Below are 72,089 nucleotides of genomic sequence, written 5' to 3' on the forward strand. Positions count from 1 at the left end.
TATGTGCACCCGTAACGAGTTTTCATTGTCCGTATCAACTTATTCGTTCATAGTCATAAAAATATAAATGGTATATACAACAAAAAAGTTGGTACCACTACAGAAAAAAAAGTTGTAACCAATAACAAAAAAGAGTGTAATTATGGTGAAGTAGATGTACTATATATATTTACACCCTTTTTATTAATTTATTTAAAAAAATAAATATCCACCGACCATTTAATATTTTGTATTTTATAAAAAATACACCAAAACTTTTTCCTTTTGCAGATTTTCACCTGAAATTTATAAAGTATATCACTTTCTTACTTTTCCATTAACACCGTTAGAGGATAATGGAATATCGAAAAAGAACTATTTTTTCCTTGAATACAAAAATACTATTTATTAATTGTTATTTTGGATTGATGGGAATAAACTGCAAAATTAAGTTCCCCATCATTGATTTTATATTATTATTTTGGGTCTGCTTGTGTCGGAACTGCTTCACGGTGGAGCACTAATGATGACTATATGATCACAAAGATAAATATTAAATATGTACTTACTGTTATAATTTCATGGTTATCATCAATATTCTATGATGGAGCAGCTCCACCACAACCACTGCCTATTATATTTTATTAATAGGAACACACTATAATGATCAAGGTTTTCCATAACTAATTTTATAGTTATTACGAATGTATTTAGGATAATTATGATTGTTTCTTTTAGTGATTTATTGTTGTTGAAGATTTGTTTCTGTTAATAATGATAAGTTATTCAGGATAGATTATATGAGCAGAGATTTTTTATTTTTGTTGTAACTGAAATACAAATTAGTCAGGGTACTCATTTTAGTGATTTTATATCTTTAAATTAGCATGTTAGATGAGTTTATATAGTTATTTTTGTAGCCATTATTAGTCCCGACCAAAATGAAATTTATTTTTTTTCATTTAACTATAATTTAATAATCCTTTTATGTTTAGGAATAAAATAGTCATTTTCTTGAAATTCTATTAAATCCTCTAAAGTTGTTATTAAAAATTTACCCCAGTAAAAATTAAAATTTTCCCAAGTAAAACCGTCCGAATTTCATCTGAGCAAGTAAAAAATTAACCAGAATGGCAATGGTACCTGGACAAAAGCACGCCATTTTGTTAATATTTAGAAGTTTGAAAACATTTTAGTTTTATAAGCTTAGCTCTACTTGTCAATAACCTAGTTTACACAAGTGGCCTTAAGCAAACCGACCTAATAAGCTAAATTAGAAGGAGATGAAGATTCTTTCAGTTTGAGTGGAACCCAGGACTCCCATTTGTTCTTTTAAGTCATCAGCTTAGCAATCACTGCTGTACATGCTTACACTTACCCACCAAGCTACTTTTATTCAGATACGCAACATTGGCTCAACAACAACACATCACAAGTAATGAATCAAGATGGTGAGTTTGGTCAATCTGACGCAGCTAAAATGTTAACCTCTAGAAGCCCACTAACATGAGTCTGGTCAAACTGGTTGGTGCTGCAATAAAACTTGCAGCAGAATTTGTCAATCATTCCCAGAAAAATTTTGAGACTTTTTTTTTTTTTTTGGGTTTTGCATAAATGTAACAGGTGGTATGGTGGTGGTTGAACAAAATGAAATTTGGTTCTGGTTTCAATGTGAAGCAAAGTTGGCTGCATTCTTTAGCTAACCAAGAGCAGCAACAAAACACAATTAGATTATTGAAAAAAGGAAAAAAAAAAAAAAGGGTCCATGATGTTGATCTGCAACATTAAGAATTTTGGTTAAAATTTCAATTTAGTAAACCTAATGTTAGTTGTAAATTAGAATAGTAGTGGGTTAAGTCAAAATGATCGTGTCATCATTTAATTAATGTCAGTAAGATGTACGACTGCATATGTGAAGTTAGCTTGCTCGTGTTCCTGCTTCTTGGATAAATTAATTGGAAGCTAACCAGTCATTATCGTATATAATTTCTTTTCATACGTATTTTCCATTCTTTTAGAACAAGTTTTCAAGATTGAATTTGATTATTGAATAGTAAACCACAAGAACGGATTATGATTATTTGACTATTAAAGTCATAACATCCAAAATATGGCTCCCCCTTTGCTCATGCTCCAACATTATTCTTGGACATGAAGAAATTTGACAAAAGAGCAATAATTAATTTACAAAAAACTAAAAATGATTGGCAAAAGGATGACATAAACTTAGGACCGAAACTGATGTAATTTGAATTAAATTATTTTACCATGTGATGTGTCGCCTAAATTTATTATGAGTTTTAGCTCTGATTCATTGAACTAAGCTTTAAAAATTATGCATTACTTAATTTATTTCTTATAATATGTGTTTTCTCTTATGAGTTATTTATTTATTTTGACATTACTATATTATGATTAGAATCTCCTGGAACTTTCGGGAAACCTTCAAAACTTGGACATATATATCCAAGCTCAGAACGAGCTGAATCTATTTTCGCAAGTAAGGATTTAAACCATCAACTTCGAATGCGAAAACGATGAGATATCCACCATTCACACTAAGAAAAAAAAATATATAATTTTTTTTATCTTGGATAGACTTGTGAAAAATGATACTTAAAAGAAAGAATACATTGAACTTGAAAGTATTGTACGCTACATCTACATATAGTGCAAACCTTACGAGAATGGTAAATGAGTAATGGTGATTACAAGAATGTTTAGATATTGCTTGAGGGAAACATCAAGGTAACATCAAGGTATCCTTGTCAATCACAAGCATGAGACGATGAATGATGATGATGATGATCATAATTCATTGATCAAATTCCACGTAAAATTGAACCAAAGTGGGCCCGGTGTAGTAGTAGGATATGGATAGAGAACCAATCAAATGATTCAATTTCAATCAACACAAAAACCTAAGATTATAACACCAACGTGGCACGTTCATCTCTAATAAATCTGTTATCCGCCGTTGCCTTAATTACCTTATCATCGAATCATAATTATTATCCAAAAGCCAAGGGATTGGGCTGGCCCGACTCAAAACCAGAAGATAGTAGGACCCTCACAAACCTTTACCACTTGTTTCTTCTGCTGTGCACGTAAATATTCAATTAAGAGATCCTTTTCAAATTGGACTCATTGAATTCTTTACGTCTCATTGGTGGTGGACTTGTTAACAAGTTTCTTTCACCAACAATTTTTAACAACTGTACAAATTTTTGAAGAGAAATAATAAGCTTACTTTTGCGGATTTAATTTGAATTATCCAAAGTATGCAAGTAAATAATATAAATGAATAAAAGCTAAAGTAAATAATTTTTGCCCTCATGCTTCAATTCTTATTGTCTTAATTAATTTCTTCTTGCTTCAATCCCTTTTGTCTCAATCAATTTTTCAATATATATTATTATAAATGGTGATGGCTATTTGGCTATTTATAATCAATGATGAAGCATATCAATTGAGACATTATTTAGCAACATGCTCATTGAATCTTAAGGTGTTGTGTATATAACATCCTACAAATTAATTAATGGAGTACACAACTCATTATACATTTTAAAAGGTATAATCCACACATCACAACCATGTAGTTGTTTTTGTAATTCACTTTATAATTCATTAGGATGAAACAAATATAACATTTATCAAGTGATAGATAGACATATCTCATAACATCTATAGATTTAGATTATAAAATTCGTATCAAGTGATGTCATAGATGACATGGCGTTATGAGTTTATCACTTCTCATTTAAACATTTATTTTATATTAGTGCCATATTAGTTTGTAATACAACTTTAAAATTGTATCACTAATCAATTTTTTATGTATGCTTTTAAACTTTTAATTCTAAAATTGTTCATTGAGAGTTTAAATCTGTATAACAATGTTATGGTTTGGAGGTCTATTAAACATGATTCTCAATCCGCACTAATTAAAATGGATGAGAATCATCTCGTATTATGATCTTTTATATGAGTAGATATAATGACGTGACTAGTAGTTAATAGCTAAAAATATAATAAATAAGTAAATCCTAACAAATAAAATTACATATAGTATGTTAGAAAATGATTTGAAAGCTCGTGTATGCTCAGATCAACAGGATACAATACTCAGCAACTATGTATCTTGGATAAATATTGTTACAATTCTCTAATCTTAATTTCGCCTGAAAAAAAAGTCAAAAGAATAAATACAAATAGGATAAAGTCGGTTTCTATAATACTAAGGCAAAAGATATTAGTACAATTGTCTCTTTTTAGTAAGCAGCCGAATCACTTTCTTCAACTAAGCAAAGTATTTATGCTTAGAAGCACTTTCTCTACAATCTCCACAACCAAAGTAGAGTTGTATTCCAACTTCTGGATTTGGATGACTTTGAAGCGTCAACGATCTTATAATTTTATGAGTATACTTCCCCTCGAAGCATCATGTGGGTAGATACATAATTTGTCGATATTATGATGATTTATTTTTTAAAAAATTATTATATTAATTACAATTTATAATATATTGATATTATAATCAATATATATTGGAAGTCTAAATTCATATAAAAAAAAAACCTAATTCAGGATTTAAAAGGTCTATTGAAATACTCAACATAACTCAAAATTTTGTTGTGACGATAATTCAGTTGTATGCCACAGTGTCTTGTTTGTAACTTATGTCATAACCTAAGCATCATTCGATAATAAAAATTTATTGATTTTTATTGATTTCTTGACAATCTGACAGTGGCTCAGCTATAGAGCATGATATCCTTATAATATCCTAGGTGAGCTTTATTGGATAAAAGAATTCAGTCACGTTAAAAGACCTTATATTTCATTTGTTGTTTTAATATTCAGTAAAAAAAAATTTGCAATATTGATTCATGTAAAGGTTGACTAACAGTTCCTCTGCTATTTTAATGGAAAATTAATAAAGAAAGCAAAGGAATCAAACAGGAGAATTTTCAGTATTATTTAATTAATGATTTTGCAGCCACAATTTTCAATGGCTTTGGGAGTCGTTGAAAGGCCGGTGCTTCGGCTTTGAATCATACGCAATTTTGATGTGGACTCAATTATGTTACTTACTTATTTATGCAATTTCATTTAATATTAAGAAAATAATTATGATTATAATTTTAGCTCTTTAAAATTAATTTATAACACTCGAATAAAAATTTTAAAAGGGTGGGTGTTTGGTCTAATGCTTGTTAATATTGTTGGGGAAATCCAACAAACATTTTTTTGGGTGTGAATTCGTTACAAATAACAATTATTATAATGAAAATGTGACTTGTTTTTCAAGATATGTTATATCACAACAGCTGTTTGTTTAATTAGTTCGGGCTTAGAAGAAGCAAAATATTGCATTATTATGCTTCAAAAACAATTATTGCACATTATTTCTTCTCGATCTGGTCCTGGTTCCATTTTTTGCGATTTTTCAAAATTTCTTTATAAGTTAACATAATATTTAGTCTTTTTATAGGTAAAAAATCTTTAAACTATTTAAATCCTAGGAGTATAATATTGCCAAAGTCCCACAATTATAGCCAAAAAAAATTAATGGCCTTGTCGGAGACTTGCTACTAATCTGGATTTAGTTAATGCGTAACAATCACAAATTATTATATGACATATTTTTAATTAATATCATAGAAAGAAAATTTGGAGATTTTTTTTAAAAATCTTCCTCTCTTTTTAAAACATTTTTTATAGTTAAATCTTCTAATGGTACGTTTCTTGCATATCTAATACGATTATCTAGCTTTTAGTTATAGAATTTTTTTTGTTATTAGTAAAAGAGAATTGTTACAAATTTAACATATTTATTGAGAAAAATTAATTTTAATTTCAATCATAAACTTTCTTTATTATTAGGGCAACTTTTGAATTACCCCCATCGTGAATTGACAAAAGATAAGAGGAAAATAGGGTGAATTGATATTTTTTTTAATTGTATTTTCTTAACAAAAATAGGAAGTAAATTGAAGTTTTTAAAAGTAAGAGAGTAATTTGAAGATAGTCAATTTATGAGGGGATAATTTAAAATTAACTCTTATTATTATCGTATAATTTTACAAATAGTTGCATAAGAAAATATAGTTAATTAAATTTTAGGTAAAATATGATTAATTATATTTAAAAATAAGGGCATCATATTATGTTTTGGTAAAGATTTACAGTCATAATTTATAGTCGTGGTTGGTGCTAGAATATTTATTCCATATTATAGTCCAGATTTGTCGACTTCTAGACAATTGCGCTGCGGCAGCATAATTGTGACAAACGGATTAATATTTGTTCTATATTATAGCATATCTCATCGATTTACTTTTAAATAAGTCTTGTTTAGATCAATTAAAGATTCCATCCAAATTTTAGACTATCAAACTAATTTGTACTTTTATTTTTGGGGTTTTTAAATTCATTTGAATAGAATAAATATTTATATAAATTTTTTTCGATATTTTTATTATGGAAAAGTTGGTTTACCTGAAATTAGTTCCCAATTAAATATCCGAGCAAGAAAAATCAAAACGACGTATTTCGTATGCTTTTACGCGATGTTGGTGGGGCCCGGGGGGTTAGAGGCAAGTAATGAGTGGGTTAGGGGAAAGCACTTTGGTTTGGAGACGTGGCATTATATGGTTGGTTATCCGGGGAAGGATTCAGGCAAAACGCTTGCAGTCAAAGTAAGTGCGTCACACAACGTACACGCTACACGAGACTGCCAAATAGCCCACGTATTTTATCTTTTTAACTAATTATTTTCTTCTTCTATTTATTGATTAATTAATTAATTAATATCATTATATACGCTCTGCTGTCTGCATGCAACATGCGAGATTGCCGATTAGTCCACTTATTAATCTTAATTAAATTTTTCTTCTTTAACAGAAAGCGAATAAAATAAACGTTTGTTATAACGTTTATATTTTTTAACTAATAATCAAAATTGCCGCCTAAAAATCATAAATAAGAAAATACGATAATATCATTAGAGAAAAATTTACTCAAAAATCAATCCGTTTCTTTCAACGGTAATTCTAAGTTTTTTTTTAAAAATATCAAATAAGTTTATTTATGAAAATCAAAATCAATTGAGTAAATATCAAATATTGCGTATTGATTACTGAAGCTGTATTTTTTTGGCTCTTATATTGAAATGAAAACTATTTTGTAAAATCAAAATGCCTTTTTTTTTTTTTCCCTGACAACAATAAACAAACCGAAAGCAAAAGCTTGAAAGATTTTTGTTAATGGGAGTAGAAGTATTAATAAGTTCCGTGTGAGAAACATAAAGAGATGTTGAAAGTTGGGTCCCACTTTCACTCTTTAAAAGCAGTTGCAGAGTTGCAGCTTCTTCCCAATCCATTAGACCAAGAAACCATAACACTCTCTTGCCAGCAACACCGCTTTTCATCTCATTCTCAAAAGAATAAAAAAAACACATTTTATAAAATAAAAATAAAGAATCTGTTTTGTTTTTGTGTTTTTTTTTTTTTTTTGTCTCTTATTAGTTCTTTCTGTCTGTCTTTAAAAATATCGACCCTCTACCGTTCTTTCAAGAACTGGCCTGGCCGGTTTCTGTTCAAATAAATAAATGGGGGAAAAACAAGTATTAGTAAAGTGGAAAATGTTGGGAGCCAATGCGAAAGTGTTGATGTTAGTGCTACTGTCGTTTTGCTCCTGGGAAATTTCTTTTGTTAAAGCCTCTGTTTCTTATGACCATAAAGCTGTTATTATTAATGGCCAGAAAAGGATTCTCATTTCTGGCTCCATTCATTATCCCAGAAGCACTCCCGAGGTATTATTATTATTTCCTGCCAATGTGGCTCGTGATTGTTGATTTTTATTGACTTTTTGTCAAATGGGTAGTTTTTATTTTTCATTTTTCTTCGTTTGGTTGCAGATGTGGCCTGACCTTATACAAAAGGCCAAAGATGGAGGTTTGGATGTTATTCAAACTTATGTCTTTTGGAATGGACACGAGCCTACTCAAGGAAATGTAATGATAATATATTATATATATGCATTTTCACTTTCATTTTTCAGTGCTTTTTTTTTGTGAAAAAATTTTCTGGGTTCAAAGACTTATTGGCGTTTATTTAATCTTTAAATTTTTGTGTTTCAGTATTATTTTCAGGACAGGTATGATCTTGTTCGATTCATCAAGCTGGTGCAGCAAGCAGGGCTTTATGTTCATCTCCGGATTGGCCCTTATGTTTGTGCTGAATGGAATTATGGGTAATAATTATAGTACATGAATCCTGATCATTTATTTCAAATATGCTTGCATTACAATGTTTGGGTTGTGTTTCTGCTTCAGGGGATTCCCGGTTTGGCTCAAATATGTTCCTGGTATCGAATTTAGAACTGATAATGGACCTTTCAAGGTTGAATACTTGGTCTTCATCTTTGTAGCCATTAATCCCTTAATTTAATTTCTTTTACTTGACTAATTCTCTTAATTAAATTTTACTAATCTGACTTCCAATTGACTGGCAATGAAGGCGGCTATGCACAAATTCACGGAGAAAATAGTCAGCATGATGAAGGCAGAAAAGTTATTTCAAACTCAGGGCGGCCCAATAATTCTGTCACAGGTTAGTAAAAGTTTTTCACCTTAATTATTATTCTTTAATCCTTATTTTCTTCATTCTTGGCCCATAATGAAAGAAAAGTAGCTTAGTTCAACTTTTTCTTTTTGTTTAATTCCATAATTGCAGATAGAGAATGAATTTGGACCTGTTGAATGGGACATTGGCGCTCCCGGTAAAGCTTATGCCAAATGGGCAGCTCAAATGGCTGTCGGTCTCAATACCGGTGTCCCATGGGTTATGTGCAAACAAGACGACGCTCCTGATCCAGTTGTAAGCAATTCTTTGCCATTTTTTTTTTCCTCTTTCGCTTTCCATTGTAATTTCTCAATAGCATTTTGGTATGACTTTCTTCATTGTGACCTGCCTTTCCTGGTGAGGTTTTTACTTTTTAATAGTAAGTTGTCTATCTAGTTTGCATATCTTTATCTTATATTCTTTTTGGGTGTGCTTGCTTTTTTTTTCAGTTCAATTTCATAGGGGTCCTATCACTTTCATATATTTTGTCTTTTCTTTGCTTCTCTCTGGGTTTTCAGCACGTAATAATGAAAAAATCATGAGCTTGTCTTCTTGTCATCTGATTATCATCCCTGTTACTAGAAACTTAATTCAAGAATTCAGTTGAAAATACTAACCAGATTCTTTGTGGTGATAAATAGATTCAAGGGATCTATTTAGCGGTTAATTTTGTGGGTAATTGATTGTACTGTAAATAATGCTATAGATAATTTTACATAGATTTCTTACATCTCTTTCTCTGATTAATCTTTCACCTGACAGATTAACACCTGCAATGGTTTCTACTGTGAGAAATTTGTTCCAAACCAGAATTACAAACCGAAAATGTGGACGGAAGCTTGGACTGGTTGGTAAGTCCCATAAAATTGCCTGTATACCTCAATTCTTTCTCACTTTCTTGCATATTCCATTCAAGCTTCTGTGAAGTCTACTTCCAGAATCCAGAGAGTAATTTCCTTTCTGCCCTTTGATTGTTTAACTTCCAGGTTCACCGAGTTTGGAAGTGCTGTTCCTACTAGACCGGCAGAGGACTTGGTTTTTTCAGTTGCAAGATTCATTCAGAGTGGTGGTTCATTCATCAATTATTATATGGTAAATTAATCTGCTTTCTCTTTGATAGTAAATTTGTTCAATTGATTTGTGATGAGAAATGAGTTCTATTTCATCTTTATCACCTTTCCTGATTTTCATTTTCTTTTCTGATCCAGTACCATGGTGGAACTAATTTTGGCCGGACATCTGGTGGTTTTGTTGCTACTAGCTATGACTATGATGCTCCTATAGATGAATATGGTAGGTATGCATGATTAGCATCCAGAGTTGGCTGTTCTGAAGTTGTTTACCTTTATGGCTGAATTGGGATCTTGAGTTTTAACATCTGAGTTTTTCCTCTCACACCAGGACTACTAAATGAACCAAAATGGGGACATTTAAGAGATTTACATAAAGCTATCAAATTATGTGAACCAGCTTTAGTTTCTGTAGATCCCACAGTGAAATCGCTTGGGAAAAATCAAGAGGTATTATTTTAGTGAAAGCAGAAGAAAGCAACATGTATGCACACATTTTTTAGTTGACTCTTGAAACTCAAGTATCTTATCATTTTGTTATCACCAGGCTCATGTATTCAATTCAAAATCTGGTAAGTGTGCTGCATTCCTGGCAAACTATGACACTACATTCTCCGCAAAAGTGAGTTTCGGCAATGCGCAATATGATTTGCCACCTTGGTCCATCAGTGTCCTCCCTGACTGCAAAACTGCAGTTTTCAACACTGCTAGGGTAAGGAGAAGATGCTGAACATCATGCATACAATTCCTATTTCATTGCATTTAGAAATTCAAAAATAACACACTCAGTAGTCATTCATATCTTGCTAGATATACAAGTTAAATTTTTTTACCAAAGAAAATTTAGCTTTCTATATGGATTCTCTTTGAGAAAATTTTAAAGGCTGACTAGACATTTGATTGAAAATGCTGAGCAGGTTGGTGTCCAAAGCTCTCAGAAGAAGTTCGTACCTGTCATCAATGCATTCTCTTGGCAGTCATACATTGAAGAAACTGCTTCTTCTACTGACGATAATACATTTACAAAAGATGGGTTATGGGAACAAGTATATCTTACTGCAGATGCTTCAGATTATTTGTGGTACATGACAGAGTGAGTAGTTGCTCTAATCACCTGTCCATTCCTTGATATTTTTTAATTTCCAAAAATTTGAAATTGTTGTCATAATCTAGCTGTTACTGACAGCTCTGTAACCTTTTGTGTTCTATTGCCAAATCAGTGTAAATATAGACTCCAACGAAGGATTTCTGAAGAATGGACAAGATCCCCTTCTTACCATTTGGTCAGCCGGCCATGCCCTGCAGGTTTTCATTAATGGTCAACTATCAGGTAAAAGGAGTATTATGACTGATATGATAATGTTTCTGGGTGCTAACATCGCTTGTCAACAACTTACTTTTAGTTTCTATCCCTATGCAGGAACTGTTTATGGTTCATTAGAGAACCCTAAATTGACATTCAGTAAGAATGTGAAACTGAGACCTGGTGTTAATAAGATTTCTCTTCTAAGTACTTCTGTAGGCCTTCCGGTTAGTTTTCTGACATTTGTGATCTCTCTTTTCTTTAAAAAAGGACATTGGCATTTGACATTTTACTCCCTGTTATCAATTTGATCAATTTCAGAATGTGGGCACACACTTTGAGAAATGGAATGCTGGGGTTCTTGGGCCAGTAACTTTGAAGGGTCTAAATGAGGGGACGAGAGACATATCTAAGCAAAAGTGGACTTACAAGGTTTGTTTGTCTTTAGATATTCTGAGGTAGTAACTATGCTAGACAGTAGACACCACACAGAAGCAAAATTTATGGATTTGGTAGCTTCTATGCATCTCTATTTGATGTAAATTATCATCATTTGAATACAATAAACTAGTGGCTAAGAAATTCAAAAAGACTTTTTTTTTAATGTAAACTGTCACTTCAAGTATAGGATGTGGTCAAGTAGAAATTTTGACATTATTCTGGTTGTATCTTCTTCGTGAAGATTTGGTTGAACCCGGTAAAAGTTTTTGAATGATGCTGGTGCAAAAATTTATGCTATTAAAATATTCACAAGACCTGAAAATAATCACAATAAAAAATTGTTTATTTTTATCAATAAAATAGTCAGATACTCAAGCTGTGCAGAATTGCAGATGTAACTAGAAAGTAGGCATAAAAAATTGATTACTCTTCCATGTAAGACTTTCAAAGATACTCTTCACAAGCTATTACTCATTTACGTGCTTATCCCAAGCAGATTGGTCTAAAAGGTGAGGCCTTAAGCCTTCATACTATTAGTGGGAGTTCCTCTGTTGAATGGGCACAAGGAGCATCGTTGGCCCAAAAACAACCGATGACGTGGTACAAGGTGAGAATAATCTCAATTCTTAGTCAACACATTTTAACTATCTTTCTGGAATTGATATATGAACAGTCTATCTGTATTAACATATGTCATATTTTGTTGTCTGCAGACTACTTTCAATGTACCGCCAGGCAACGACCCATTAGCTTTAGACATGGGTGCAATGGGAAAGGGGATGGTTTGGATCAATGGTCAGAGTATTGGGCGCCACTGGCCTGGATATATAGGAAATGGTAATTGTGGTGGTTGTAATTATGCTGGAACTTACACCGAGAAGAAATGCCGAACTTACTGCGGAAAGCCCTCTCAACGATGGTGAGAACAGTGCTTCCTCTTTTTCCTTGTTATCATTTACTTGTCTATTTTGAATAATGATAATGAAGATGTTACTCTTAGGTATCACGTTCCCCGCTCATGGCTGAAGCCGAGTGGAAACCTGTTGGTTGTGTTTGAAGAATGGGGCGGTGAACCACATTGGATCTCTTTGCTCAAGAGAACAACATAAACAGCTACGACAATTATTTTCTTTTTCTTTTTCTCATTCTTCAATAATTCAAGCATACGCTTCCCTCATTTGCTAAGGTGATGATGGTTTGACTCCGACAAACGGGCAAACCAAAGTGTCCAACCATACCCATAATCTGGCCAAAGCCAAGAAGTATAGATTGTGAAGTTGTTGCAAGGATGCTCCTTGTTGTATGTACATAGTCATAGTCAAGCTATATATTTGTCAATATAGCTCTGCAAGCATACTTAAAGGTCATTCAGTCAAATAGGCAAAAGTGTTAGTTCCTCAAACATTCATGTAGGCTCGCTGGGTTTCACTCTTCATCAACTACAAGTTTATAGTGGAAATCTTTTATTTCCTTGTCATTTAAAAATAAGTGGGAAAGTAATAGATAGCAGCTTTTGAATTGCATTTAAGTTCCGAATTTGCTTTGAGTGTTGCTGCCATACGCCTCCATGTGAATGAGCTCATCTGAAGAACTTTGTATTCCCGATGCAATAAAGTGAAAACAATTGAATAGTGTGTTGACTGTGTTGTGGGCAAAAATACCCATAACCCACAGCCCAAATCAAACAAAATACCCATAACCCACAGCCCAAATCAAATTAGATGGATTGGAGTGGGATGGTTTGTGGGTTAGGCTTATGGGCAGTTACTTTATTTACCAGCTTGTCACAATGAACCCACAAACTTGTCTTTAAAAGATGATGCATATTCCGACTTTAACTGCTAAAAAGGACCCAAAAAAAAAATTAAAAAGAAAGAAAAAAAGAGTGATGTTTCATCTGAATTATTCAAAAGATAACAGTATGTAGGATTAACTAGTGTTCTGCTTCCATCAGTCTTCCAATGCACTTGCTGTGATGAAGTTTCTGCTGGATTCTATACTTAAAACTGATCACTCTTGAGTTAATTATCATTTAAAATTAAAATGAAATTATTACTATCACTGTACCAACTATAAATGTTATCTAGTGTGTAAAATTCCTATGTCATAATCCCTTTCCTACTTGTGGCCCATTGATCATGGTTGGGAGAAAATTTTTTAGAGGTTGGTTTTATCACCTCAGCACGAGTATTAGGGCCACCTAGGGATGGCAAAATCCGGGTCCGGGTTTAGCCTTTCCGGATCCGGACCCGGATACTATTTTCTTTTCCCGGATCCGGATTTTAACCCGGATTTTTTCACCCGGGTCCGGGTCCGGGTTCAACCCGGAAAAATCCGGGTTTCCGGATTCCGGGTTTTGAACCCGGATCAATGAATCAATATTAATTTCTAAAATTCTAAAAATAAAAAATTAATACATTTCTAAACAATAACACATTTAGATTAATCAATAAAATTAATTAAAAAAATAATATTAAAATTAAATACCCGGGTCCGGGTTCCGGATGTCCGGGTTAACCTAAACCCGGACCCGGACCCGGATATATCCGGGTTATTAAAATTTATTCCGGACCCGGATTTTTTTATATTCCGGTGCGGGTTCAACCCGGCCCGGATTATCCGGGTTCGTCCGGGTCCGGGCCGGGTCCGGGTTATTTTGCCATCCCTAGGGCCACCCATTAAGGCTCGTTTACTCGGCAAACCATTGCATCTTATAGTGAGACTCTAAGGTAGCGTTTACTTTTTGGATTGGATTGGATTGGGAATCCTGGGGAGTGGAAATCCTAGGATTGGGAGTGAGAGTAGGTTGTTTACTTACACTGGAATGGAAGTATGGAATGAAGATCAGAATCCAATTTATGTGTTTACTTTGTCTTGGATTAGGAGTAAATAGTTTCAAATTACAATTTTATCCTTATTTAAAGAATTATAGTTTTTAATTACAAAACTAATAAAAAATATATTTAATGAATAATATTTATTTTATTATATTTGTAAATTTATTATAATTATTAATATTCTTAATTATGAACAATAAATTATTAATTGTAATTTTAATATAAAATGAAATGTTATTTTATTTTATTTTATTATATTAAATTTATTATTATATAAAATAATAATATAATATTATTTAGTACAAAATTAATATTTTCTTAGAATAAAGTATTTATTATTATTAATATTAAATAAATATAGTACAATTATTTTTAAAATAAATATAATAATATTGTATTTATTAATTCTCTATTAATATAATAATATTATTTTAAAATAATTTTAACTTAGAATCAATGTAAATTATTATTTAGTTAAATATAATATTATTATTTAAATAAATATAATATTATTATTCAAATAAATATAATATTATTTATTTTATTTTATTAATTATAAAACATAAAATAAAATTAAAAAAGGTAGAAATGGGAGAGGTGGGAGTGGATTTCCACTCCCACCTCCCCCAATGGGAGTCCCACTCCCACTCCCCACTCCAAAAATGGGTGGGGCCCACGGAGTGGGACTCCCAATCCCTCCTCATTTTAAGTAAGTAAACGCTGGAGTGGGAGGAATCCACATTCCTCACTCCCACTCCAACAAGTAAACACAACATAAGTGGGTCTCACGTTGGGATCCATTATAATTTAACATAATAACTAGTGGGTGGTGCCGCAGTAAGAACCCATTTACTCTATCATTTGGCAGAACCTTAGTGGCTGGTTGTAAGATAAGATTGGTCTACATAAATTCCTCTCTATGTTATGAGGACATCAAGATTGAAATCTTTAAAACTTTGAGAAATTTACGGAAATGAGCAAACTTTTTTTTTTTAAATTACACAAATAATCACACTCCCAAATTTCTTATAAAATGAGCCAATTACATGACTTTTTGCCAGCCCTCTCTTCTTTTCAACATAGGAAATTAATATTTTAAAGGGAAATTATCATTTGTATACCCTTAGTTTACTCCATTATCAAAAATACTACAACACTTTGAAGGTGTATCAATCGTCCACCCTAAGTTGACAAAATGTATCAGCTGACCACTAAACCGTTAGTTGCCGTTTAAGTATGATGACGTCATAAGGGTAATTTGGTCTTTTCATATGATACAAGTGATAATTTAAGGGTATACAAGTGATAAAAAGAGAATTTAAGGGTATACAAGTGATAATTTTCAAGGGTAAAATCGTCAATTCACTGTAACTCCGTTAACTTTCAAACGGAAACTAACGGTTTGGTGGTCGGCTGATACATTTTGTCAACTAAGGGTGGACGATTGATACACCCTCAAAGTGTTGTAGTATTTTTGATAACAGAGCAAATATAGGGTATATGAATGATAATTTCCCTATTTTAAATGGAAATCTTGATTAACGTGATTGCATAATACCAACAGAATGAACGAAATATTGATAAAGTCAACAAAGTATTATTAGTTTGATAGTTTCCATTTTAAATTTAACTTTTTTTAGTACCATAAATTAATCCTACACTCACACATTTGTAATATCTGTCTCTTGTATTTTATTCAAAAAAAAAAAGAAGCAAATTTTCAGGTTTTTTTTTTTTTTAAATCTAAAACTTGTGTGCTGAAAATAGCAAAATCCTTGTTGTAGTGTTTGGTCATCAACAAAAGAAGCCAGTTAGTCTAAAAACGTCTTGAATGCTAAAAAAAAAAAAATATTACGTGAGGCTGTCAGTTTTTTGTCAGAGAAATTGATGGGGATATCTTTTATAAATGCGTAGGAATTGGAAACCCAAGAATTTGAGGGAACTAATTGCAAAAAAACTCACCATTGGCTTTACATATATATCTTCCCGCCAAACAATTTTGTCACCTGTAAAACACACAGGTGACAAAAATTGTACGTACTAATTGTTGTATCTTCGTTTGCATTTGCTCTTTTTTCATTTCTAAATCTTATCTTCAGAAAATATCATAATAGGATTAATTACATGTACAGGAAAATGTTGAGCCCAGCAGCAGCCAAGGTCTTCTCATTGCTGTTGTTGTTTATTTCCTCGTGGGAAATTTGTTCCGTCAAATCCACCGTCACATATGACAGAAAAGGTCTTATTATTAATGGCCAGAGAAGGATTCTCTTCTCTGGCTCCATTCATTATCCTAGAAGCACTCCTGAGGTATTGCCATTATTGCCATTGTCACCGTGCCTCCTCATTCTGTCCATTTAATTTCTTTGTTTGAGTTTGGGAAAATCACAGCACGTAGTTGGGTGGAATTGTCACGTAAATTTTTTCGACAATCTTTAGAGTCCGCAAGATAATTTCTAAACACAAAAGAAGATTTGTACTTTGTTTATCACAGGCAAAAAAAAAAAACAGTGGTGCACTAAGGACCACTCGGTCCAAAATTCCCAGAAGACATTTTCTTTTTAATTTGTTACATTACAAATTTACCTCCACTGGACTAATTAAAAACGTTAAATTTAACTTCAAAATGTATTAAAAAATTCAAGTTCAAAGTTTATTTTAAAAATCACAAATACATATATAATCGTAAAATTTTGAATTTATATGTTTTCTTCATTTTATGTCGGTCATAAACTTTGCTCCCCTTAGTTTGATTTTTTAGCTACCCCATTGCAAGAAAAAGTCTAGTAACTATTTCTGAAAACAAGAGATATCCGCGACCTCCATTTCGTGACCATTGCGTCAAACTAGAATGTTGATGTCTTTTTTCTTTTTGATTTTTTTTTTCATTTGCTGTGGTACATTTTTTGTTGCAGATGTGGCCTGATCTGTTAAAGAAAGCCAAAGATGGAGGTTTGGATATCGTAGACACTTATGTCTTCTGGAATGGACATGAGCCTACTCGTGGAAAGGTAATACATCCACCATTTTTATCTTCTTCTTGTTCTTTTTTAATTAAATTTATGAGTGTTTAAACTTATAATCCTTTTCAATTTTTTATTTTTTAAATTTTTTGTTCAGTTTTATTTTGAGGGCAGATATGATCTTGTTCGGTTCATCAAGCTGGCGCAACAAGCTGGTCTCTATGTTACGCTCAGGATTGGTCCCTATGCTTGTGCTGAATGGAATTTTGGGTAACAATATTGATACCAATTTATATTTATTTTTATGGGATTGCTTTGTATTTCCGTACATAAACGGTCTTCTTTTTAACATAATTATTTCCTTTTTCTGCGTTACTGCTCTTCAGTGCATTTCCTGCTTGGTTGAAATTCATTCCTGGAATGGAATTTCGAATAGACAATCAACCTTTCGAGGTTAGATAATTGGAATCCCATTATATTTTATCATCTTTTTGCTTAATCTCTTTTTCTTGCTTAACTTGATTTGCAATTGAATGGCAATGAAGCTTGAAATGCAAAAATGGGTGACAAAGATAGTCGACATGTTGAAGGCAGAAAAATTGTTTGAAACTCAGGGAGGTCCAATCATTCTGTCACAGGTGGATAATGGACTATAATTAACAATAATTTTTGGCTTATATTTTAAAAAGAAGTATCTTAGTCTTTTTTCTTTCTCTTTTTTTTTTCCATTGTGTTTAATTGCAGATAGAGAATGAGTTTGAATTGGTTGAATGGAACCTTGGAGATCGTGCTAGAGTTTACGGACAATGGGCAGCTCATATGGCTATAGGTCTCAACATTACTGTCCCATGGATTATGTGCAAACAAGCTAATGCTCCTGATCCAATTGTAAGCAAATGAGATTGTGCTATTGATATTTTAGAATGATTCTGGATATCTTTCCTGAATAAATTTTCATTTGACAGATAGACACTTGCAATGATTTCTACTGTGATTGGTTTTCTCCGAACAAGGATTATAAGCCAAAAATGTGGACAGAAAACTGGACTGCCTGGTAATCCTCAAACATAGTAAATGATGCCACTGTGTTTTTTTTTTTTTTTTCCCGAAAAAAATTTGTAAGACAAGGCTTTGCTCTTTCCTCAAGTAATCATACATTTTGCCCTTTGCTTGTTTAACTTCTAAGGGTTCAACAGTTTGGTACACCGCCTCTGTATAGACCGCACGAAGACTTGGCATATTCAGTCTTAAAGTTCATACAGACTGGTGGTTCAATGAATAATTATTACATGGTACAATCATCCCCACTTGTACTCTTTATGAGTAAATTTTATAGTTATATTGATTATCTTATCCTTATTTTTTTTTTGTCTTTTCTCATACAGTACCACGGAGGAACTAATTTTGACCGGACAAATGGTGCCTTTGTTGCTACCAGTTATGATTATGACGGTGTTATAGATGAATATGGTAAGCACACATGATTGGCTTCGCAATCTTCACTTTCAGTTCTGTAGAATGAGATTTATAGTGCTGATTAAACCATAATGATTTGGGGTTTTCATTTAATAACAGGACTACCCAGTGAACCAAAATGGGGACACTTAAGTGAATTGCATAAGGTCATCAAAACATGCGAACCGACTATACTTAATTCAGAACCCACGGTGATTCCTCTTGGGCCACATCAAGAGGTAAGGTTTTGAGCAAATCTCACACAGGATTACTGGATAGAGACAGTTTCCTCTTTGTTGAACACTAGTTATTTTCCCCAGGCTCGCGTATTCAATCCACCGACTGGGGGTTGTGTTGCATTCCTTTCGAACCATGATCCAAATCTCCCAGTAAACTTGACATTTTGGAATTTGCAATATGAATTGCCGCCTTGGTCCATCAGCGTTCTCCCTGACTGCAGAACTGCGGTTTACAACTCTGCTATAGTAAGCAGATGACACTTCACCATCTTGCAATTAGTTCTCATTTCTTTTGATAGATACATATGTGTGTGTGTGTATTGACAATGAATTTGAAATCCGGACAGGTAACTGCCAGAAAAACCGAAAAGAAGATGATTCCTTTCCAAGGTGCACTTCAGAATTGGGAATCATACAGTGAAGGAACATCCTCTTCTGATAGTAGTAAAACATTTGTGAAATATGGGCTAACAGAACATCTATTTCTCACCAGAGATACTACAGATTACTTGTGGTACACGACAGAGTGAGTAAACTTTTATATATTCATCACCACTGGCTTTTGCTTAATTTCTGAAAATTCAAAGTTCTTTCTGTGATCTCGCTTACAATGAATTTCTGTTTACTGCACAGGGTGTTCATTGATCCTAGTGAAGGATTTTTGTATAATGGACAAGATCCACTTCTCAACATAATGTCCGCGGGTCATGGCCTGAATGTCTATGTTAATGATCAACTACAAGGTGAAAGAATAGGGCTGCATGCATGTATGCGTGTGTATATTTATTCATTGGTCATGACTCACCTTTAATTTCTATCCTTCGCTCAGGACTTCACCACGGTAGTCTGGAAACTCCACAAGTAACATTCAGTAAGAAAGTGAAACTGAGAGGCGGTGTTAACAAAATTTCTTTACAAAGCGTGGCTGTTGGACTACCGGTAAGTTTCCTCACATTTCCATTGTTGTTCTATTCTTTCAACAGTGTCAATGACAAATGATTATTTGATGAATTACAGAACATCGGAACACAGTTTGAGAAATGGAATCTTGGAGTTCTTGGTCCAGTAACATTGAGTGGTCTCAATGAAGGGACGAGAGACTTGGCTAAGCAAAACTGGACTTACAAGGTTTGTTGCTTATAGAAAGTTGGCCATCGATTAACACTCTATGCATGCACTCATTTACATGCCATGATATGAGACAGATTGGTCTCGAAGGTGAAGATTTAGGTCTCCCTTTTACTGGAGGGAACTCCTCTGTTCAATGGGTACAAGGACCAACACTGGCAAAAAATTGGCCAGGGACATGGTACAAGGTAAGAATTTCTCAATCAATGCATATCCAATTTGCTCTTCTGGGATTAATGAGTGGTGCTATGCAGATGAAACAACAAGATAAAACGCTGACAAAAACAACATTAAATCAATACCAATTTATTAACTTAATTGCAAACACAACAAACGGGCACTGATTTATTGTTGTCTTTGTCAGCATTTAGTCATCTGTTTGTCTCTTTGGCATTCTCCGAGATTAATGTCAACTAATAATTTGTCCTCCACAGACTACTTTCGATGCACCAGAAGGCAACGACCCGTTAGCCTTGGATATGCGTACAATGTCAAAAGGGTTGATTTGGGTCAATGGTCACGGTGTTGGCCGCTACTGGTCTGCAAGTATAGCATATGGAAACTGTTCTCCTCATCCTTGTTATTACGGTGGATTTATGAATAATCAGAAATGTCTATCAGGCTGTGGAAAGCCCTCTCAAATATGGTATTTTTTTAATTATCAATATTTGTTGATTTGTACAGTTTGGACATTTATAATTAAGATGTTATAATTGATTTTTCAGGTATCATGTTCCAAGATCATGGTTAAAGCCAACTGGAAATCTCTTGGTTGTGTTTGAAGAATGGGGCGGCGACCCGACAGGAATTTCTTTGCTCAGAAGAACTATATAAACTGATCTGACTGCACTTGATATTCCTATCATTCTATAATTTTTTACTTCTTTATTCGTTTATTATGAGAAAAAGTTTTTGATTTAAGGATCTTACCTACCATAGGTCATACAAAAGCTTGTTCGATAATAACTTTAAAATTTAATGCAAAGAAATGATTCGTAAAGTTGCATATTTGTGTTTGTGATGATGCACAAGTTCCGACACCAGCCTATCTCCAAGATTTATTACAAAGCAATTGCCGAGCCCGAGAAGCTTATTCCCCCAGAAGTGTTGTGAAATTTCTTGTAATCTTGGCAACCGCCCACTTATTATGGTTTTATTATTTCATTTATTTTAAAAAAAATAATATTTTGGTGCAACAATTATTTTAGGTTAATAATTTATGATTAAATAATTACAAAATCCTAGATTTTTAGGCGCAATTTATGGTTTTATTATTTCATTTATTAAAAAAAAAGACAATTATCGTATGCTAATCCTTTATGATACCAATTACACCAATTATACCTTTACTTAAAAAAATGTATATATACAAAACATATTATGCAGATATTGACCTGTGAAATGCTGATAAAGTTCTTGTGAGGGAAAGATTGTTTAATCTTTAAATTAAAAAATTAATAGTAGAAAATTACAAATTATGCCCTTGTTGAAAAGAAATGCTACAGATTATAATTTTATCTTGGTTGATTATATTATCGTTTAAAAAGACTTTTAAATACGTTTTTATCTTGGCTCAATTATCGTTTGTATTTGTTTCTCCTTTATGTCTTTATGCTTCTAACGATAATTTTCCCTTCAAATTTTAATGAATTTTCAAAATTAGATTTATTTTTTAATGTGTAAAGACACTTTTGTAGCTATTAATAATATTAACCATATATAATGTTTCAATCGAAGTAGCTGAAAGGTATCATAGTTAATTAAGTTTAAAATATAGTATGCGCATGTCCATTTCAATCTAATGTCCCAAGTCAAAAATAAAAATAAAAATAAATAAATAAAATAAAAAAGGTCCACCTGTGTCAATAAATACACATCCATGAAAATAATAATGCATGATTTCTATAACATACTTAAAAGTCTTTTTAATTGATAATCTACTAAGTAACAAATTATCATGAGTTAATAGTAGGACCATGGTCCAGCTACGGTGCCCCTTAGGTACCATACCCAACTTTTTGTTCATATTCAGTTTATGGTGTGTTTGAGATTGAGGTTTGACAATTATAAATTAAAAGTTTCAGTACCAAAGTGTTTGATAAACACTAACTGCTGTAATTTAGAAGTTATGTTTATATAATTTTTCACTTGTATAATAGAAAATCTATTATATCTGTGGAATTTGTTAGTTATATTCTGTTAATATTAGTAATGCTGACGTGGTTAAGTGAGCTGGCGTATGGGTCCCTTGGTGGGTAATTCAGTCACAACAGTTCTTGGTGCTTCTGGATTTTGTATTTAAGAAGCAGAGTTGGTCAGTGCAAGTAATTACGAAGAGATTTCGATTAGAATAAAAGAGAGTTATAGAATCTTGTAAAGAAGAGATTTGTTCTCTGAAGTCTCAAGATTAGTTGTAATCGATTCCTTTAATAAAAGCTTCAAGCCCTAAGGGTGTTTTCAGCTGTGGATGTAGGTACCTTGGTACCAAACCACATTATCTTGCTGTGTTTCTATTTCTCTGTTTTCTTGGTTTTATTGGTTTATTCGTCTTTCTTGAGTTGCGAAAAGAAATCAGTTAAGGTTACCAAGATTGTTGACTGATAGAAGATTCATTAAAGGCTGCGTTTTGCACAACAAACTGGTATCGGAGCCTTGAAAGCTCTCTGGTTCTGATCTTCAGATGGCGTCAACCAGATTCGACCTAGAGAAATTTAATGGCGAGAGTGACTTCTATTTGTGGAGTCTGAAAATGAGGGCAATCCTAATTCAACAAGGGCTTGATGCTGCTCTTGAAACTGATGAGGATTCCAGAGCCAAGAAAGGGAAGGAAGAAGGGTCAGTTAGTTCTGGTGGAGACATGAAGATAATAAACAACAAGACTCACAACACTATCATCTTGCACTTATCAGATGAAGTACTGAGAGAAGTGGCTAAAGAGAAGAATGCCTCTGCCCTATGGGCAAAACTTGAAGTCTTATTCTTGAATAAGTCTTTAGCCAAGAGACTTTATATGAAGAGGAAGCTTTATACATTTTTGATGAAGACTGGAACAGCTCTCAAGGATCATGTAGATGAATTCAACAAGTTGATTCTGGATCTTGAAAATGTAGATATCATTCTTGAAGATGAAGACAGAGCTTTGATCTTGCTAAGCTCACTTCCTGATTCATATGAACATTTTGTGGATACCTTGTTGTATGGAAGGCAATCACTCACGTTGAAGGATGTGAAGGATGCACTGGAATTTAAAGATTTGAATAAGAGATCAGAGATGAAGGATCAAAATCTTGGTGAAGGCTTGGCTGTCAAATCAAAGCCAGATAAAAGGGGAAACAAGGAGAAGAAGAGTAACAATAAAAAAGACAAGGCTGAGAAGAAGAAAAAGGAAAGAAAGTGTTACTTTTTTCAGAAGGAAGGACACTACATTAAAGATTGTTTTAAGAAAAAGAAGCTTGAGAAGTTTCAAAATGAATCAACTGGGAAGACAGCAGTTGCATCTGAGGATGAGGGAGATACAAAAGGTACAGATGTCCTTGTAGCTGCTAATAAACATCCTACATGTGAGTGGATATTAGACTCAGGGTGTTCATTTCATATGTGCCCATGTAAAGAACTCTTTAAGACCTTCGAAAGAATTGATGGGGGAAAGGTCTTGTTGGGTAATAACCTTGCTTGTAAGGTTACTGGAATAGGAACTATCAGTATTAAAATGTATGATGGAGTAACCAGGGACCTTAAGCAAGTTAGAAATGTACCTGAACTTAAAAGGAACCTAATATATTTGGGGGTGTTAGATCAACTAGGATGCAGCATTAAAGCTGAAAATGGTCAAATACAGATCATAGATAAGGGTGCTGTTGTCATCAAAAGAATCAGAAGAAATGGCCTGTATGTCTTAGTAGGGTTTGTGCCAAACATAGGGCTGAGTGCTACTGTTAGAAACGATAAGACAAAGCTCTGGCACATGAGGCTTGGACACATGAGTGAGAGAGGTCTGAAAGAGCTGGAAAAACAAGGATTATTTGGTCATGATAATATCTCCAAACTTGAGTTCTGTGAAATGTGTATTTTTGGTAAAGCCACTAGGCAGAAATTCAATCCAGGGAAACATGAAACTAAACAAACTCTGGACTATGTTCATTCAGACATTTAGAGGCCATCACAAGTTCCATCCATGGTGGAGCTAGGTATTTCATCACCTTCATAGATGACTTCTCTAGGAAACTATGAGTTTATGTGTTGAGACAAAAAAGTGAGGCTTTAGAAAAGTTCAAAGAATGGACAGTTTTGATGGAAAATCAAGTTGGAAGAAATGTGAAGAGGCTAAGGATAGATAATGGCCTTGAATTTTGCAGTAATGATTTTGAAGAATTCTGCAAGAAGCATGGCATTGTGAGACATAAGACTGTGAGACACACACCTCAGCAAAATGGTATTGCTGAGAGAATGAACAGAACACTAATAGAAAATGTGAGATGCATGTTGTTTAGCTATAATATGTCAAAACACTTCTAAGCTGAGGCAGTCTCTACAGCTGTATATCTTGTAAATAGAAGCCCTTCATCAGCTTTAAATTTTAAAACACCCCAAGAAGTATGGTCTGGTAAACCCCCAGATATAAGCAACTTGAAAATCTTTGAGTGCCCAGCCTATGCACATGTAACCTAAGGAAAATTAGAACCCAGGGCAGTAAAATGTTACTTTATAGGGTATCTTGAGGGCATCAAAGGCTACAAACTTTGGAGTATTGATGGAAACCCATCAAGAGCTTTCATCAGCCGAGATGTTGTCTTCAATGAAGAAGCACTTCTGGAGTCCAAGGTGGTGACAAAAATTTCTTCCTCTGATTCTGATGTTGAACAGAACTCAGAGTTGAAGGTGGAGTCTATAGCTAAAAGGAAGTCCTCTGAAATGAAAAATCAAGGTGAGCAGAAACAAGCAGAGTTAGAAGGGTATCAATTGGCAAAAGATAGGGAGAGAAGGGTTATAAAAATGCCTAAGAAATATGGTATAGCTGACTTGATTTCATATGCCCTCATGGTGGCTGAAGATGTAAATAGAGCTGAACCTACAAGCTTCCAAGAAGCTATGAGTAGTAAACGAGGCTCAAAATGGCTTGCAGCCATGAAGGAAGAAATTGCATCCTTTAAGAAGAATGACACCTGGATCTTAGTTGACAGACCTGCAAATAAGAAGCTGGTAGGCTGTAATAAATGGGTTTTCAAATTAAAGGAAGGGGCTACTAGTGCAGAACAACCTAGGTTTAAAGCTAGATTGGTGGCAAAAGGTTTCACTCAAAGGGCAGTGATGGACTTTAATGAAGTGTTCTCACCAGTGGTTAAGCATAGCTCAATAAAGATTCTGTTGGCTATCACAACTGCATTGGATCTAGAACTTGACCAGATGGACGTTAAAACAACCTTTTTACATGGAAATCTAAATAAGGAGTTTCTTATGAGTCAGCCAGAAGGTTTCATAGAGAAAGGAGCAGAAGAAAAGTTTTGTTTGTTAAAGAGAAGCTTGTATGGTCTGAAGCAGTCCCCACAGCAGTGGTACTTGATATTTAATGACTTCATGCTTACTCATGGATACAAAAGGAGTCAGTATGACAGCTGTGTATATCACAGAACATTAGCTTCTGGTGATGCCATCTATCTTCTCCTTTATGTGGATGACATGCTTATTGTTGTGCAAATTTTAATGTACTCGCAAGCGCACGAATCTATTGTAGTATAGATCAATGGTGACGAGTGTCGATGCCACGAGGAGGTGGATTTTAATTATATGTAGAATTAATTTTGTAAATGGGTGGTTGGAATTGTGGTGGAAGTGATTTAAATTATCCTAAAATTGGAATTGAAATGGCGATAATAAATTCTAGAATTGGACTTGCAATGGCGAGAATAAATTGAAGATAATTCTATTGAAATGACGTACTTGGGTATTCGGATCCGCATCAACATGCATCATGGGCTAAATAATCCATATTAATGCCAATTAAATCATGAGGGGGGAATCCACACCTCATGAACCACGCTCTAATCAATATGGTGCTAAGGGCTTACCGTGCCAAATAATAATAACCTTATACTAGAGAGCCGGTGTAACCAAGGCGGTACTAGACAAGATTAGTATTGTTTGTCGACGAGAAGTCAAAACATCCACAAAAACTAAAGGGGAAGAGAAAATAAATTTACCAAATTAAGCCCATGACACATGTTGAGACTTCACCTTCAACCCAAGCTTGAAAGAAAATTAGCCACTCATAATTGAACTAGGGGCAAAATGGGAATTTATTAAAATATGAAGAAAATACAAGATGGAGAGGGAATTACAGAAAATGAATCCTAAAAATGGATTCAGAGATATCAAATTAGGGGGGAGAGGCCCCCTTTTTATAGATATATGGAGTAAATCATGGCCATCGGATTAAAAACAGTTTGGACGCTCAGGATTGCGCCACGTCATCAGTCAACAGTCCACGGTTTGACCACGCGGATGAACAGTAACACGGTTTGACCCGACTTTGAACAGTAACGTGGTTTGACCCGGATGAACAGTAACGCGGTTTGGTTGAAAATAATCCTGTGTGATGCATGCACCGTATGCGAGATTTTTCGTCCACTGATATGCTGCCACGTCACCATCAACAGTATATAAGAATTTTAGTCCAACAGGATCGTGACACCTCATCAGTCAATGCCACGTCATCGGTCCGTCTATGTGAACAGTGTCGTGAACAGTAACATATACAGTACCGTACACGTGAATAGTACCGTACATGTGAACAGTGACATTTTTTCTTTTATGCTCCTCCTAAGGTTTTCGACCGTCCTGAGTTCAAAAGTGATGTCCGTTTTGCCATCTGATTTCTTGTTTATTGTGAAATGACTATAATGCCCCTAAAATACATAAAATACTTAATTAAAATAAAACACATGTAATTAAATCATAAGTAGGTTAAATACATAAAAGTAAGGGTTGTTAGTAAGACTTGAAATATAAAATGACAGTTTTCTCCTCTATAAATATGCATTTTCTAACACTCAACACTTATAGCATGTAAGCTTAGAGAAGAAATAGAACAGCTCAAAGATGAATTAAGTTCAGAATTCGAGATGAAGGACTTAGGCCCTGCAAAGAGAATTCTGGGAATGAAGATTGTTAGAACCAGAAATGAAAGAAAGTTGTTTCTCACACAAGCATATTATGTCAGAAAGGTTCTTGATAGATTTGGGATGCTCAGCTCAAAATCAGTCTCCATACCTCTTGCTGCACATATTAAACTCTCAAAGCAACAAGAACCCACAGAAGAAGCAAATGTTGAGTACATGGGTAAAATACCTTATTCCAATGCAGTGGGGAGCATAATGTATGCTATGGTCTGTACCAGACCTGATATAGCTTTTGGAGTTGGAGTTGTTAGCAGATATATGGGAAATCCAGGGAAATGTCACTGGGAAGCTGTCAAGTGGATCCTCAGGTATTTGAATGGCTTGGTTGGTCTTGGTATCATGTTTGAGGGAGCTAAAAATACCTCTAGCAAAGTCTTAAATTATGTTGACTCAAATTTTGTTAGGGATTTGGACAGAAGGAGATCAGTAACTGGATTTGTTTTCACTTTGTTTGGAGGAGCAGTAAGCTGGAAAGCATCATTACAATCAATTGTAGCTCTATCAACAACTGAGGCTAAATACATTGCACTCACTGAAGCTGTAAAGGAAGTAAAATGGCTTAGAGGGTTGGTCTCAGAACTAGGACTGAAGCAAGAGTCAGTTCTAGTCTGCTGTGACAGTTCAAGTGCAATTCAGTTGAGTAAAAATCCGAAATACCATGAGGGAACTAAGCATATCAATGCTAGGATGCATTTCATTAGAGAAGAAATTAGCACTGGTACTGTGGATGTTATCAAAATTGCTTCTGAAATCAATCCAGCTGATATGCTTACAAAACCATTACCTACTGTCAAGTTCATAAACTCTTTGAACTTAATTGGAGTAGTCAACTTGTGAGTCAAGTTAAGTGTTGTTGACACTTACTTAGGGGGAGGCTTAAACAGAATACAACTAAGGTGGAGATTTGTGGAATTTGTTAGTTATATTCTGTTAATATTAGTAATGCTGACGTGGTTAAGTGAGTTGGCGTATGGGTCCCTTGGTGGGTAATTCAGTTACAACAGTTCTTGGTGCTTTTGGATTTTGTATTTAAGAAGTAGAGCTGGTCAGTGCAAGTAATTACGAAGAGATTTCGATTAGAATAAGAGAGAGTTACAGAATCTCGTAAAGAAGAGATTTGTTCTCTGAAGTCTCAAGATTAGTTGTAATCGATTCCTTTAATAAAAGCTTCAAGCCCTAAGGGTGTTTTCAGCTGTGGATGTAGGTACCTTGGTACCGAACCACATTATCTTGCTGTGTTTCTATTTCTATGTTTTCTTGGTTTTATTGGTTTATTCGTCTTTCTTGAGTTGCCAAAAGAAATCAGTTAAGGTTACCAAGATTGTTGACTGATAGAAGATTCATTGAAGGCTGCGTTTTGCACAACAATATCTTTAATAATTTTGTTAAAATTATTATTTAAAATTTATATTTACTGTATATTATTAATTTTTGTTTCATAATTATAACTTTTATTTCACGTATCTCAATCTCAAGTAGAATCCTAATTGTTAGATTTTAATTACTTTATTCCAATGGCTGTGGTTTTGTCAGGGAATAATTATGCATAGTAAGGCTACCATGCAAGCCGGTTGCAGCGAATCGGCTGTGGCCTTCTACAAAACTTTGCTATTAGTGGAAAATTCGACGGCCGTCGGTGACTAATCAGAAGTAGCTCTAATTGCTTAAGCCTGGGGAACAGTAACTCGAGCAGTGACAACTTGTTAATTCGATTCGAGGACATTCATTCGTTCAAGCAACACAACATTAATCATTCCACGGGGATTTCAATTATGCAACTGGTAGTAATACCAATATGTGTATATATATTCCTCCTGGCAAAATCCCCTTTCTTGCTTCTAAATCTGCCTATCACAATAAAATCTGGCCACATTCTGATAATCAAGTTCGACAATCAATGGGCATAAACCATGTATTTTCAAATTTATAGTTGCATTAGCTTCATGGCCTAGCGTTTAGAAGCTCCATGGTCTCCATTGTTGATGGATGAATGGAGTTTTTGGATAGAGGAAACCTGAGAGCATGTTTATCTGCAAACAATTTCGTGATTAATTGAAACAAATTTAATTGTTATGTGCACTTATAAATACTTTGACTTCCTTTCCTTACAAGCTAGATTTTAAAAATAATTTATACCTAATATGTGTATCGCAATTAGTGTTATGGTTCTTTCTCTGAGGATGACCCTTATTGCGGCTAGTCCTGGTCTCATGACCTTAGTGTGTCACTTATCCGGGATATGAACTGTCGTGGGTCGTCGGCTTATTGACAGCAGCATTGCCGCAACATCTTTTATGTCTAATCCAAAATACAAATTGCTACTAATTTCAAGTTTTTTATTTCTCACAAATCATTTGATTCGTGAATAATAATACAATAATTTTCCACCGCACATTGTTAATAGACCGACGAAATTTTGGTTTGGGTCTCGATTTTTTTGGAAGACAAACAAAACGAAACAATCTTGTTTGCTTTAATAATATCCCATCTAATTTAAATAAATTTTGCTGTCGATGACTATTGAGTTGATTCCTAATAGGCTCATCTATATATTATTAGATTTTGCCTTGTTACACAAAGTGGTTACCTTTTCTTTACTTGCTTGACCGATTTATTTAATTGTACATGTTTTATCTTTCGCATAGTTAGATTTATTCTTATCTTAACCAAAGGTTGCTTGCAAAAAATGACAAAAAAATGAGGCATGGTGTAACGGATGCATTGTAGACAGAGCCAGTAGGAGTAAGAAGTGTTCTAAGTTGATTTTCAAATGGTAAATTTAATACTAGGAATCCTCCGATCTACTCAATGAATACCACAACGGAGTTCAAATATTGTGGTACCTAATATTACCTAATTTTTTATTATCAAATTTTGATCAATTTTCATAATATCAGCACTGGTTTGACAAAATGGGACGCTAGGTTTTAGGCCTTGATGAAGGGACTAGAGACTTGTCCAACCACAAGTTGTCTTACAAGGCCTAGTTTTTGGAAGATGTTTTGTGCACATGGACAAGCAAGAGTTTGACAAACACAAATCAGGAGCCATTCGCAAGTTAAGAACAAACAGGAAAGCAATACATACAAGCTTTCTTAAAGCACATTTGGATTATAAAACTTATTGAAATAACAGGTAATATTACCCACTTTTTGAACACAACAAACTCATTGGGTGGATTTAAGCATGTTTTGTTAATTCAGTTTACAGTCAAGTGAACATGCCGCTCTGTACTGATATGTGATTGTTAGGAGGACTAGCAACAAACAAAACACGGCAAGACTATGACAATTTCATTTTTGGCAGCTGCAAAAGGATACAGAATCTCTATTTTCTTTTGACATCCCATTATATTCACAAATAATATAACAAGAAAAGAAAATAAATTATTTCTAAAGAATTCTGTTACTACCTTACCTCTATGGTAGTGGGCATACACAGAAGCCTTGCAAAATCTCATATTGGAGATAATTTGTTGCTTAGGACGTTAATGACCTCTTTTAGGTCTTTGTCAAACTCGACTACTTCTTGCCCTTGATGCCTCCACCGCACCAGTCTGCTAGAGAGATCCATTAGCATCTCAATTCCATCTTTGTCAATGCTGAGCTGGATTAGCCTCTTAACGCACTTGATCAAGTACTTGCCAGTCTTTAATTTCATCTGACAAATAAAATCTGATGCTCTTTCTTCAGTCTCAGCCAATGAAGTAAACATACTCTCACTAATATCGGTTAAGCCGAAGACAAGACAGGCACCAGCTATGGCCTCCTTTTTGCTAAATTCCAAGAGCAACATAACTGAGTCTTCCTTTGACAGAGATGTCCAGCTGCCGCGCTTTAATCCAGAACTGTTAGCATCTCTGAACTTAATTATTCTACCAGTTGCAGCAGAATGCAGCAGCAATTCACATCCCTCTTCTTCTATACAGTTGGAATATCCAACCAGAATTCCCAAAGGGATTTGCCTAAACAACATGCTTCGCTGCAGGTTAAAACCATAGGATCTTCTTGCTTCACAAGATGCCCAATTTTCAACAGCTTTAGCACTATATTGCTTGTACATGCTTTGGACTTCTTCAAGCCAGAGTCCAATCATTTGACAATCATACTCATTTTTGGAGGTATAATCTTCCTTGTTTTCGTGAAATTTCGGTTTCTTAAGTTTCTTCAGGTGCCAGGATTCTTCTTTGTGGTTTTCACTTGAGCCAAATAGTTTAAGGGTCCAAGCTTCTGCTATTTTATTTAAATACTCAACCAACAACCCCTGCTCAGATTTATCATTGGGGCTCAGAATCCATGCAATATACCTTGCAGCAGCAGATAGTGCCTCCATTTCATGGATTTGTCCAACTTTAGGTGCTCCTATTGTGCATTTTGAATGAAATTTTTCTTGAACACCTTTATCAGAGAAAAGCAAAATAGAAGCAAAATAGAACCAACCAGGGAAGTTGATTGCCAGAGCCCTGCCATTCAATAATGATGAAAATTTGTTCAGTTATTGGATCATGATAGAAGAGCTGCTACATTTTGCGTGTGAAATCAAACAGTAAGAATTTTACCAGATAGATCTGTGATCTATAGTCGCAACCTTTGTCTCAGATGGAATAGTTGGAACAAATCGTTTCGTAGCATGGAAAACTGGTTTGCTGGTGGCATGAACTAAATGTAGAAAATTTTCAGTGGTAAATGGTCCAGCAAAAGTCCTTAATAATTGTTTATTGTTGGGAAAATATGCACCAGAAAAAGGCAGCTGAGATCCTAACTCCAATGATATGCCCCATAATGTTGGGGTAAGATTTATGTCCAGTATCACTGAGACTAATCCAATCACGAGTTCCAATATTGAAGCCAGACCCCTGTTGTACAGCTAAATCAAAATGATGAATGAGTTATGCTTATTGATCCGAAAAGATAAGATCAAGCTAATAATAACTAGCAAGCTTTAAGAAAAGAGAAGAATAAATATAATTTATGAGTTCATCATTATCCTTGACATAAATCCTGAGAGATTCCCATTATAAAGCTTCAAGTCAGAAACATATCAGGAACTCACGTGAGCAAAAACCAGTCATGTAACAGAGCTCTGGTCTCAATAAACATAATGGGAGAAAGTGCCAAGCATACAACAATCGCATGCCAATCCACTCTCTCATGAAATTCCTTGCTCAAACAAAGGAAAGGTCTGTTCATGTAGTCTTGCAAAATTTTTGAAATATCACGCTTTAGAGTAAGTGGATCAAGATACCAGAAAAGCAACCTGCAAAAAAGATTAAAAAGAACATTTAAAAAAAAAATACAGAAGCCAACAACATGGAAGAGAACAAAGAAAAGATGGGAATCAAATTTGGAAATGAAATATATCTAAACAGTATAGAGAAATGAGAGGTGTTTTAAACAGAGGGATAAAAAAGCAGCACAGACACTAAAGATGACCAATAACGGTATGCTGAAAAGCAACAAATAAAAGGTACAAAGTCCGTTTGCACAGTCAAAGCAAGCTTTGGTTATTCCCCTTTTTGAATTATCACTCTTGATGCTGTTAAATAAGTATACAACAATTTACAAGGCCATTCCTCCAAGAAAGATACATATAAAAATTGAGTTGAAGCAAAACCAAACTTATTCACATCAGACCTTAACGGTATTTCCTTGTTGTCAAGTGATAATTCTCTGGGTAAGTAACAGAGCAACTGTGACAGATCACTGCTTCTATCAACCGATCCTTCATCAAGATAAAGCGTACAAGGGAATGAAAGTTGGTAGCAAGATGTTGATACAACTACTCTGACTGCAGCAACTAATAGCAATGGTGAAAGCGGTGAAAGCGCATCTGCAATTAAGGATAATATAATCCATATATTAAATGAGAATAACAAAAATGTTTGAAATAGCATAATGTAATATCTCAAATATACTGCAGATATCAAATGACAGAAAGTAAATCATTTATCACTTTATAATCGAAACAATAAACAAGTAATAATCTCAAATTTAAAGAATTAGCAGTTAAAATTGTACCTTTTACACAAATTTAATCATAACTCATTAAATTCATAACGATAATAATAATAATAATAATAATAATAATAATAATAATAATAATAATAGTACCCACAATGTCCCCTCAGTTTCTCCAGGATATCAACACATGATTGAATCAGTTGCTCGCAATCATGGCCAGGAATTGAGCTGCCTATCCGCAAAATTTGTTCATTTCCAAAACCCAACGCTTGACAACTAACAGAAGAAGACAAAAAACTTGCAATCGTCTTCACTGAGTAATCAACAACCGAATCGAATACCTGAAAAAAAAGAAAAAAAATTAATGAGAGGCTATGCAATCAGCCCATCAAAGGAAAAACGTAGATTAAAAAAAAATTCAACACCCTAATTTTAAAGTCACCGATTCATAGACCTTTGGGGATTTGAAGCACATGAGAGAAAGAGCGGCTTCCAAAATGGGAACCCTATAATCTTCGGTGAGGTTCAAAGATTTATTTAGCTTTGAAATTGAGAGATTGATAGATTTTTTTTCTTCTTCGTCGTCATCGACATCTTCAATGCTGTTCAGGGTTCGTGCGAGTCGGGAGAAGAGATCAGTTATTTCTGGTAAAGTTGCCATGATTATTCAGACGGCGACGATTAAACTGATAACATGATTTGATAATAATATTAAAATAAAGGAACCACTGAGCTGTTGGTTTTCCCGCCAAAATGGAACATTGTTGAGTCCATACTATTTCTATCAGTACCCCTCCACAATGTTTTCAATCCCCTTATTTTAAAGAATTTTTTACTATTTATTTATTTAAGGAAATTTTTTTGATAGCCTAAAACATATAAATACGAATAGGGTTTTTTCCAACCTACCCCAAAATGTTTCGATAATTTCACTGCATACCCATTTGTTTCAACATCTTCCGCTACGCACCTAAAATTGTGAAATTTTTCTATCAAATGTAACAGTGCCATGGCAAAATAGAAATTTCAATTGAAAGAAAAGAAGAAACAAAAGAAGATTTCTAGATGTGCGCTACTGACTACATCATTTCAATTTAATGATATTTGTTGTAAGACTAGCAACATGTAGCACTGACATCTACTCTAGTTTGGAGCTAAAATCGAGCATTGTGAATCGGTTTTGGTGGGTTTTCTTCCTTCATCACATACTACCACATAAGAATAGTTTGATTGTTAATGGTTTTGTTTGTAAAGAGAAGGAGAATTGCATCAGTGGTTTCTTGTCGAAGAGCCAAATGTTAGTAACACTTCAAATACAAAATGTTGTGTGTTTGATCTTATTTATTTCAAGAAAAGAAATTGTTATTTTCATTTTATTTGATTAGTTTGTTTTGGGTTTATTTTGTTCTGGGTTTATTTCAATATTTATTTATTTTTGAATTGTTGGTACTATTATTTAAGTTTATGCATGCTTCAATTTAGTTTGTGTGTGAGGGATTCATGATCTTGTCAGTAAAATTTTTTGCTCGGTAGATGATTATTATGGCTGAATACGTTATTATTTGTTGAAATTTGAGCTTTTGGGGAAAAAAAGCTTATGTATTTTAAGCATATAATCCAAGAAACATGTGTTAAGTACTATATTATGATCAATATTTAAATATGAAGTGCATTGTCTTGCCTTGACTAACATAGTAGAAAATTTGATAATAAATATGTTTACAGGTGAGAATGAATGACAAAGATGGCACAATCGTGTGGGTTACTTTCAAGGACACTACACATAATCTTGGTGTAATGGATCTAGACAGATTCAGCAAGGTCTCCCTATTCAACAAGGAACTTATGAGAGTGTATAGAAGAAAGATGAAGTTTGATGATTGTTCCGGATTACTGTTTGGGTCCCATGGGAATCAAAAGATGTTGAAATCTTTGATGATAAAGATCTCTTTTTCCAGTTGAAATAGCACCACAAGATGCTACTCTACAAAATGCAGTTTTATCTTTATCAACTACATTATCAAACGAATCATCAGCAAAAAGAGTCTTATTCTAGACTTTAGACACTTCAAAACCAAACACAGCTGCTGACCCACAGCCCACCATTCTAGGCATCCTAAATCTCAATAACCCTATGTCATTACCACTAGCTACCGTTACAAATGAATCAAACCCTACTATGCATACACTTTCAGAATTAATGCTTCATTTAATGCCACCACTACCATCATGATGAAATTGATTGTACCAGATAGTGGTCAATCGCAGTTAAGAGATGAAGCTTCAATCCATATTGATACCCCCAACATTAAGAACTATAATAAAGCCAACTACGATTTATTTGAGGATTTCCTTGACACCTACTTTTGATCCCCAACTTGTCAGCATAATGACTTATCCATACCTCTGCAACAAACTCACTCGAACAACAGCCTCATTCATCTTGAATCCCACTCAGAATGCCATCATAACTAACAACACATAACCCATAGTCACAACTATACCAAGCCTCTAACGCTTTGCCTAATTCCTCGTATACCAACCATAATCCTGACCCCAATGCAACAACAGCCCTAGATTGCGACTCCAATGATAGTGTTTTTAGTCTGAATGATAATAATGAAGACGACGATCAATTAAAGCTTTTTGCTCCTAGACCTATTGTCATAACTAATCCAGGGTATGTGCATTTTAATGATAGTGATGGTGATTATATTCTTTCTAATTGTGAAAATGATGACAATGAGTATGGTGTCAGTTTTGATAATGAGCATGATGTATTGAGTATAATGGACGCTAATATGAGAGTAAATTTATATATTCCTAGTCATGCACCTATGATATTCAGAGTTGTGAAGTATTTCAAGATGTTTACAGAATTGGCATGGGCTATAAGGCAACATGCTGTGGAGAATAGTTTAAAACTTACAGGCACAAGTTCGAAAAGACAAGAATCACTTTTGGGTGTGAGTAGTACAAGTGCTTGTGGTTTTTACATGCTATGAAAATTAGATTGGGATCAATATTGGACTACATTAATGCTTCATTTACTTACAATCTTACTTACATACATGTGTTAGATTGTTGAAGAATCTTGAATGCATTGTAGAGTTTATTGCATGGAGGTTTGGAAATGCTATTATTGAGCATTCAAAGATCAGTGTTAACTTTATACAATTTGAGCTGAGGAGAATGCGTGGGATTAAGGTTGGCAAAACTAAGATTTATAGGGCAAAGAAAAAGGCTTTAGAAAGAAATGGTGCAAATCATGAATCTAGTTATAGGCTTATTAGATCTTATGCACAACATACTGTAAGTAAGATGCCACAGTCATTGGCCCTGGTTAGCGTAGTCGAATACAATGTTAATGAGATAGTTACTTATTTTGACAAGTTTGTGCTATCATTTCTAGCAGTTAGAGAGGGCTTCAACAATAGATGTAGACCTTTTATTGGCATAAATGAATGTTACTTAAAGGGTCCCTATAAGGGTATCCTCCTCTCAGCAGTAGCACTTGATGCCAACAATAGCATATTCCTACTTGTTTGTATTTGTAGTGTTGAGAACACAACAACTTGGACTTGGTTTCTAGGTCATTTGAAGACATTTTTAGGGGATACAAGGCAATTAACCTTCATGTGTGATAGGCAAAAAGGGATTTATAATGCATTGACACTTGAATTTCCTAATGCTCATGAGAGATATTGTGCCAAACATATATTATTGAATCTAAAAGCTAAGTACCCTTTGTTTGATTTCAAGTCCCAATTTTGAGCATCATGCAGAAGGGCATTTGAAGCAGTGTTGGTTATTTTTTAACTCAATTGCTATTGATGTCAATGTGCAAGTGAACACAACAAGTAATAAAGTGATGAATATTCGAGATCGTCTCCACAAGGATTGATGTTACTAGAAAGGCTACAACAATCACGATAGTGCAAACTTCCTTTGTCCCAAAAAGATTATAATTAAAAGTGAATTACTACCGAAATAGACAATAAAGAAAAATAAAACAAATCAACGCAATAATAAAATAAATTAAATGAATTGCGTAAAAAGATTTCAATGGGAATGAGGTAGCTAAGTGATCAAACTCTCTTCATGGATTGAATGTTTTGTCTAAATTAACACCAGTTGCTACAACAATTCCTACAGCACTGGGCATAATTATTTTTTGCATCCTCAGTTGTCGCTTATCAGATTTCTCATACCCTTAAGCACCCTAACAATGACTAGTTGTTAACCCACCTACGATATGACATTAAGAGTATACACTCTCTCTACCCTACAAGGTGAATTACTATGTCTAGTTCTTCACAAATCTTAACTCAAATATAGCCCTTTTGAGACTCAAGTAATCTTAGTCCAGGAAGCTTAAAGTAAGATAAAGTATTACTCTAATAATTGCCACTAAGACAGGCTCTTTTGCGGCTCTATCTTAGCTTGAACCATTAAATAGGCGGTCAACCGAAATAATGATTATAATAATAGCTATTAGAGTAAAATGCTATAGCAATCTTACAACAACTCATAAGAACAGTTAAAAACCCATTTAGATTCTTTTTCACTTAACTACAATCAAATTTAGTTTATACTTTGAAAAAGAAAAACAAACAGCAAAATATCAGCCATGAAATACATCGGTTCAATCAAAGAGTAAGGAAGGGAACAAGTAAAGAATGATGACAAATTGATTCCAAGTAATTTTGCTGAATTCTTTACTGGTGCAGACTTATTTCCCTTAAATTCTGATTCTCCCATTCTTTTCCTCTCGATTTCTTCAATGTTTATTCACCGCCACCTTTTCATGTGTTGTGCGCTCTTTTTATAACTGAAAACTAGGGTAAACAGAAGCCTAGGGCATGCATGAGTCAGATTAGGAAATTGTAGATCGTAATTCTGCAGATATCCCGCGCTAAGTTTTCTTTATAGTTATTCCAGGATTGCTACAGCAATGGTTACTCCAGCAACGGCTATAGCACTTCACTGCTCCAGATTTTGTTTCAATTCTTTTGTGGCCATATTCTTCCTTATTTTTGTCAGCCTATTGAATTAGCATTCTTTCCATGAATTATAAGCTTCTGGAAACCTACAATTATGCACACAATTTGAGCACAAATTACTTTAAATCAAGCAAAACTTATTAAGACTAAACTAAAATGAATGTTTATGTAAAATGTAACAAAAATACAATGAAAACACCTCATTTACTCTCTAAGTGATCTTGATTTAAGTTTAGAATTGCCATAATAACTCTCATTTCATAGAGTTATCAAGAGGCTACAGAAAATGTGAAAAACGTTGATGTTGGTGTTTATGAAACATTGAGAAAATTACAAGCAAAGTGTTGGTCATGACATGCATTCGATAACTAGTGCAAGACAGATCATGTTACCAATAACATGACAGAGTATTTTAATGCATGGCTTGGAGTAAAAAGAAACCTGCCTATATTAACTATGCTTGAATGGATGAGAAAAAAGATAATGAAAAGGATGGTTAGTAGAAGACAAAAGGCTCAGGCTTGGGGAATAACAATACCTGGAAGAATTTATGCAAAGATGATGAAGAATTTACAAATAGGAAGTGGAAATCCTGTTTGTCGGGCAAGTGAATGGATGTAAGAAGTGGATGATAAAGGTAGGTTTTACGTGTTCAACCTCGAACATCATGTTTGTAACTGAGGCTATTGGCAATTGAGTGGCATTCCATGCATCCATGCTGTGCCTTACATTCTACATTCAAAAAAGGATAATTCACAATTTTTACATGGTTGATTGAAGCAGGAGAGTTATTTGGCCACATATTTTGGTTTGATTCACCCTATTCTAGATAAGGCATCATGGCTAAGAGCTGATGGGGATGGTATATTGCCACCAGTAGTCAGAAGGCCTCTTTGAAGTCTAAAGAAGAATAGGAGGAGAGAAATTGATGAAGTACCTGCAGAGAAAAGGAGATATAGAATACAATGTAAGCATTACAAAGAGTTTGGACACAATAAGAGAGGATGCCTTGTTAATCCTCAAAATGAAAACAAAAGGACTAGACATTATAAGGTAAAAATAACTGCTTTTAAGAGAAGTTTCACTGCTTTAACTTTATATGAAAACTATCACATGTGCTCCATATTATAACAATACTTATATGTTTGTGTGTTTTTTGTTTTTTCACAGAACAATTTGAAAATTAATGTTTCCAGAACAAGAGCATAACTGGCAGGTAATACACTTTATCTCAGGTCCCAATGGCATTGAATTTGACTTTCGCAGTAAAAGCACATGTATATTCAGCATGAATATTGTTTTATAATTACTTGAAAGTGTAAAGTAAAATAAATACTATATCTTAGGTCTAGAAAGCAGTGCTATTGGTGTGATTTTCATAGTGAAAGCATTTGTATCTTAAGATATTTAAAGATAATTTATATTGTTATACGATATAAATATTTTATTTCAGGTGTACAAGGTAGTGACAATGCTATAAATGTAAATGCACCAGTCAATATCGCAAATAGTAGTCTTAGCGAGTCACGTGAAAATATCTAAGTTTCACGAAAATAAAAAATGATCAGTTAGGCTAGTATATTTAGTGCCAAAGAAGTAGTGAATATGTAGATTACAAAAGGGTGGGTCTAATGTTGATTTGTTAAGGGTTCAAGAGAAGAAGATACCAACAGGTAGTGGAATGATGCTAAAAATAGGTATTAAAAAGAAGGACAAAGGGAAGGCACTAGCCTTCTGATAACTCTATAAAAGGAGAGTTATCATTACACTTTTAGACTTAAATCAATAATACTTAGAGAGTAAATGATGTGTTTCTATTGCATTTTTGTTACATTTTGTATAAATATTCATTTTAGTTTAGTCTTAATGAGTTTTGCTTAATTTAAAGTAATTCGTGCTTAAATTGTGTGCATAATTATAGGTTTTCAGAAGCTTATAATTCATGGAAGGAATGCTGCTGCAATAGGCTTGCAAAAATGAGGAAGAACTTAGCTACAAAAGAATTGAAACAAATCTGGAACAGTGCAATTGCTGTAGCCGTTGTTGTAGCAACAATTGCTGTAGCCGTTGTTGTAGCAACAATTGCTGTAGCAATCCTGGAACAACGATAGAGAAAATTCCACGCGGGATACTTGCAGAATTGTGATCTGCAGTTTCTTAATCTGACTTATGCGCGCCCTAGGCTTCTGTTTACCTTAATTTTCAACTATAAAATAAGCACACATCATAAAGAATGGGGATAGCCATCACCCAAGGAGAAAAACACAAAGAAATAAAAGAAAAACAAGATTCAAGAGAGAAATTAAGGGCTGCACAAGAGGAGAATTTGCAGAAATCAATTGGGAGCTCAATGATTCTTATTTTTCTCTTGTTTTCTCGTTTTCTATTTATTTATGGGGATGTGTTTGATGGCTGGAACTTTGTTCTTTATTTTTCTTTTGCAAATCATGAACTAAATTTATTTGTAGTTGAGTGATAAATAACCTTGATGGTTTATTGACTGAATATATGTGTTGCTGCATGTTTGCTGTGACAGTTTGTTTTGATAGTATTTATTTTTATTCATTATTTCGGTTGATCATCCATTTAATGATACAAGTTAGGAGAGAGCAGCAAAATGGCCTATCTTAGTGGAACATATCAGAGCAATACTTGATTTTAGATTGAGTTTCCTAGATTAAGTTTAACTTATCCCAAAAGGGTCATACTTAATCTAAGATTAGTGATGAACTAGGCATAATGATTTACCTTGTAATGTAAATAGAACCTAAGCGTGTAATGCTATATCTTATGTTGGCATAACAATTGATCACTGTTAGGTTGCATATAGATATAAGATATCCAACATGCGACTGCTGAGGATACTTAAGGATTCTGCCCAGTGTTGTAGCAAATACTGTAGCAACTGAGCCAAACATTAGAAAAATAGTCAAAACCATTAAGAGAATTTATTCACTCAACTACTCTATATTCCCATTGGTTTTATCCTTGAGATTGATGTGATAATTTACGTTGTTGCATTTTATTTATAACTTTTTTATTTTAATTAGTATATTAGTTTCATTAATTGTTTTATTTTATTTTAGCACAAAATCTGCACCGCTAAGATTGCTGTAGCAAATCTGATAACATCAATCCCTGTGGAGACGATCTTGAATACTCATCACTTTATTACTTGTTGTGAACACTTGCACATTGACACCAATAACATTAGTATTTATACACCAACACTTTCCCACCATGGAGAGTAAGAGCCTATATCTATATCTAACACATTAAGTAAACTTATTTAAGGTATAAGTGACTAAAACTGTTGTAATACACTTGTGTTATTTTGGTATGCAGTGATTGTCGAAGATTGGTGGATGCATTGGCAGCAATTTTTTTGATTAAGAACTATTGAAAGTATATATCTAATTTTTTGACACCTTCTACAATGCCACTTTGAACTAGGTCCGGGCAACTTGATTTTAACCAAAGTAGAATTTATTCTACTGATAAGTTGTTGTCATCTTTTGTTTTTCTTTAGTGTTACAATTACATCTTCAATCAATTAGATGTTTGCTTTAAAGTTATTTGGCAAGCAATATGACTGGTTTGTGGTATTTTGTAAGTTGTTGGGTATGGTGTACATAGTATTGATAGGATACACCAACAATATATTTTGTTTTTTGTTACTATAGCTGAAGACTCTGTATATTGCTGCTAAGGCAAATGTATTATCAAAGACAAACTCATATATAGATTTCGTGTTTTGCTTTATTTAGCTTGCATAACAATATATGATAAAGACAATAACAAACAACATGAACATCATGATTTGACACTTCTTCAACTGCATAAGCATTGCTTCGATGTTGTTAAGTCTATTAATAAGAACATCCTGGTCATAAATATCAGTTTCATTAACATTATTATGCATCAGTTGAAGTATGTGTGCCAATGCTCGAATTTCTTCCATCTCTTCCATGAATGGTGTCCACCATTTGAAGAATCCACACTTTGCAGTTTTAGGACAATTGTAGTATAATCGGTTTGGATTTGCTTCAGATTTTGAAAATTTTATTTCAGCTCTCAGTTGACAGTGACAAATTTCATTATAAAACTTTATAAGATCACCATTGATGAAATTCTTCTTTGGGGGGGGGGGGGGAATGTAATAAACTAGAAGCACTCCTCAATGCTGACATTTTTTGTAATTTGAACTGTATGTGTTGAATTCTGTGATGGAGATGAAGTTTTATAGTTAGTTGTGTGTGTATGTTTATATGGGTAATGATAGTGATGATAGATGTTGAAGCTAAAAATGATGTTGTAGTGTTTTATATATGTTCAATGATAGAATGTGAAAATGAAGATGAGATAAGCATTGCTGAATTGATTTATAGCAAATTGAAGTTGACTTCACCATTTTCACAATATGACCATTGGGATTTCTAGCCGTTATGCCTGAAATTGGCTAATTGTCTCAAGTTAGTTAAATAATGCCACGTGTGGTAGCATACTTCTTTTTATTCAAAAGGATAATAAGGTAATTAAACACCTCATAACAGACATGACATTATTATAACTATGAATGATGACTTGGGTTTCCTGACAATTCATTCTTTTATATTCAAATAATGGGCAGTATTGTCCATTTGCTCGGTTTTAGACGGAACCATTCTATTTGACAGGTAAATTTGACGGTTTTGGGTGCCCGACAGAAAATGTAGAAACAAATGGGTGTGAGACGAAAATTGTGGAAACATTCGTATATATGGGTAAGGATATTTTGGAAGTTCGAAGGCATTATGAATTTTTCTGTCATTGGGTTAATTTAATTTAATTTGAATATAGCCTCTCTATTGACTCGTGCTGGGCCAAGAAGCCCATGATTTTGTTGATCTACATGCACTAGATGAGTGAATCCTATTCTTTATTTTTTTTATTTTTTTATTTTTTGTCTTTTTTTTTTTACTAATGAGGAGAAGAAAAGATTTCTTAATGCCGTAGTTAACTGCTGTTCAACCCTTTTAGGACCTTTTGAATATATATTATCGTGACTTTTACTTTGATTAGCTTGTATCATCCTTTCCTCTCCTATCGACTTAAACCCAATAACATGACTATTGTTATTTGTTATATTTATTATAGAAGGTGAAGTTCTTAATGCCAATGAACTTGGTTAAAAAGTTTGAGAAGAAAAAACTTTCACTCAAGTTATGCTAGTCTAAGAACCAGAGAAGCATAGATATTTTGCTATGGTTGTAATAGTTGTTATAGTATTGGTGTTCATAGTTACACCAGTATTTATTTCTATACTTGGCTATCTAGATTTATGGTCGTCATGCAGAAGTTATATGTTTGCACTATTTTTTTTATTCTTTGAAACGTCACGATGAATTTTTTATTTGGGCTTTGTATGACGTTTCATAGTCTTTTCATCACTATCACTAGAAGCAGTATTTTCTTTCTTCTTTGTTGTACTCTTCATGCTTTACACCTGTTGGATTTTTTTATCTTCACACTTTTGTAGTTTGTGGAGAACTTGTTACGATCGTTGGCCTCGAATCTGGAGGGGTGAGTACCTGAAAAAGGCATTCCGACGTTCAAGTTAATGTTTAATCAAGATTAAAGAAAGTAGAAAGTGTTAGCATATATGTATCCATAATGTTGATTTTGATGATAACAAACAAGATTAAGAATGATTAAGCTTTTAAAAGCTCAAATTATTTTAAGTAAATTATTATTTTCATAATATAAAGGTTTTATACTAAATAGAAAAATGATTTTATGAAATTGGTTATTTTCAATTAATGGTCTAAATTGAAAAAGTTTTGAAACTCTGGAAATGGACTTATGTGTAAAGTTTTATGACTATTTAGGCCACAATATAATTTTATAAAATTTTGGGGCAAAACTATAATTATGAAAAATAATTCACTGTAGCAAACAGCTAACCGACATCGAACATAATTGAAGAATAGCCTCTGGACACTAACGACGATTTGACATCTTGAAAACGGCAATCCGATAATTTGAAATTCTGTCCAACGGTAACTTGGATCAGTCAAAACGGCGTTCCGACTTTGAGTTAACGGTGATCCGACTTCGAACAGAAAATCAATAACGGCTAGTTTTCAGCTGCAACTATAAATAAGCTCAATCAAATTCAAATAAGAATGGTTCACAACGTTATCGCTGAGCTTGTAATCGAGAATACAACATTCACTGAGCTTTAAATTCGTTCTTTTTTCATTTATTCACACATTGAGCATTGATTTGCAATCATATATTTTGTGTAAGAGCAAAACACATTTGTAATCTTTATTTTGAGTGATTGTAAATGTTGGGATGCACTTGGGTTAAAAGATTGAGGATAATCTCTTGGTGTAAAGGTTGATTGACACATGTGAAGTCAATTGTAAGTGTTCTTGAAGTCTTGGAGGTAGGGGTGGGCAAAAAAACCGTAGTGTTAAAAAAACCGAACCGAACCGACGGTTTTTTCTAATTCGGTTCGGTTTTTATTTTAAAAAAAAACTGAATATACCGTTTGTAAAAAAAACTGAAATGTCGGTTCGGTATTCGGTTCACTTAGCTGAACCGAAAAACCGAACCGAAAAACCGAATTATTTTTTGATTTTATTCAAATCAAACATGTGTTAATAATTTTATTCAAATCAAACATGATTTTATTCAAATCAAACATGTGTTATTTCTCTTTATAACATTATGATTATGTTTATATAGATGGAGTATTGGAGTTTGGTTATGTATTTTGAAATTTTAATATTTCATATTTTGGGAGTATCTTATTAATATTTAGTAAGATATTAGTGATAAAATGTGTTTTGAATACTTTGTATTTATTGTTAATATTTGTAATAAAATTAGGATAAATTAATTGTTGAAAAAAATTATTACATTCATGAGGCCCAATGGACTAAAAAATTAAAAATTAAAAATAAGCCCAATAGGCCCAGAACCGAAAAAACCGAACCGAACCGAACCGATCCGAAAAGAACCGTTTGAGTTCGGTTCTTATTGAGTTCGGTTCTTATTCGGTTCTTTTTATAAAATAACCGATTTAAATCGGTTCTACTTAATTTCGAACCGAACCGAACCGTGCCCACCCCTACTTGGAGGCTTGGATAGTAAAATCCTCAAGCTTGGTTTGCTTGGAGACGTGAACGTAGGCGGTGATTACTGAACCACATAAAAATCATTGTGTTTGCTCTCTCTACCCTATCTCTTTATCTTTCATTGTACATTTATTTAGTTATTTCGAATTTGGTTGCTTAGTTTACATTACATTAAATTTTATTATATTACTTTATTAAATTTATTATTTTTTATTTCATTAAGGCAATAGATTGAATTGTTGTGTGGTTTGTTTTGCTTAATTTTTTAAAATTCCAATTCACCCCCCTCTTGGGTTGCCTAGTTATTATTTCAAAAAAAGATGGAGAACATGATTTTCTCTCTTTAAGTATGAACAATGCTTTTGGAGGTCGAAAGCCCCTTTATCTTAGAGATGGGGTATCTATTTATAGATGATAAGTGATGTAGATCTAGAGTTGTACTTTGAGCCCTCAACCTAATGACATTTGTTATTGGTGTGCGATTTCTAATGCTATGGGTGTCAATGTGTAAGTATATACAATAAGTAATATACTGATGAGTATTCAGGCCGTCTCCACAGAAATTGATGTTATCAACTTTGCTACAACAACCTTAACAGTGCAATCTTGTTTTAATTGAAAATAAAGTAATTAATGAATCTCATGAACTAATTAAAATAAAAATGCAACAAATAAAATGAAATAAGGAAAATTCTTACGTTGAAGACTAGGATGTAACTAATGGGAATAGAGTAGTTGAGTGAATAAACTCACTTAATAGTATTGACTATTTTTTCAACTACAGTACTGTTGTTACAACATATACTACAACACTGGGCAGATTCCCTCATGCATCCTTAGCTGTTGCCTGTTGGATATCTTATATCTAATGCAACCTAACAGTGGCCAAGTGTTATGCCAATATTAAATATAATATTAAACGTTTTAAGTTCAAACTACCCTACAAGGTGAATCCCTATGTTTAATTCATCACTAATTTTAGATCAAGCATGACCAATATTAAATAAAAGTCATTTTTATGTTTTAATCATCTCTCTACAACTCTCTTCTTCTCAAATTCTCTCCATCTCCTTGTAATCTTGATTTCCAGGTGTGTTTTTAATATTTTGTATAATTATTTTCATTAATAAAATTAGTTTTATTTCCAATTTTAGTTGTTTTTATTTCTTTTAATTATAAGTAATTCAATTTTACTACTTCTTTTTATTTTAATTATGCTTAACTAAATAATATTAGTTAGGGGAAGGTGAAACTCTTAAGAAATAAATATGATTTAATCAAATTCTATGTTTAATTTTATAAATTAAATTATTTTCTATTTAATTTTATACATGTTTTATATTTTAAAAAATTGATTTATTGTAGACAAACAAATGAATTTGGCACAATAAATTCTTAAGATCTTAATATAAGGCATGGTGAAATGGTATTTTGACTTATTGTAGACAAATTAAATTTTGGCACAATAAATACTTAATCCATCATAAATTTAAAGGGAAAATAATAATAATTTGTATAATTAATCTTTTGGGTAATAAATCTAAAAAAAATTGACAAAAAGAATTTATTAAGTTTTATTTATTTCTAAGAGTGGATCCATAACCCTAACTAGTTCAATTCCATAGTTTCATTTAAATTAAGTTGTTTATATTCAAATTTTAATTTTAATTTTTAGATAAAATAAAATAAACTAATTAAATCTTTTCTCTGTGGATCGACCTCGGACTCACCGAGTTATAATACAACAAGACACTCTTATACTTGAGAGTTAAAAATTACTTTTAAGTTGTGTCAACATGATCTGAAGTCAAAATGCTAGTCAACCCAATGTATTATTTTTTTTTCCTTTTGATTTTGATTTTTATTTTTTTATCCATCACTACATCTTTTTAGCCCATATATCTAGATTCTACTTCAGACTATAACTCCCTAAAATGAAGGACTTTTATTAGGATGTAAAGTAGGCTAGGGACATGGCTAACAAATGAAGGAAAATAGGAAAAATAAAATATATGTTTGAGAAAAAAATAGAGATATTTTGGAAATTACAAGGTGCATTTCACTTATTTATTATTTTTTTCTCTTTTTTTTTTAAACAATAAATGTTGTTTTTTTTTTGGTTTTTGCTTTTGTTTGGCACAACTTCACTGAGTAAAATAATTATTTACTTTTTTCTCAAACATAAATAGGTGATGAAACTTGTAAGATATCGAGTAATACTCTAAATCAGAGTAGGTCAAGATGATAAGTTTGACAAAGAATTTTTTTTTTTAAGGCTCAAAAGGGTTAACTATGGATATTTCATAAAAGGGATGGCTAAAAAGGCTCAAACGGGTCAAAAATGACCTTTCCATCGTCTTTTAGGGCTCTAAATAATCTTTCATATCTACTAGTTAGATGGACCTTCAGATGTAGCAACACACTTTTTTTTTATTTTACAATTTTTTTTAGGGTTGACTCAAAAGAAATCTAGAGATCGTATATAAAATAATAAATTGATAAGCTGCATGAAGAATGGACAAAAATAGTTACTTTCCAAGAAAAATGATAGGCTCAAAAACTCACTTGGTATTCATTATGACATGTGCATTCCTTCAAGTAACTCATATTTGTCTCCGACATCAACATATAGAGTAACAAATATAGCGTAACATCACTTAAGACCAAAGATAATACAAATACTAAAATTTAAAAGTCATTATGTCATCCAATGTTAAAACAAATCACACAATTTTTTCTTTATTTTTTTTTTGGTTCAAAGAACATTCTACACCCCAACTTATTCTAAACATGAAAGGAAAATATGCATGCAAAAATATGAAAAATGATGCAGAAAAACTAATTAGAAAAGTTACACTTAAAATGATAGAAAAAGAAAATGAGTTTTTTTTTTAACTAAAAAGATGCGTTTCTAGAGGTACTACACTCCATATTCAGCCATCTTCGACTCAAAAATTTGAAAGTGTATATTTATAAAGGAGAAATTAGAAAGAAGAAGTTAAAAACAATGATTGTTAAAGAAAAAGAAAATGTCTGGATTTTGTTTTTTCAAATGAAGAAGATGCGTTTCTAGAGTCACTATACTCCATCTATCTTCAACACAAAAAGTTAGCCACGGTTAGTCTCTGCAACAAAAAATCAGAAAAAACTTAACCAAGATTCCATAATTATCAACTATTCCCTCCCCCCAACTAGAACGAAACATTGTCGTCAATGTTTTAAAGGAAAGAAGTAGAGTTTAGAAAACATCACCTAGGTGGTGCAACACAGAAGAAAATATTTACAAGTGGATAGTTAAATCTAATTTGTATTTCTTACTGCGGCTACTGTTACCATCATTATTTGGAGACTTCAACACAAAGGTCCTGGGGTCTGGCTTTGGTCTATAAGCTTGTAACAGATCAAGTTGCTCATTAGCAGTGTGAGCACAAATAAAAAATTTTTTCGCCGTGGAAGGAATGAAATAGGTTTTTATTGCATGGTTAAGAAATGTGATGAAACCATCATAAGAGTTATTGACATTTAGCAAATCGATGAGTTTCTGGTGAATGTGCAGATGGGCCCAAGATGCTAATGTGATAAGTGCCTCTAGGAAAATAAAAGCATCAACATGATTAAGCATTTCAGTTATTCTTTCTTGCATACCTGAGACAACTAACTCTTCTCCAGTCGGTGAGTCAGACAAAATGCCCAAAGGTTTTAGGGCTCTTGGGATGATGCCTAAGACTTGGCTTCCTCTGACAAAAGCAGCTTCTAAGACCAATTTTGATAACCCGCGGTTACCTCCTCCATACACCAAGTATAATTTTTTCTCTGTTATACTTTGACCAAGATCTATGGCTACCTCAACGAACTCTTTATACTTGCCATAGTTAAATCCAGAAAGCCTACAAATGTTCTTGAATTGTTTATTGGGAGTAGCTGCCATTGGGATACTTCTCAAAAATAATTTGTGAGTGCTTAACAAAAAAGTCATATTTAAGAATCTTGGTGACGGTGGATCATAGCTGTATATGAGGTAGCATGTCAGTGTCAATTAATGTGTAAAGCACATGACTCGCGAGTAAAAAAGGAAACAGTAAAAAGAAAAAAAAAGCAATGATAAAATAAAATTATTAAAGACAATAATGCAAATGATAAACAACAGTGAAATAAAACAACAGTGAAGTAAAAGAATATTTACAGGTAGTTGCGACTGTGGCTCACATCTTCCTCTAGTTTTACGTCCAAAAATGGTTTGAACGCCCTATATGGGTCGAGGATAGGCTTTCCATCCAGTTTTCTTATAAACTGGCAAATAAGGTCGTTTATAGTCAGATTTCCGAGACTATATCGTGCATGCTCTTTTTGGAATGATGGCCATAACTCGAGAATCGCTCCTTGTACATATCCACTGGGATGCGTTTCAAGAGACAAAAGGTTATCATCCAATGACTCATTATTCAAGTCATCCTTAATGAATTGAATCTTATTTTCCCTGTTATCAGACCCCATTCCTAAAGAACATGGTTTTTTATCGCATCTCATTCTGGCATACTTATAATAAGCAACAGAAATTCTTCGAGCTCGTCGTTTTCTTGCATAATTTCCTTTACCACAACCAGACATGTATGCTATAAATTTTGAAGGCAACTCACCTGCCAATCGTACTTTGGCCTCGATTAACCAGCGAATGTAAGCAGGTATGTTATTCCTCATAAGCAATCGCATGCGTTCGGACCGAGCTTTATGGATTGTAAGGAGGGCATTCTGAGGAAGTGAAGGGAATCGATTGTGAAGCTTTGCTAGAATCTCGTTTCTGTCCATTCCTTCGCCTCAGGATATCAGTTATTATGGGAACTGAAGTAACCGACTTGATTGTCACAGAGTACCGTTATCCGCCACTTCACCGGGGTAACAAACTAAAGCACACAAATAGAAAAACAAACTAAAACACACAAAGAAAATTACAATCGTCCTCTTATTGAATTTACCTCAAGCTCCAACTGGATGTTTTAGACACCTCCCTCAATGTCTCTGAGTTGGCTTTCTAAATCCTCAACATGGGATACTAACTCTGGTGGTTGTTGTAGAGCCTAAATATGATGTGTTTTACAAAATCGAATCTGTCTTTTGAGATGAGATTTTACACATTGAAGTGGTCTAAGAATGTCTAGGAGGATCTGTTTAGCTATGACACTCATGATTAACAATGATAATAGAAAACGTAATGGTTAAATAAACACACTTATGCAAAAATAATTTCAATTAGCAAAAGAATAGTAAAAAGAAAGATAAAAAATCAAATTATCGAAAGGAAAGAAAAATCTCAATTCAAATCTGGTGGGTCACTCTAATTTATTTCGGTATCCTCTCTATGTGGTTGGTACTCTAGATATGGCTTTAATATTTGACCATTAACTATAAAAGTGACACCGTTCTTTAGGTCCTTAATTTTAATTGCCTCATGTGGAAAAACAGTGTGAACAATAAATGAGCTAGACCATCGAGAGCGTAACTTACTTGGGAATAGGTGTTAGCGAGAATTGAATAAAAGCACTTTCTGACCTGGAGTGAAAGATTTTCTCATAATTTGTTTGTTATGAAAGAGTTTTATTCGCTGCTTGTAAATCTTGGCAATTTCGTATGCATCATTGTGAATTTTTTCAAGTTCTGCCAACTGTAATTTTCTTTCTAAGCTAGCCTGTTGCATGTCAAAGTTGAATTTCTTAATGGCCCAGTACGCACGATGCTCGAGTTCCATAGGTAGGTGGCAAGCTTTTCCATACACTAGCCTGTAGGGTGACATTCCAATCGGGGTTTTGAAAGTCGTTCTATATGCCCATAATGTATCATCGAGTCTTGATGACCAATCTTTTATGTCTGGCCTCACCGTCTTTTCTAATATGTGCTTCATTTCTTGATTGGAGATCTCAAATTGGCCACTGGTTTGTGGATTATATAGGGTCGCCACTTTGTGAGTGATGGAATACTTTGTCAAAAGAGCTTTGAATGCTTTGTTACAAAAGTGGGCACCACCATCACTAATTATTGCTCGAGGGAATCCAAAGCGTGAAACAATGTTGCTTTTCAAAAATCCTATCACCACTTTGTGATCATTGGTTCTACATGGAATTACTTCTACCCATTTCGATACGTAGTCAACAGCAACCAATATGTATTGATGGCCAAAAGAAGGGGGAAATGGTCCCATGAAGTCGATACCCCATACATAAAAAATCTCAACCACTAAAATCAGATTTAGTGGCATCATATTTCTTCGTGTAATACTCCTCATTCGTTGATACTTATCACATGAAGAACAAAAGGTGTAAGCATCTTGAAATATAGTTGGCCAATAGAAACCACATTGTAAAACTTTAGCAGTCGTTTTCTTAGCATTGAAAAGGCCTTCACAAGCTTGTTCATGGCATAATGAAAAGATATTTTGAATTTCACTTTCTAGGACACATCGTCTAACAATTTGATCTGCACAATACTTGAACAGATAAGGGTCATCCCAAAAGAAATTCTTTATTTTCGCAAAAAAATTGGCCTTGTCTTGCTTGGTCCAATGCTCTAGAAGTTGATCTGTAACAAGATAATTAATTATATCAGCATACCACGGTAATACTTCCACACTCATCAATTGTTCATCTGAAAATGACTCATTCAATGTTAATGATTCTGTAATTGGGTCAAAATGGAGACGAGAGAGATGATCAGCCACAACATTTTCTGTACCTTTCTTATCTTTAAATTCGAAGTCAAATTCCTGGAAAAGTAACACCCAACGAATTAGTCTAGATTTTGCATATTTCTTTGTGAGAAGATATTTAAGAGCAGCATGATCTGTGAATACAATTATTTTACAACCAATGAGATAAGATCGAAAATTTTCCAATACAAATAATACTGCTAACATTTCTTTTTCAGTAGTTGAATAGTTCAACTGTGCATCATTCAATGTCATACTAGCGTAGTAAATAACATGGGGAATTCGATCAACTCTTTGTCATAATACTGCTCCTACTGCATAATCAAATGCATCACACATGAGCTCGAATGGTAAGTTCTAGTTTGGGGGCTGAATGATGGGTGATGGTGTCAACAACTGCTTTAGTTTTTCAAATGCCACAAGACATGAATCATCAAAGATAAAAGGTACATCCTTAGCAAGTAGATTGCATAAGGGTCTAGAAACTTTGCTAAAATCTTTAATGAAACGTTTATAAAAACCAGCATTCCCAAAGAAAGAGCTTACTTCTCTGACTGTTTTAGGTGGAGGAAGATTGAAAATGAGATCCACCTTGGCTTTATCAACCTTAATACCTTTGCTCGAAATGATGTGACCGAGAACAATACCTTATTTTACCATAAAATGACACTTCTCCTAATTTAAGACTAAGTTTTTCTCAATACATCTCTGTAGAACTAATGTTAGATGATGTAAACATTGATCAAATGAATCACCAAAGACAGAAAAATTATCCATAAAGACTTCAAGAAATCGTTCAACCATATCAGAAAAAATATTCAACATGTATCGTTGAAATGTGGCAGGTGCATTACATAATCCAAATGACATTCTCCTATATGCAAAAGTGCCAAAAGGGCAAGTGAAAGTAGTTTTCTCTTGATCTTTTGGTGTTATGAGAATCTGATTGTATCCTGAGTAGCCATCTAGAAAGTAATAAAATTCATGACCTGTTAATCTATCAAGCATTTGATCGATAAATGGTAAAGGAAAATGGTCTTTACGTGTGACAAAATTTAACTTTCTATAATCAATTCATACACGCCATCCTATAGTCACTCTAGTGGGTATCAATTCATTATCAACATTGGTAACTACTGTGACTCCTGACTTTTTGGGGACAACTTGTACATGATTGACCCATGAACTATCAGAAATTGGGTAAATGATACCTGCATCTAATAGCTTAAGGATTTCAGTTCTAACAACTTCTTTCATGTTAGGATTTAATCGTCGTTGTATTTCCCTAGTAGGTTTAGCATTTTCATTAAGGTGAATGTAATGCATGCAGTCTACTGGGCTTATACCTTTTATGTCTGCTATAGTCCATCCTAATGCTCCTTTGTACTCTTTTAAAACATCCAACAACTTACCCTATTGTTCGTCATTTAGGGATGATGAGATGATTACCAGCAAAGTGCTTTCTTCTCCAAAAAATGCATATTCCAGAGTGTTGGGTAATGGTTTGAGCTTGAGTTTCGGTGGTGATTCTGATGATGGGATGAGTTTCTTCTCTGATGGTGCTAGTTGTTTAACTCTTGACTTCCATTTATTAGTGTCCATAGATGGTGCTGAGTCAAGTAGGGCGTTGACCTCATCGACTGATCTGTCAATATCAAAATCCAAACCAAAGTGAGTTAAATATGTATGTAAAGGATCATCACTAAAGTTTGAAAGAAAAGTATTATCAACTAATGTTTCTATTAAATCCACATCAACAATTCCATCATCTGCATTGTGAGATTGTTTGGCAATGTTGAAGATATTTAGCTCTATAGCCATGTTGCCAAAGGACAACTGCATATTTCCAGTCCTGCATTGAATGTGAGCATTCGCAGTTGCTAAGAAAGGTCGGCTTAGGATAATAGGAATGTGCTTCCTTGAATCCTATATTGGTTGAGTGTCAATTACAATGAAAACAACAAGAAAATAAAACTTATTTACCTGGATAAGCACGTCCTCCACAATACCACGAGGTATTTTCGTGGACCGATCTGCAAGCTGTAACACCACTGGAGTTGGGTGTAATTCTCACAGTCCAAGTTTCATGAATACTAAGTAAGGTAACAGATTTACACTAGCTTATAAATCCAACAAAGTATTCTTAATTGTGTGGTTCCCTATACTACATGAGATAGTGAGGGAGCCTATGTCTTTGCATTTTAGAGGAATTTTGTGTTGGAGTATAAAACTAACATTTTCTGTTAAAAATGTCTTCTTTTGAACGTGAATGTTTCTCTTTTTAATACAAAGGTCTTTAAGAAACTTGGCATAAGATGACACTTGTTTTATAGCATTAACCAAATGGATGTTAACACTTACCTGTTTGAAGATTTCAAGAATCTCACCTGTGGATTTTCCCTTATTTCCTTTAGCTAACCTCTGAGGAAATGGAGCTTTGGGAACATATTCTCGTGGGTTGGTTTTTTCATTCTCTTCCGATGGTGAGTCCTCAACATTCACATATACAATTTGATTTATTTTTGTCACCGACATATCCACTTTATTATCGACTTCTTTCCCTTTTCACAAGGTTATGACAGTTTTGACCTCTCCGTGCTGTTGTGGTGAATTGGTCCTTACTTCATACACTCCTTTAGGATTAGGCACTGGTTGACTTGGAAACTTGCCTTTCTCAACAGTCATTGCCAAGGTCTGAACTGAAGAAGCAAGCTGTCCCACCATCTTCTCGAGGCTTGAAACTGATTGGGCTTGTGAGTTGAAGTCTGCTCTCATCTCATTTCGTAGTTCATCAATGGTGCGGTTCTGTTGCTCGATCGTGGAGTGAGTAACATTCCTGAGATTCTGGAATGAATCCTCCCATGGTCTGGATTGAGAATAGTTTTGATTGTATGGTTTAAATGGGGGCTAAGAGGCTTGAAGAACTTGAGGAACTTGAGGAATTAGTTGCATTGGTGGAGCTGGAGCTGTTGGTCCATTCTGTTGGAATCCTTGAGACCATGAAAAATTGAGGTGGTCTCTCCATTCAGGGTTATATGTGTTAGAGTATGGGTTGTAATTATATGGTTTTCTCATTACACATATGGCATTGGCTTGATCTGAGTATGAGTCATTGTCATGTGGCTCTATTGATTTAGCAGTTGATAACGATGCTATTTGTCGAGAGAGTCATTCAATTATCGCTTTGACTTCTTTAATTTTTGAACTTGACTCGCCAGTGTGAACCTCATTCACTCCTTTAATTATTTTAGTATTCCTGAGTGATCCACTCCGTTGTTGGGAATTATCCACTTATCGCTGGAAGAATTATCAAATCTCTGATGCATTTTTTAACATTAGCTCTCCTCCACTTGTTGCCATTAGCCATTCTTGCATATATGGCAATAATCCCTCCAAAAAGTATTGACATTTGTGCCATTTCTCGCACCCATGATGTGGACACTTCAAGAGTAGCCCATTGAATCGCTTCCATGTTTCGAAAAACTGCTCGTCTTTTCTCTGGGTAAACTCTGAAATTTCCCTGTGATTAGCATTAGTTTTATGCACTGGGAAATATTTATTCAAAAATTTTGTTACCATTTTTTCCCATGATGTAATGCTATTAGCAAGCAATGTATTGAGCCATGAATGAGCTCGATCCTTTAAAGAAAATGAGAATAGTCTAAGTTTATTATCATAATCTGAAAAATTCTCATATTTAAATGTTTGATAAACAACATGAAAATCATTTAAATGATTATATGGGTCCTCATTTTCTAAGCCATAGAACGTTGGGAGACAATTTAGCACACTAGGTTTTAGTTCAAAACTCCGAGCAGCTACATTTGGGTATCTTATCCAAGATGTGCTCAAATTAGCTAAGGGACTGAAGTAGTCCTTAAATGGCCTCTCTTGTGGTGCTTGTTGTTGTTGAAAATCCATTTCACTTTTATCTTTAATTACAACGTGTTTGTGTGTGCGAAATATTTTTTCAAGTTCAAAGTCTATAGGTTCAAGATTAGGTAATAATGACCTTCGACTATGCATGCAAAGAACACAAAAAATAGGAACAAAATAAATAAAAATAAAAAAAGGAGAAATTACGGTATTAACCTTATCACGCTGTTACAATCTTTCTATAAAAATACACTAAAGCAAATACTTGAAATAAATTAACTAAAAATAAATTAATAAGATAAACGAAAAATTACAAAGAAAATAACTTAAAAATTAAATTACAGAATTTTAAAGAAGAGAAAAAGAAAAGAAATTCTTACCTCAAAGGCAAATTCACTTTTTTTTTTAAATAAGAAAAAATTACAACAAAATAACTAAAAGAAATTATTCACAAAAATTAATTCTACGAATTAAAATAACTTACCTCCCCGGCAACGGCGCCAAAAACTTGTTGTGCAAATTTTTTTGAACTCGCAAGTGCACGAATCTATTGTAGAATAGATTAACGGTGACGAGTGTCGATCTCACGAGGAGGTGGATTTTAATTGTGTGTAGAATTAATTTTCTATGAGGATGGTTGGATTTGTAGTGAAAGTGATTTAGACTATCTTAGAATTTAAATTGGAATGACGGAATTAAATTAAAGTGGAAACTATTATAATTGAAACGCTTGGGTATCTAGATCCTCATCAAGATGCACCATCAACCTAAGCTTGAAAGAAAATTAGCTACTTATAATTGAACTAGGGGTAAAATAGAAATTTATTAAAATACGTAGAAAATACAAGATGGAGAAGGAATTACAGAAAATAGAGCTCAAAAATGAATTTTGAGATGCCAAATTAGGGGGGGAGAGCCCCCTTTTTATAGATACATTAAGTAAATCATGACCATTGGATTAAAAATATTTCGGATGCTTAGGATTGCGCCACGTCATCAATCAACAGTACGCGGTTTGACCACGCGGTTTGAACAGTGATGCGGTTTGGTTGCAAGTTATCCTGTGTATATGCATGTACCGTACGCAGAATTTTTGGTCCACTGATATGCTGCCACGTTACCGATCAATAGTACATAAGAATTTTAGTCCAATAGAATCGTGACACCTCATCAGTCAATGCCATATCATCGGTCAATGCTACGTCATCGATCCGTCTATGTAAATAGTGTCGTAAACAGTAATGTAGATAATACCGTACATGTGAACAATGTCATTTTTCCTTTTATGCTTCTCCTAAGGTTTTCGGCTGTCCTGAGTTCAAAACTGATGTCTGTTTTGCTATCTGATCCCTCGTTCATTGTGGAATAACCATGATGGTAAAATACATAAAATACTTAATTAAAATAAAACACACATAATTAAATCACAAGAATCTTAAATACATAAAAGTAAGGATGTTAGTAAGACTTGAAATATAAAATGATGGTTTTCTCCTTTATAAATATACACTTGCTAACACTCAACACTATTCTCCCGGAATAACTTGGGTGTTATTTCCTCATAATAACATCTTTTATTTGACCGGATGAGCACGTGGCATGGTTTAATATCTTTTGGAATATGGCACCTACATTACTCCCCTTGCAAGTGTGTTTTCTTTAGAAAATACTTTGATTGACTGGCCATGTGGCCTTTTTAAAAGAACCATGCCTTGGGTGTTTAAATATATTTTGGGAGGAATGTGTCAATGAACTTTTCCTTATTGAGTTAGGAAAAAGTGAATTGTTTCCTCTGAAATGAAATTCCTAGATAAAATGTTAGCTCTTTGAATTCTTCCTCTAAATCGAAGTTCTAAGAGGAAATGGTAGTTATTTTTTGAGCTTTTCCCTTGAACTAAAGTTCCAAGAGGAAATGTCAATTTCCTCAACCTTTTCTTTTTTAAATCAAAGTTCTGAGCAGAAATGCAAATTTTCCCTATGCATTCTAGTTAGTCCAGGAATGGTTTACGAAAATCTTTGTTTTTATTGTGGAATTTTGGTACGCAGATATTTTATGCCTTGGTTTAGCATGACTCATTTTTGTCTTGCCTTGTATAGCCTTGGTCATACCTTAGTTTGGTTTTCTTTTATTAGCTTTGGCTTTTGTTTTCATTGGTTAACTTTTGCCTTGGTTTTTCCTTAGCTTTTGTTTGCCATGGTCTTTCCTTAGTCTTTGTTTACCTTGTTGGGTATTAGCTTTCTCATGGTTTCGCATGCTCTTCTTACCTTGCCTTTTGTTTGCCTTGGTTTTTCCTTAACCTTTAGTTGCCTTATAGGGTATTGGTATTTTCTTGGCATAGGAAAAAATGACTTATTCTAGAGGAATATTGTCATAAAACTTTTTCTCTTTATTGACCTATGGTTGTTTTTCCTTGTCATTAGCTTTTGGAATATTTTTCAAAAGGTTATTGTTATTGTTGTAAAATTTAAGCTCAATTACTATTTGTGTCAATGTGCAAGTGTACACAACAAGTAATAAAGTGATGAGTATTCAAGATCGTCTTTACAAGGACTGATGCTACTAGAAGTGCTACAGCAATCACAACAGTGCAAACTTTTTTCTATCTTAACTTAATAAAATTAATAAGATTGACTAACTAACGAGAATAACAACTTAATAAAGTAAAAATGCAATTACGAATTTAAATTGTACGATCAAATACAAAGAGAATTCAATAGGAGTGAAGTAGTTAAATGATCAAACTCTCTTAATAGGGTAACTGTCTTGTCAAATTAACACCAGTTGCTACAGCACTTGGCAGAATTACCTTGCATCCTCAGCTGTCGCATGTTGGACTTCTCATACCCTTATGCAATCTAATAATGACCAGTTGTTATGTCAACACAAGATACGGCATTACAATCATGTATTCTCTATACCCTACAAGGCGAATCTCTATGTCTAGTTCATCACAAATCTTAAATCAAGTGTGGCCCTTTTGAGATACAAGTTAAACTTAATCCAGGAAACTCAACTTAAGATCAAGTATTACTTTAATAAGTTCCACTAAGACAGACCATTTTGTGGCTCTCTCTTAACTGGTATCATTAAATAGGAGGTCAACCGAAATAATGAATGTAATAAAATTTATTAAAGCAAAGTGCTATAATAGACATGCAACAACTCATAAGAATAATCAAGAACCCATCTAGATTGTTTGTCACTCAACTACAATCAAATTTAGTTTATAACTCGTAAAAGAAAAACAAACGACAAAGTTCTAGTCATCAAGTACATATTTCCAGCCAAAGAACAAAGAAGAAGAATAAGAGTAGAATGAGAAAAGTTGAATCCCAAATATTCTATAGATTTTTGTTGTTGATGCAGATTTGCGTCATTCTCTTCAATATTCTCTTTGTTTCGTTCTTGTTTTTCTTCCAATTGTGACTGACGGCCCTCTCTCTATAATGTGTGCTCCTTTTATAGTTGAAATTTAGGGTAAACAGAAGCCTAGGTAGCATATCTTCTAGATTAGGAAACTACAGATCGCAAGATTCTGTAAAAGTTTCTCTATCATTTTTCCAGGGTTGCTACAGCAACACTTGCTATAGCAACGGCTACAGCAACTGCACTGTTCCAGATTTGTTTCAATTCTTCTGTAGCCAAGTTCTTTTTTATATTTTGTAAGCCTATTGCAGCAGCATTCCTTCATTGAAATTTTAGCTTCCAATCACCTATAATTATGCATATGATTTAAGCACATGAATTATTCTAAATCACACAAAATTTACTAAGAATAAACTAAGATGAATGCTTATGCAAAATATAACAAAAAATGTAATGAAAACACATTATTTACTCTCTAAGTATTATTGATTTGAGTCTAGAAGTGCCATGATAACTCTTATTTCATAGAGTTATCAGTTATGAAATTTTCTCTCCTTATTCGTGCAAGGGAAAAGCGAGCTATTCCAGAAGAATATTGTTAGAGAGCTTTTCTTTTTTATTAGCTTAGGGAAGTTGTTCCTCTTTGTTGGTCTTTGAATTTTTTTTCTTAGTAGAGGAAAATGTAACATACTCCGGAGGAATATTATTATGGAACTATTTCCGAAGAATATTGTTATGAAATTTTTCTTCCTTACTAGTTTAGGAAAGTTTCTCTTTTTTATTGGCCTTTGGGATCTTTTTCTTAGTAGAGGGAAAAGTAACATATTCTAGAGGAATATTATTACTGAACTTTTTCTCTTTATTGGCTTAGAGAATTTTTCCTTCTTTGTTGGCCTAGGGAAAAGTGAACTATTTCTAGTGAATGTTATTAGGGAAAATTTCCTCACTGTTTGGCATAGGAAAACTTTTCCTCTTGTTAGCCTAGGAAAGTTTTTCCTCATTCTTAACCTAAGGAAAAAGTGAGTGATTTTGTAGGAATATTTAAAGCTGGCAAAACGGGTCATCGGGTCGTGTTCGTGTCGTGTCAGTTTCGTGTCGTGTCAAATTTAGGTCTACCCAAACCCGACCCATTTAATAATCATGTCAAAATATTGAGACCCAAACCCGACACGGAAAAATAATCGGGTTACCCAATAACCCGCTTAATATCTATATATTAAACAAAAGTTACATCAAATATTTACACTTTGTCATACATATGTATGCACATACATATATACATCTATACATACATACATAATTTATCACTATTATAAAATATACATATCCACTAAAATATTACACACACTATTGAGGTTTTAATTATATATATGTAAATAATATTATATATCAATATTATAAAATATACATGTCTACCAATATTTTATACATTTACACTATTAAAGCTCTAAATGTATTTAAAATTTTATAAATAAAAATATTGTGTCTATATTCATCCTTTTAAAGAATAAAAAAAAATCATCTCTAATATTTGAGTTTTGATGACAAGAATCTGTAAATTATTTTAAAATAGAAAATATAATCGGGTCATTGATTGGGTAAATGGGTCAAGAATTTTAACCCTAACCCGACACGGAAAAAAAATTGTGTTGACTCGAACCCTACCCATTTAATAATCGTGTTAAATTCGACGACCCATACCTATTTATTGGTGTCGTGTTCGTGTCGGGTAATCGGGTCGTGTCAAATTTTGCCAGCTCTAGTAATATTATTAGAGAGTTTTTTTTCGCTTTCTCGAAGTAGAAAAAAATGGCCTTTGCTTGGTTTGGCTTGCTCTTATGGCCTTGTCTTTTGTTTGCCTTTGTTTTTTCCTTAGCCTTTAATTGTTTTATTGGGCGTTGGCTTTTTTCTTTTTTCTTTTTTTTTACCATGGCTTAAGTGCCTTTAAAGTTCTGGATGTAGCTTGTAATTCTGGATGTCTATTATTCTTAATTTCACTTTTTGTTCTGGTGGTAGGTTTTGCTTCCTCATGCCTCTTTCAATTCTAGGCAAATCCATTCTTAAACTTAGAGGTTGTGCACATTTGAAAATTTGTGTAGTTTTCTTTTATAATTGCATTATTCTGATTATGATGATTTAGTGACTAGAATTTCAATCATCTAGGAACTTTGCTTATGAAATTTTTCCTTATGGAATTGGGATTGTTACAACCTTGGATATCATCATCCGATAATATTGTTTGTGGAAATTTTCTTTATGGAAAGTGGGTAGTCTTAAGCTTTCGATATACTGAATATTTAATGAGATATTACTTCCTCCTCAAATTAGTAACAATCAAGCTATTGTTACTAATGTTTAAACATAATAATCATGGGACTTCTCCTATTTATTAGACTATCTTTTCCTCTTTGTTAGCCTAGGAAAATTTTTTCTCTTTATTGGCTTAAAAAAAGTGACACAATCTCAAGAAATATTATAAGAGAAAATTTTGTTAGCTCAAGGAGAACTAATCCCTTATGGACGAATATTATTAAGGAACCTTTCTTGTTGGTTTGGAGAAGTTTTTACTCTCCGGACTAATTTTTTCCTCCTTGGTGGTAGTGTTGTTGGGGTGTACCAAATTTAAAACCTTACTACTAGTATAAATAATTAGTACAGAGCGAGTAAGGATCGATTCCACAGAGACTATGCTAATTGTATTTATTATCAACTCTAAAGCAGGACTTAAAATAAAATAATAATAGAAATAATAATATAAATTAATCTAACTAAAGAAAATGCCAACTAAAAATAGAAAAATGGGGGGTTTTTGAATTTTTAACTAAATAGCAAGAAACAAAGAAATTAAAACTACGAAAACAATAATTTAATAAAAACTCTAATTAAAGGAGAAAGAAATAATAATGATGAAAACTTTGATTAAAGGATCATTCGCCACCACCAAATATGCACATAATATATCAATTCTATCATCAATTTATATTGAAACTATCAACCGTAGATAACAACAAGCTCTGTTAGTCTCAATCTTTCCTTAGTGTGTCGTTAGGAAAAACAAGCTCTTCACCTAATCTCTAACCATTAAATAATTTAAAACAAGCTCTTTAAATTTAAGATAATGGAAGCATTAAGCAGAGAAAGATATTAGGTTGATCTAGGCAATAAACACACAAGCTCGGATTATTTAACCTAGGTTATGTTCTCCAATTGAAATAACTGATTCCAACCTGCTACTTATGATTAAAATCTTAAGACAATTACGAATCAAGAATTTTAATCTAGCAATAGAATTTATTCAAGTCTATCGAATTGGCCACTCAAACAAGACATGAATAAAATCATAAACATTAATTATAGAAGAACATAAACAATCTCAATTAAATAAATTGAATGATATAAATTAAAAATTAATCATATGACATGTTTGAGGTTTTGAATTCACCCTCAACCAAATAGAAAATCTAGCTTAACATAATTAAATTGAGAATAAGAGAATTGATAAAACCAATCATGGAGATTAATTCAAGTGGCTGCCTTTTTCTTCAATTCCTTTCGGTTTCTCCCTTGTTTTTCCTTCTTGCGGCTGCTAGTTCCTCAAATCCTCTTGGCTGCAAAAAAATCCCCCTTTGTGTTGCTTCCGCTTGATCCTTTTATAATGCTTCAATTGTGGCTTTTAAATCCTTGCATGGAAAGAATTAAATCCAAAGTCAAAACCGCCCATGCCATAATGTGCTTGCCATTTAAAGTCATGCAAAATATTTGCTTCCTTTAATTGCCATGCACATTACATCCACTTTGCCAATTTCCTTTTTCTTCAATTTGCTTTCCATAATTTAATCCAATGAACACAATCTTTTTAAATTGGTCAAGTAAATCCATGTACATTAAACAAGTTTCCATTTTATGCATGCTTGTTCCCAAAGTCTTTATTAATCTCCATGAAATCCTATATATGCTTCCAAATGTGCATCAATTAATTAATTGGCTTCCAAAAAATCTTCAGTTATTTCCTTTCCTAATTCCTTCAAGCAGATTTCTTCTTAAATGTTCCGATTTAATTTCTCTTTAATCCTAGAATATACCTAAAATAACAAAATAAAAAACTAAGATAAAAATTAACACAATAAAAATATAATTTACTAAATTAAAAATTAACTAAAATAACTAGAATATTTAAGACCAAAACAAGAAAGAGATGGAGAAATTAATAGCAAAATATATGAAAAATATGCACTTATCTCTTGGCATACAGAAAAGTGACCTATTGTGGAAGAATATTATTATAAATCTTTTTCTTCTTGTTGGCCTTGGTAATATTTTTCCTTTTTGTTGGCTTAGGGAACAATGAGTTATTTTGGGCAAATTTCATTTGGGAAAATTTTCTCGTTATTGGCCTAGGGAAGTTTTCCCTTTAAATTGGTCTTGAGAAAAATGAGTTATTCTGGAGGAATTTTATTAGGGAAGTTTTCTCCTAAACTAGAATTCTTTGTGGAAATATACTAATTGTTCTTACTTAACATGAGAGGGAATATTAATTGCTCTTAGACATTTCCCTTGAACTAAGGTTCTATGAGGAAATCTACTTTCCCCTTAACATAAGAGAGAATATTAATTATTTTTAGAATTTTTCCCTTAAACTGAAGTTTTAGGAGGAAATTTACTTTTCCATTGATGTAAGAGGGAATATTTTTGGCTCTTTGAACTTTTTCCTTAAGCTAAAGTTGTAGGAAAAAATCTAATTTAATATTGACGTAGGAGGGAATATTTTTTATTTTTTGAACTTTTCACTTGAAATGAAGTTATAGAATGAAATCTTCCTTTCCCTTGATGTAGGAGGGAATATTTGTTGTTCTTTAAACTTTTCCCCTGAACTGAAGTTATAGAGGAAATCTAATTTTCCTGTGACATAGGAGGGAATACTTCTTGTTCTTTGAACTCTTCTCTTGAACTAAAGTTTTAGGAGGAAATCTAATTTTCCTTTGATGTACAAGGGAATATTTCTTTTCTTTGAACTTTTCTCTTGAATTAAATTTCCAAGAAAAAATCTTTCTTTCCCTTGATGTAGAAGGGAATATTTCTTATTTTTGAACTTACCATATATTAAAGTTCTAGCAGGAAATTAGAATTTGGCTAAGCAATTCAGTTGGTTCTAAAATGGATTTTGAGATTTTTGGAAACATATATGATAATGTATGGGATGATCACGAGGGCTCATGAGACAATGACGAATGTGGATTCCTATGGGATGTATAGATATGAATGTTTGTGCATGCAAATGCTCATTAGTTCAGTGCAGCGTATGAGTCATGGAAATATGGAATAGTTTTTACATTTTGTGATTCATTACTTGAGTACATGAGTTGTATCTTATCAATTGGATCAATATTTTTAAGTGTTGAAATCATTCATATAATCGTAAGAGCTAAAACGAAATGTTCATTTTTTACAAGATATCAATATGAATAATCATTTAAATTAGTCTGGATTGTCATTCAAATGGACTATAGCTTTTTCCTTAAGGGGCTGCTATGATGGCATCATTTGCTGTGGAAAGCCACCTGAAAATTTTTTCCTGAGTCTCCTTAGGATCTTTTAAATTTTCTACTGTAAGCATCTTTCCTCACCACAATCAGTTCCCTATGTGGCTTTTTAGGTTTGTTTTGTCTAGACTCCAACCCTATCTTTTGGGGGGCAATTTGCCTCTCTACCTGCTTTTAGCTTTTCTGGGGCCAGTCTTTTAGTTGTTGTTCAAGGGCAAGCATCATCAACTGCGGAAGCCATCTAGAAATTCTTTTTGGAGTTCTGTTAAGATCTTTTGAATTCCCTTCTATAGGCATCTTTGGAACCTCCGTTCCTTATCACTATTAGCTCTCTATATTCATTTTTAGGTTTATTCTATGTGGGTTCCGACCCTATCTTTTAGTGGGCAATTTGTGTCTCTGCCCACTTTTAGCTTTTCTAGGGCTACTCTTTTGGCTGTTGTTCAAGGACATGTAATTTGACCTTTAATTTTTTTTTTTTTTTGTAGTTTCCACTTCCTTTCGGAATCTGCATCAACATTATGAAATTTACAAATAACTGAAGAGTAAAAGCGGAAATGTACAGGTTAGATGCATAACGATAATCATTAGTTGCATAATATGTAAGGAAAATTAGATTAGTCCATATTGGTGTAATACCTATTTGTTTATTCCCTATCACGAGATGAATGGTTGGGTTTTCTTTAACCTCACTCGTGGGTAAGTCAAGTAAATTCAGGAATGACATAAGAAAACTAAAAATAAAATATATTAATATGTTAGTTGCGAAATCATCATTGTTAGATTAGATTATGGAGTTATGTTAATCCACATTAGCTTAACACCCTGCATATATTCCCTTGGATAAAGTAAATGCTTGGGTTTGCCTTATCCTCACTGGCAGGAAAAAATAAAGAAGTGCCATGGAATAAACACCATGACAGGAATGTAAATAAGTCAGTATAGCTGTTAGGAATAAGCATAATAAAAAAGAAAATAAAGATAAAATAAAATAAAATAAATGAGAAATTAGTCTTGGATTTAGTTGTGCAAAGTATTTTAACCCTTTTTGACCATCGTTTACCTTCTTTTTGGTCAAAGTTTATGTTGACTAAGTGGGTTCTTCATCTTCTTTTCTTTTTTTTTTCCTAGCTAGCTATTTCAAAGAGAGATCTCCATTTTTCTTCTTGGATTTTTTGCTTTAGTGCCTCTTTAACTATATATGAGGTTTGAGTCTCACTCATAAACTTATTTTAATCGAGTGTATGTGGGTATTTATCTCTTTTTACACTCATACACAACAAATTTAATTTAAAAAGTGAGTGTAGAGTGATGGTTGTGTGGGTTTTAGTAAGAGAAAAATGGCTTTCAACTTGTTACTTCTCCACAGACGACGCAACTGAAGGTGTTGGATTTTTTTTTTTTACTTTCAAACGTATTTGTGGTTTGTGGAGAACTTGACATGATTGTTGGCCTTGAATCCGGAGGGATGAGTACCTGAAAAAGACACTCTGATGTCCAAGTTAGCGTTTAAACAAGATTAAAGAAAAAAGAAAGATGGAGAAGATGATTTTCTTTCTCTAAGTATGAATAGTACTTTTGGAGGCCAAAAACTCTCTTCTCTTAGAGATGGGGAATCTAGGGTTTTGCTTTAAGCCCTCAACCTAATGACATGTGTCACTGTTGGTGTATAAATACTAATGCTATTAGTGTCAATGTGCAAGTGTACACAACAAGTGTTAAGTAATGAGTATTCAAGATCGTCTCCACAGGGATTGATGTTATTAGATCTGCTACGGCAATCTTAACAGTGTAGATTTTGTGCTAAAATAAAATAAACAATTAATGAAACTAATGTACTAATTAAAATAAAAACGCAATAAATAAATGCAACAAAGTAAACTATCACGTCAAGCTCAAGGATAAAACTAATGGGAATATATAGTAGTTGAGTGAGTAAACTCTCCTAATGGTCTTGACTATTTTCTAATGGTTGGCTCGGTTGCTGCAGTATTTGCTACAGCATTGGGCAGAATCCTTATGTATCCTCAGCCGTCGCATGTTGGATATCTTATATCTATATGCAACCTAACAGTGATCAGTTGTTATGCCAACATAAGATATAGCATTACACGCTTAGGTTCTATTTACCCTACAAGGTGAATCCCTATGTCTAGTTCATCACTAATTTTAGATTAAGCATGACCCTTTTGGAATAAGTTAAACTCAATCCAGGAAACTCAATCTAAAACCAAGTATTGCTCTGATATGTTTCACTACGATAGGCCATTTTGCGGCTTTCTCCTAACTTGTAACATTAAATGGGTGATCAACCGAAATAATGAATAAAAATAAATACTATCAAAACAAACTGCTACAGCAAACATGCAGCAACACATATATTCAGTCAATAAACCATCAAGATTATTTATCACTCAACCACAAATAAATTTAGTTCATGGTTTGCAAAAGAAAAATAAAGAACAAAGTTTCAGTCATGAAACACATCCCCATGAATAAATAGAAAACACGAAAACAAGAGAAGGATAAGAAGGATTGAGCTCCCAATTGATCTCTACAATTTTTCCTCTTGTGTAGCCTTCAATCTCTCTCTTGAATCTTGTTTTTCTTTTGTTTCTTTGTGTTTTTCTCCTTGGGTGACGGCTCCCTCTTTTCCTTATGATGTGTGCTTCTTTTATAGTTGAAAATTAGGGTAAACGGAAGCTTAGGGCGCGCATAAGTCAGATTAGGAAACTGCAGATCGCAATTCTGCAAGTATCCCGCGCGGAATTGTTCCATGATTGCTTCAACAACGACTACAGCAATGGTTGCTACAACAATGGCTACAGCAACTGCACTGTTCCAGATTTGTTTCAATTATTTTGTAGTCATGTTCTTTCGTTATTTTTGCAAGCCTATTGCATCAACATTCCTTCCATGAATTCTAAGCTTCTGGAAACCTACAATTATGCACACAATTTAAGCACGAATTACTTTAAATTAAGCAAAACTTATTAAGACTAAACTAAAATGAATATTTATGCAAAATGTAACAAAAATGCAATGAAAACACATCATTTACTCTCTAAGTGATCTTGATTTAAGTCTAGAATTGCCATAATAACTCTCATTTCATAGAGTTATCAGTCACCCATCATTTCTGTACATGAGAATGTGAATTTAATCATAGAGAATTATTCTGCATGTTCATATTTCCATGTTGTTGGGTGTGATTCCTTGGACTAATGGATTATAGAAATAATTCCCCCTTATTGCCATCTTTATGAGATCTGGAAGAATTTTTCCTCAGGTGTTATTCTCCCTGAATAACCTGGGGGTTATTTTCCCGGAATAGCTTGGGTGTTATTTCTCCAAAATATTTTCTTTTATTTGATAGGATGGACACGCGACATAATTTAGTACCTTTTGGAATATGGCACCTACAACACCAATACATACATATGTTGCTAAAAGATATTAGTATACAATTGCGACTACCTTTGTAGACCTATTCTTCTATAAGATTAATTAGGCGATTAAACAACCTATAATTATCATAATTGTTGTGTCTCTATTATTTCTTTTATGATTAATAAAAAGTTTAATAGGTTTGTAGTGGCTTCTTTTGGTTTCTTATCTTTAACAATTAAATAATCGAAGATATAAATTTTTTTTCTAAATATCGTCATTCAAAATTTATATAAGAAATGTAAGTAGCTAGCTAATATAATATTGCTACAATTTGAGTCACATTTTCCATGCTACGATTGTAGCCAAAAGCATGTGAAATGGATTTATACTTCACCACTTTCTCCTGTGATGTTTAAGTTTAGTTATTCGTTGTAAATATGATTTAACAAATTCTTATATTTGATTTAAGAAATTCTTGTACTTGAGACTCATACAAAAACTCGAACATATTTTATAAATTCTTGTATTTGAGAGTCAAACAAAAACTCGAGGATGCTCCAAAGAAAGATCATCAAAACGTTGTCAGTATTCTGCAGCAATTCTTACTAATACCATCACATTGGCCCTTGGAATTTAGAATTTTGGACTTGCTAGAGTGTTGGTTGATAGAGCAGCTTCTTTGTTAGCTATGAGAAACAACTTGGGGATTTTATTATCCACTGTAGGTTATCATGCGAAAATGATTTGGCTCGTTTCTTATATGAACAATGCTAAAAAAGTTTTGTTTTCAAAGGAAAGCTTTACTTGAAAATGCTAGAATTGGTTATTTGAAAAGTTTTGTCCATATCAATCTCCATCCCAAAACTTTTTATTAGTATTTTGAAATACTAATAATGTTCCATCACTTTATTATTTATTTTTCATTTCTATCCCAAAACCCATACATGTTTACCCACTAATAATCTCATCTTTATTATTATTATTTTTTAACCGTCGTGGAATCTTTCATTACTTTGCTTCTCATCAAGTTCTTGAATCTCCCATTACGGTAATCAAATGTATTATTCTTAAGCTTTTTTTATGTGATTATCTAATCTATTTTTATTAAAAAAATTTATATATTATAATTTCAAAATCATTATATATTCACTTGAACGTTTTACTTATATATGATAAAATATTATGTTATTTATGTTCTTTGAGATAAAATACTATCTATCTATATGTTTATTTGATATTCAAATTTAAGATGGATGCAAATGTAAAAATACATATTTTTAGTTTTTAAAAGTTGGAAAAAATAAACAGCTTAATACTTATTTTCAAAAATTCAGATAAAAAAAACATATTATTCAGATTCAAACCTTTAGATCTATTTAGATTTTAAATCGATTTAGATCTATTTAGATTTTAAATAAAAAACAAACGCCGCCTTTAATATTGACCTGTAAAATATCAATAAAGCACTTAGAGAGATAAATATTATTTTATCTTTCACTTAAAAAATTAATATTAGAAAATTACAATTATGATTGTCATTTAAAAAGACTATCAAATATGTTAAGTCGTTGCTCGTCTATTGGTTTTTTTTTTTTTTTTGTCTTTTTTCATTCATTGACAATTTTCCCTTCAAATTTTAATGAATTTCAAATTTAGATTTATTCTTGACACTTTAACCCTATTACATTAACAAAATGACATGTGTGAATGTTTTGATGACTTTCAAGCACCATGTGTCTAGATGTCAATAAAGAAAGAGCACCGCGAGTCCACGAGCGAGCACGAGTCACAGCCGTCTGCCTCATCATAAGGACTTTGTGGGCATGCTTGGATTGGAAAAGATTTAAAACCAAACGCACAAACCACAGAAACCACAAACAAAACGCACTCCGCCGACGACCAGACCCACCCTGCGACCCACGCCGCCGACTACACAAACCAAACAAACTCAGCCGCATCTTGATCGACGCCCAGCCGCCACGATATTTAAGCCCCCCCAAACCCACGATGCCGCGACGACCCAAGCCGTTAATCCCAGCCACTTTTTGATCGACGTCGACGTCCAGTCGGCCAGTTGCACGCCACACGCCGTTGAAGTTCCCGATGATTCGTGCACGCCATCGATTGAGACGAGCAGCTGACAATTATGTGGTTTGCCTTACTCAGGCGCACCCTTTTGATGGTTTTACTTGTGTTTTATGTTTTCATTAATTATAAAATGCATGAATTTTTGTGAAAATTGTCAAAAAGGTCCCAAATCTGAATTCAATCCAAACCGATTCGAATCCAAATCAATCCGAGATATTAATCCGATCCGAAATAATTCGGATGTTTCGGATCGGATTTAAAGTTCGAATTAGAGTCGGATGAATCTTTTTTTTTTTCGGATTCCGAAATTGCTCACCCCTGATCTCAACTTCACTCGTTTTTCAGCTCTTTTGTCGGCACTATGCTTAATCTGGAACGTAAAAACTCACGCTTCAGAGAGGTAGTGCAAACAAGTTTCATTGGGAGTTTCCGACAGAAATAAGATCAAAGATGGAAATCTTGATAAGCTGCGTACTATGGCTTCTATTCACATGGGTTTGGGTCATAACTTTAAGGTCTTTCTCTAAAGGATCAAGAAAGCTCCCACCGGGGCCGACGCCTCTGCCGATCATCGGAAACCTCCTGGAGCTTGGGCACAAACCTCACAAGTCACTAGCCGAGCTTGCAAAGGTTCATGGCCCTATCATGAGTCTAAAATTTGGGCAGGTGACCACAGTAGTCATTTCCTCAGCAACCATGGCCAAACAAGTCCTTCAAGATCATGACAAATCTTTATGCAATCGAAACGTTCCAGAATCTGTCGGGTCCATCCAGAAGGATGAATACGGGATCCCGTGGCTCCCTGTCTCGACAAAATGGAAAAAGCTTCGGAAAATATGCAACTTACATATTTTTACTAGTCAGAAACTTGATGCCAATCAAGACCTCCGGCGCAAGAAAATCCAACAACTTGTTACTTTTGTTCAAGAAAGTTGCCGTACGGGTGAACCAATCGATGTTGGCCAAGCAGCTTTCGATACTGTAGTTAATTTGTTGTCCAATTCGATCTTTTCTGTTGATTTAGCTGACGCTAATTCAGATTCCGCAAGAGAGTTTAAGGATTCGATGTGGGGTTTGATGGTAGAAGCCGGAAGGCCTAACCTGTCCGATTTTTTTCCTATGCTTAGAAAGCTTGACATTCAGGGAGTACGGCGTCGCTTAACGAGACATTATATCAAGATATTGGAGGTCTTGGATCGCTTCATTGATCAAAGATTGGAGCAAAGACAAGAACATGGCTTTGCTGATTCCAAGGATATGTTAGATACTCTTCTCAACATCAGTGAAAGTGAAGAGATTGACAGAAATGATATCAAATTTGTCATTTTGGTAATATTTGAATTAATTTAATTTCCACCTCGAATTATTAGTAATTATGTAAACCGAAAATTAATCAATTACATATGTTAACAGGATTTGTTTGCTGCGGGGACTGAAACGACTTCAAGCACATTGGAATGGGCAGTAACAGAGCTATTAAACAACTCAGAAGCATTATCAAAAGCTAGATTGGAGTTGGAACAAAAAGTAGGCAAAGGCAACCTGATTGAGGAATCAGACATTACTCAATTACCTTATTTACAAACAATAGTTAAAGAGACCTTAAGGTTGCACCCGCCAGTGCCGTTGTTACTCCCTCGCAAAGCCTCAGCAGACGTAGAAATCACAGGCTTCATAATACCAAAGGGTGCGCAAGTTTTGGTCAATGCATGGGCTATAGGCCGAGATACAAGCACATGGGATGACCCTTACTCTTTTAAACCTGAAAGGTTCTTGGGGTCAGATGTTGATGTCAAAGGCCGGAATTTTGAGCTAATTCCATTC

General features: G+C 33.6%; 4 protein-coding genes across 8 annotated transcripts in view; 3 read left to right on the top strand and 1 right to left on the bottom strand.

The window, feature by feature from the left end:
• Positions 1 to 7,346: 7,346 nt before the first annotated feature.
• On the top strand, positions 7,347 to 13,057 carry LOC18054420 (beta-galactosidase). Of its 2 annotated transcripts, XM_006451398.2 has the most exons (18): positions 7,347 to 7,798; positions 7,904 to 7,999; positions 8,126 to 8,238; positions 8,321 to 8,387; positions 8,505 to 8,597; positions 8,721 to 8,864; positions 9,372 to 9,460; positions 9,596 to 9,701; positions 9,818 to 9,902; positions 10,011 to 10,129; positions 10,227 to 10,391; positions 10,597 to 10,772; positions 10,900 to 11,009; positions 11,100 to 11,209; positions 11,304 to 11,414; positions 11,920 to 12,030; positions 12,137 to 12,342; positions 12,424 to 13,057. In XM_006451398.2, exons 1-18 carry the CDS (start codon positions 7,595 to 7,597, stop codon positions 12,530 to 12,532), a joined length of 2,214 nt encoding a protein of 737 aa, XP_006451461.1. In that variant the 5' UTR covers positions 7,347 to 7,594; the 3' UTR covers positions 12,533 to 13,057. The 2 variants fall into 2 exon arrangements, with proteins under 2 accessions (XP_006451461.1, XP_006451460.1); XM_006451397.2 differs by having other exon boundaries at positions 10,900 to 11,209.
• Positions 13,058 to 16,206: 3,149 nt separating this feature from the next.
• Positions 16,207 to 21,141, top strand: LOC18054421 (beta-galactosidase). 2 transcript variants are annotated; one of them, XM_006451400.2, is made up of 19 exons: positions 16,207 to 16,293; positions 16,393 to 16,570; positions 17,176 to 17,271; positions 17,381 to 17,493; positions 17,610 to 17,676; positions 17,769 to 17,861; positions 17,968 to 18,111; positions 18,189 to 18,277; positions 18,410 to 18,515; positions 18,609 to 18,693; positions 18,799 to 18,917; positions 18,999 to 19,163; positions 19,265 to 19,443; positions 19,551 to 19,660; positions 19,747 to 19,856; positions 19,935 to 20,045; positions 20,123 to 20,233; positions 20,480 to 20,691; positions 20,771 to 21,141. In XM_006451400.2, the coding sequence occupies exons 2-19, from the start codon at positions 16,397 to 16,399 to the stop codon at positions 20,877 to 20,879; spliced, it is 2,193 nt and encodes a 730-aa protein (XP_006451463.2). In that variant the 5' UTR covers positions 16,207 to 16,293; positions 16,393 to 16,396; the 3' UTR covers positions 20,880 to 21,141. The 2 variants fall into 2 exon arrangements, with proteins under 2 accessions (XP_006451463.2, XP_024034221.1); XM_024178453.1 differs by having other exon boundaries at positions 16,207 to 16,281.
• Positions 21,142 to 30,676: 9,535 nt separating this feature from the next.
• Positions 30,677 to 33,847, bottom strand: LOC18054422. Its single transcript, XM_006451401.2, has 6 exons — positions 33,635 to 33,847; positions 33,335 to 33,521; positions 32,854 to 33,049; positions 32,273 to 32,476; positions 31,779 to 32,075; positions 30,677 to 31,682 (listed from the first exon to the last, which is right to left on the bottom strand). Exons 1-6 carry the CDS (start codon positions 33,839 to 33,841, stop codon positions 30,677 to 30,679), a joined length of 2,097 nt encoding a protein of 698 aa, XP_006451464.1. The 5' UTR covers positions 33,842 to 33,847.
• Positions 33,848 to 69,867: 36,020 nt separating this feature from the next.
• Positions 69,868 to 72,089, top strand: part of LOC18054423 (geraniol 8-hydroxylase) — a 2,584-nt gene continuing 362 nt past the window's right edge. The window contains exons 1-3 of one of the 3 annotated variants that reach the window (XM_006451404.2): positions 69,868 to 70,359; positions 70,611 to 71,594; positions 71,679 to 72,089. The exon at positions 71,679 to 72,089 is cut by the window's right edge and continues 362 nt beyond it. In XM_006451404.2, coding sequence (XP_006451467.1) covers positions 70,716 to 71,594; positions 71,679 to 72,089 — 1,290 coding nt within the window. In that variant the 5' untranslated portion in view covers positions 69,868 to 70,359; positions 70,611 to 70,715. The remainder of the gene's footprint in view (positions 70,360 to 70,610; positions 71,595 to 71,678) is intronic. The other 2 variants (XM_006451402.2, XM_006451405.2) reach the window with 2 other exon arrangements.

This window comes from Citrus clementina, unplaced genomic scaffold (assembly GCF_000493195.1).
Source record: "Citrus clementina cultivar Clemenules unplaced genomic scaffold, Citrus_clementina_v1.0 scaffold_1, whole genome shotgun sequence".
Taxonomy (NCBI): Eukaryota; Viridiplantae; Streptophyta; class Magnoliopsida; order Sapindales; family Rutaceae; genus Citrus; species Citrus x clementina.

What these genes read in the sequence shown, in the direction of transcription:
- LOC18054421 (XM_006451400.2), top strand. Translation starts at nt 16,397, where the DNA reads ATGTTGAGCCCAGCAGCAGCCAAGGTCTTCTCATTGCTGTTGTTGTTT. An exon ending in TAGACAATCAACCTTTCGAG is followed by an intron (nt 17,677 to 17,768) that starts GTTAGATAATTG and finishes ATGGCAATGAAG; the next exon opens with CTTGAAATGCAAAAATGGGT. An exon ending in CTCTTGGGCCACATCAAGAG is followed by an intron (nt 18,918 to 18,998) that starts GTAAGGTTTTGA and finishes TATTTTCCCCAG; the next exon opens with GCTCGCGTATTCAATCCACC.
- LOC18054420 (XM_006451397.2), top strand. Translation starts at nt 7,595, where the DNA reads ATGGGGGAAAAACAAGTATTAGTAAAGTGGAAAATGTTGGGAGCCAAT. An exon ending in ACGAGCCTACTCAAGGAAAT is followed by an intron (nt 8,000 to 8,125) that starts GTAATGATAATA and finishes TTTGTGTTTCAG; the next exon opens with TATTATTTTCAGGACAGGTA. An exon ending in AACCGATGACGTGGTACAAG is followed by an intron (nt 12,031 to 12,136) that starts GTGAGAATAATC and finishes TGTTGTCTGCAG; the next exon opens with ACTACTTTCAATGTACCGCC.
- LOC18054422 (XM_006451401.2), bottom strand. Translation starts at nt 33,841, where the DNA reads ATGGCAACTTTACCAGAAATAACTGATCTCTTCTCCCGACTCGCACGA. An exon ending in GGAGAAACTGAGGGGACATT is followed by an intron (nt 33,050 to 33,334) that starts GTGGGTACTATT and finishes CCTTAATTGCAG; the next exon opens with ATGCGCTTTCACCGCTTTCA. An exon ending in CATGACTGGTTTTTGCTCAC is followed by an intron (nt 32,076 to 32,272) that starts GTGAGTTCCTGA and finishes GCTGTACAACAG; the next exon opens with GGGTCTGGCTTCAATATTGG.